At 39.5% G+C, this 72,089-nt stretch overlaps 2 protein-coding genes across 2 annotated transcripts; one reads left to right on the top strand and one right to left on the bottom strand.

Annotated features, from left to right (window-relative positions):
- Positions 1-32,752: 32,752 nt before the first annotated feature.
- LOC147613797 (pathogenesis-related protein 1-like) lies at positions 32,753-33,629 on the top strand. Its single transcript, XM_086781217.1, has 2 exons — positions 32,753-32,963; positions 33,056-33,629. The coding sequence occupies exons 1-2, from the start codon at positions 32,780-32,782 to the stop codon at positions 33,388-33,390; spliced, it is 519 nt and encodes a 172-aa protein (XP_086637343.1). The 5' UTR covers positions 32,753-32,779; the 3' UTR covers positions 33,391-33,629.
- Positions 33,630-49,046: 15,417 nt separating this feature from the next.
- LOC147613796 (uncharacterized) lies at positions 49,047-65,502 on the bottom strand. Its single transcript, XM_086781309.1, has 5 exons — positions 65,424-65,502; positions 65,147-65,272; positions 56,968-57,215; positions 56,661-56,883; positions 49,047-49,123 (listed from the first exon to the last, which is right to left on the bottom strand). The coding sequence occupies exons 1-5, from the start codon at positions 65,500-65,502 to the stop codon at positions 49,047-49,049; spliced, it is 753 nt and encodes a 250-aa protein (XP_086637435.1).
- Positions 65,503-72,089: the final 6,587 nt, after the last annotated feature.

Here is a 72,089-nt window from a genome sequence, read left to right as displayed (position 1 = left end):
TACATCCACATTATACATACATCCAATTTCACATTCATACATACGCATCTACATGCATACATCTATTGTCACATCCTCATTCATACATCCACATTCACATACATACATCTACATCCGAATCTACATCCATACATCCACATCCACATCTTCATTCACATTCACATCCATACATCCACATCTACATTCATACATCCATTTTCACATCCTCATTCATACATCCACATCCACATACATACATATATCCGTATCTACATCCATACATCCATATACATACATACATCCATACTACACATCTACATCCATACATCCATACTACATCCATTCTCACCCTAACACATCCCATATACATCTTATCACATCTCATACACCTCTTATCACATCCTATCACTTCCCATACACATCTTATCACATCTTATCACATCTCATACACCTCTTCTCACATCCTATCACTTCCCATACGCATCTTATCACATCTTAACTCATCTTATCACATCATAACTCTTCTCATATACGTCTTATCACATCTCATACATCTCTTATCGCATCCTATCCCTTCCCATATCTATTTATAGAATATAAGAAAATTCTTATATTTGATATAAAATTTCTTTACGCATCTAATTATGCATAAATTCCATTTAAGGATACTAACACTTTTGAAATAAAAATCAATATTTTATGCATCTTTCTATGCATAAATTCATTTTAAATGAGAATGACACTTTGAATTAAAATTCAATCTTTTATGCATCTTCCTATGCATAAATTCATTTTAGATGAGAATGACACTTTTGAATTAAAATCAATCTTTTATGCATCTTCTTATGCATAAATTCAATTTAGATGAGAAAGACACTTTTGAATTAAAATCAATCTTTTATGCATCTTCTTATGCATAAATTCAATTTAGTAGGAATTACACTTTTAGAATAAAAGAATTTCTCTTATGCATCTAATTTATGCATAAAATCTATTTATGATGAAAATCACACTTTTAGTATAAAAATATCTTTTATGCATAACTCTATGCATGAAATCCAATTATGACAAAAGTAACATTTTTACAACTCATCCATGCAAGGCACAGCCGTTGGCCTAGTCTTCTAGAATAGAGTTGCCCGAGAACCTATTTATCTAGCGTAGGGCTTTCACTTAATCTGTTGTTGTAGATATATGAGAATAGAGAGTTTTCTAATACCTTCTCTTACGATTGAAATCATCCGATCATCCGCAAGCTTTATCTCCTTTTACTTGTACTACTCAGGCTTTTTTCTCTTTCGAGGGTCTATGGCAAAGTAGCCTTCTCTTGCAGGACTACGGCATACTATTTTTTCCTTCAAAGAAAAGCTATGGAGTAGTACTCTCTTCCTCATAAAGGTCATAGCAAGCTAGATTTATTTTCCAAGAGATTAGATAATTAAGAAGGGATATATGCATCTCAAGGTCTTGAATCACCTTGTGGCTACTAGCTCTATTCTTACAATTTTCCTATGTAGAGACCTTGACAGAACCAGCAAATTGTTTCAGCCATAACTCTCTGAAAAAAACTCAGAATATGATCATGTAGCCACTCAAAAGAACCAGAATGTATCTGGTCTACAAGTTAGCATTGACGGAATAGGCAAAAACGTCTGTATATAGCCGCAAACACGCCATCTTTAGAAACGCGTTGCTTTTCCATATTTTTAGTGTGCATGGACTCTAAATATGTAAAAGTACTCTAGATATGACCTCCTATCACCTAAATTCAAATTTCTATTTTTGGAGATACTTATCTCTTAATAGAACTATTCTTGTCTTCTTATTTCTTTTAGGATTTTTGGAGCTAATATTTTTATTCTATCACTTTACTAATGTTTCTAGCCTTATTGTTGTCTCACTCTTCTTCTAAGTGCACTCTCTTTCCTTCTTGAAATCGATATTAAAAGAGACACATACATGACTTGGGAGGGACCTTACACTATGCTAAAGGAAAGTTGAGTACCCAAGGCCTGAGCAAGGACTGCCATAACTTTGAAGTGAAGTCGAAATACTGGTCATCACTGACTATCCTCTTCGGTGGACCATGAAGTTTAAAAACCTCCTTGATGAATAATTGGGCAACGTCTGAAGCTTTAAAGTTTTCTTTGCTCTGGTATAAGATGAGCTACTTTGGTAAGCAAGTCCTAAAGAGAATGTGGGGGAGAGGGAGAGCTTCAAACCCTAGCAAGAAAACACACACACACAAGAGAGAGTTGGATAGCTGAATTTTCTTATATCAAGCAACATAGCATAAAGATAAGAGTACACACTATATGGGTTAGTACTCAACTACTATGACATACAAGGGTCGGTCCATAATGTGAACCTAACTAAATGAGCTGGCGCTATAACTATGCCAGTCTCTAGTAATCCAAAATGGCAATCATACAGCCTGTCATCTCACTCGCCGCATATCACCCATAATCTCACTAACTATGCCAGTGGTGTAGATGCGAAAACTATCACCCAGGCGGGTCATCAATGTTCGTCGTAGCACTAGTTGAGCTCAATATCTCAATCTTGCCCCTCAAGCTCAACTCCACACATTGCACTCCAAGTAAGCTCCTAAACCTGTGAAGCTTCTCTCTGCCCAATGCCTTCGTGAATATGTCAGCCACCTAATCCTCTGTGCTGACATATACCAGACCTACATCTCCAGCTAGAATCTTTACCCTCACAAATGGATAATGCACCTCACCATGCTTCGTTCTTCGCATGATATACTGGGTTACTGGACAACTATATGCTACTCATGTTGTCATAATATATGACAATTGCCCTATCCATGGGGTCTCCCATGTCACCAAGTAGCTTCTGAAACCAAGCTAGTTCACAAGCTGCCATAGCAGCACCCATGTACTCTACCTCTGTACTTGATAAGGCAACTATTGGTTGCTTCTTACTTCTCCAACTCACAACAGCACTCCCAAATGAGAACATAAAATCACCGGTAGATCTCCTGTCTACAATACTACCAGTCCAATCAGCATATGTGTACCCATGCAACTATATCTTTGTACCAGCCTCATAGAAAAGTCCATAATCAACTGTGGACTTTATGTACCTGAGAATCCATCTAGCTGCATCCAAGTGTGGCTTCCTAGGGGGGCCTACATAAACTCATTCACAAGTCCAACAGCATAGCTCAAGTCTAGCCTTGTAATGGTCATGTAGATCAAACTACCCACTATGCGCATGTATGTAGTGGTGGGGTCCTCCAAAAGCTCACCTGTATCAGCGGAAAGCTTTGTGTTCTGCTCCAATGGCACTGCAATAGGCTTAGAGCCTGTCATACCATACTTGGACAACATGTCCAAGCCATACTGCCTTTGCAATAGCAAAATGCCATGAGGTGATCTCACCACCTCTATGCCCAAGAAATACTGCAGCTCACCCAAATCCTTTATCTCAAACTTTTGCTTCAAAAGCATCCTGACATCATGTATGTCTGCATCACTATCACCAGTGATAATCAAGTCATCCACATAGATGACTAATAGCACCAGTGATAATCAAGTCATCCACATAGATGACTAATAGCATGATCCCTCTATCTGTCTTTCTCACATATAGTGAAAAATCTGCATTGGATATCTGAAATCCAATGGCAACAAGATACTCCCCGATCTTGTTTGACCATGCTCTGGGTGCCTTCTTCAAGCCATACAAGGCTTTGCGTAACCTGCACACAAAATCTAGATGTGCATTACTCGCATAACCTGGTGGTTGCATCATGTACACTTCTTCTTGAAAATCACCATGCAAGAAAGCATTCTTTACATCCATTTGATGTAAAGACCAACCCTTTGCTGCAGCCATCACAATGACAGCTCTCACGGTTGCCATTCTTGTAACTGGGCTGAATGTCTCCTCATAGTCTATGCGATAAGTTTGTGCATAGCCCTTTTGGCAACCAATCTTGCCTTGTACCTGCTCACTGAAGCATCAGCATTGTGCTTGACTTTATACCCCACTTACATCTAATTGCCTTCTTTTCCTTAGGCAAAGGAACTAACTCCCATGTTGCATTTGCATCCAATGCTGCCATCTCCTCATCCATGGCATCTTCCCATTTCTTATTTTTAATTGTCTACTCAAAGCAAGTGGGCTCAGTCTCCTGTATTACTTTTACCATGTAAGCATAATGATGGGCTATATATCCATCATATCTCAACTTGTTAACAGGGTATCTAACCCTCGTAGACCTGCGTACACCTGGATCACTGCCAGGTGTCCTCAAAACAATCTTCTAGCCTTTAACAGATTGCTTGTATTATACACCAAGCATAGTTTTAGCCATGTGTGTGTGTTTATAATGGGAAATAGTATCTTGATTATTCAGTCTTGAGAAGTATCCAAATAAGCCTTCTCTACCATCTCCAATGAATTGAACAAGATCATGCAAATTGCTAAATTATGGAGGCATACTAGTTGATGGGTCAAGAGGGTATAGACCTCCTTGAACCCACAAATCTATATGCTTCTTCCCTTCTACACATAGTCTTTGAGCTTTAGCCACACTATGTAGACCTTTATGATGAATTCTTCTCATTGTGCGATAGTCTTTATCAAGTACCAAGTTGATATGGTGTTGTTTCTTTGAGTGTGGATCAACCTTTGGAGTCACCATAGCAATAAAAATGATTCAAAGAGAGCAAGAGATGGCAAGGAGAGAAAAAAAGACTATAAAAAGAAAAGAGAGGAAAAAACTCGCGTCATGCCCTATGGAAGAGAGAAGTATGTTATGGATTCAAATATTTGAAATAAGCTTATTTTAGAGAATGTGTACTAAAGTAGGTAAGACGGCTACAAAGAATAGGAGAATTAAAAACACTATCAATATGTGATGGATGACGTATTAAAGGCACTCTCCTCTAAATATAGGTAAAAGAGACGTATTTAATATAGCTATGTGTCTCTACACGGTCCTTTTTTTTCATTTTTGGCCCTAATGGAGAGTAAATGAAATGGAAAATCTTAGACCTCGGAAAAAGCGCGCAATAAAAAAAATTACAAAAACGAGAGAGAACACCAAATTGGGTCCCAACTGCCCCCCTAAGCATGTGCCAAAAGCATCCCCGCTTGAGTATTTATAGATTTTATTACTTCAAAAATAGGTTACATGTCTGTTTTAGCCCTTGCTTACTCCACAAGATTTTATTTTACAAAAATTGAATAGTAAAATATCTGAAAAATCCTTGCTTTCTCCACAAGCTTTCTTTTACAAAATACAATATTTGAAAAATATCACTCCCATGATAGTTCTCTCGGGTTAAGAATACAACCGTCCTTGGTTGTAAATATCAACACACATTAATCGTTCCCACATTGGATTCACTCACAATGTTTTTACATGCGTTGCACATGTCTTAGAGTTGATCAGATTCACTCACAACAATCAAACTCACACAACTTTTACATGCATCACACGTGTCTTAGATTTTATCAGATTCACTCATTATCGAACTGCCACATTGGATTCACTCACAATGTCTTCATACACGTCACACGCAACTTTTACATTCATCACACGTGTCTTAGATTTTATCAGATTCACTCATAATCAAACTGCCACATTGGATTCACTCACAATGTCTTCATACACGTCACACATATTCACGAAGTTAATCAAACTCACACCACATATCTCACACATGTCACAACTGGTTGAATTCACTCACAACCAACTTGGGTCACCCCCTAAATAATTAATCATATTCTCTCTTAATTCTTATACCACGCTTGGGTCACCCTCTTAGGAATTAACCAAAAGAGTTGATCAGATTCACTCATAATCAAACTCACACATTCCTTACAGACCTCATGTGTGTCATAGCTAGTTGGATTCACTCACAACCAACTTGGATCACCCTTTTAACACTTAATTGTGATAAGTTAAATCCGGAAGAACAACCACAATAACAAAACCCCCGAGAAAGGTTCAAGGGAGCCATGGCATCATTAGCCAAAAATTTTCCAGTGTTCTCAAGAGAGAAAGGGGAAGATGTAGATCTACATGTAAGGAGGTTTGAGCAATACTGAAAAGTAGGCAGACCTCCGGATGTGGAAGAGCCAAAGCTGAGTGAAATCCGTAGAGATGCTTTCATGAACACCTTCAAAGACAGAGCCACGGAGTGGATATCAAGGTTCCAAGACAACCATTTCTAGACTTATGAAGAAATCATGATTTTGATTGCTTTTCTAGGGAGACTCCGCAAGATAAAGTCTACAACTCAACTCTATGTGATCAAATGAGAGAACTCCGACAAGAAGACATGGATGTAGAAGCCTATGCAACAAAATTATTGAGCTTAAGGCATAGAGTGGCGGAACAAACCCGACCCTCGATGCAAATAGTTGTAGATTGGTTTGTCCAAGGGCTTAAGCCGGACATCCATGCCACAGTTAGCACAAAGCAGGCAGAAAGAGTTCGAGGAACTGGTCGAGCTAGCCAAAACAGCATAAAAAAGAAGCCAAGAAAGAAGACAAAAGAGCAAGCCCAGGAAAAGTGCCATTGCTAAGGATGATTCCAGAGACACCTCATAGGACACTCTAATGGTAGTGAAGAAAAGGAAGGAAAAAAAGAAGAAAACCGCGAAGGCAAAAATTAGCCCCAGAGAACTTGTGTTGTAGATGAAGCAGCTGATGAAAGAGATCAAAAAGAGAAAAGCCTCAGAATCATGCAAAAATGTGTTCTTCTCTTAATGCAAACATGAAGGCCACCTCAAGGAGGAATGCACAGTGTCACCAACGTGTACCGTTTATAACATGTACAATCATAGTACATGGAACTGCAGGTACAACATGAAGGCCACCTCAAGGAGGAATGCACAGTATCACCAACGTGTACCATTTATAACATGTACAATCATAGTACATGGAACTGCAGGTACAACATAAAAAATAGAGCTCCCATGGTGAGCAGCATGGAAGGAGAGGAAAGAAGGACCCCAAGAATGGGAGGTATGGGAGGTGGAAATTACTCAAGAAGAAGAAGCCAAGGACATGCCGGTGGTTCCACCACCTTCACATGCTACTAGTGTCCATAGCCTAGGCACACTAAGGCGAAATATGCCATGAAGGAAAAGCATGATGAAGAAATACAGGCGTAATCGATACAACTCAAAGAAAATCTGCCAAGTGCCAACATGATGCACCCGGATGACATACAGATGGAGTTTCAAGACATCTTGGTAGTCACAAGGGCTAAAGAAAATGAATCTGGTGTGTAGTAATACCTGTGCTAGATAATCACGACTCAACCAAAACCCGCAACAAGAAGGCAGTTGTGGATTGGGAATAGTAGCAGAAGGTGAGGATTCAAAACACTAAGGAAATAGAAAGAAGGAAAGCAAGCGGAAGGAGGATGGATCATTCAAAGTCATCACAAATCTCCCAAAAGCAAGCAAAAATCTACACAAGATGTACACAGAGCACAACAATGAAATATGCTTGGAAGAAATCAAGAAGGACGCTAATTCGTTTGCAAATCAATGTAGTACCAATGCTACTAGGTATATAGGTCCTGCAGAGACGAGTACTAGACTTATGTCCAAGATTCAAGGCTAAAATCTTGATGGCAGGCATTAAAGGAGTAATAAAGGAATTGAAACACTCAGAAGAGGAAGAAATGCTAGAATGTAGCAAAATGCAAGTTGAGGAACCCTCAGCATCCAGAGATAATGAAGTGGCCAAAGTCACAATCCAACTGAACAGCTTGCTCATCAATGATGCAGTATTGGATGGTGGATCTGGAGTAAATGTCATTATTGAGGAAACTATAGTAGGAATAGGTCTCAAATGGGAACCCACTCCATTCAACACATAAGAATGGAAGATAATAAAATGGTGGCTCCTAAAGGAATTGTAAAAAATGTCCAAATGAAAATCAAACAAGTAGACTTCAAGGTCAACTTGGTGGTCATAACCATTGAAAACCACACCGGATCTCTTAGTGGGTGTTATTGGGAAGGCCCTAGTTGAGACATGGCAAAGTAAAGCAAGATTGGGGCCAAAACAGAATCTCTATCAGAAAGGGGAAGCGGAAAGTCCATGTTGACCTTTCCAATGTAAGGGGTGGCCAACGGTCATGAGGGATGCCAACAGCGATGCAAAGCAATTTGATGTCTGTCAGAGCGGATGGGTCAACCCAGTGATTCTGATAGATTGCCCATCTCACCCATACTGTCGATGTTTCCATTCATGAAGTGGGGATTAGATTTTGTGGGACCAATCAAGCCACCCATAAAAGGCCGCAGGTGTGAAAACATCATTGTGGCAACTAATTATTTCACCAAATGGCCAGAAGCTAAAGTTGTGAAGAGAAATTCCGCAAAAGAGGTGGTGAACTTCCTATTGAAGAATATTATTGCTATAGACATGGATTGCCGGTGCAAAAAGTTAGTGCCCAGGGCACCCATTTCATGAACAAGGTGTGATGAAAGAGTTCATGGAAACATACATAATCAATCACAAGAAGTTCTCAACCTATTACCCACAGTGCAATGGCCAGGTAGAATCAACCAATAAGGTTTTGACCAAAATACTAAAAAAAGGTTATAAATTCCAACAAAAATGATTGGGACCAAAAGCTAGATGCAACCCTATGGGCATTGCATATATCATACAAAGTCTCAACAGGGCAAACACCATTCAAGCTAGATGGGCTAGAGGTAGTAATGCCCATAGAATTTGTGGTACCTAGCTTAAGAGTGGCAATCCAAGAAAATCTTCCAATGGAGGAATCCCGAAAGCACAAAATATAGAAGCTCCTAGCCTTAGAGAAAGAAAGATAACTTAGCTCTCTATAGGCAGAGATAGTGCAGTGGAGAAGGAAAACCTGGATTGATGGGCATCTCAAGCACAAAATTTTCAAGCAAGGAGACCTCGTATTGGTCTACAACTCCAAGTTGGGATCTCACCCCGAAAAATTCAAAATCTGGTGGATAGGATCATTCATGGTGAAAAACCCGGTAAGTCAGAATGCCTTTACATTAGAAAGCTTGGATGGCATAACTTTTCCCAAAATAGTGAACGGCTTCAGGATGAGAAAATACATGGGCCAACCGGTGTTAGTCACACCAGAAGAAGAGCAAGCAGAGAACAAGGAGCCAGTTTGAAGCAATTGTTGTGGTATGATCTCACTAGTAAAGATTGACATGAAAAATCCAAGAAGCAACAGAGCTACCAAGGAATTTCACAAGGGTGGCCAATTTGCAAAAGCTCAGAATCCTACAACCAATCAAGGCCAGGTTAGCAAAGAAGAAAGGGACCAAGTGTACACTAGCTAGATCCACATCAACAATGCAAATGGCCATGATTTCAGCATAAGTACAATTGCAAATGGCCATGATTTCGGCATAAGTACAATTGCATGGAGAATAGTTGTCATAACATCCATTAAAACTCCACATGCAACGATAAGATAGAGAGGCGACAAACCAACTTTAATGTCTTTATGCCAAGACGGTGGGGATGATATGAATCAGGGATTAAAACACATCGAGAAGTGGGAAGTCAAAAATGACAATGCCCCAAGGAAGGAAGGAAAAAGGAAAAATCATCTCAAAAAAGAGCACAAGGAGCCAAAACGCGCACACTCTCAACCCGCCTTCTTGCTTATAGCTTTCTCACCAATTCACAGCACTCTCTTAGAAGACAGAGCCATGCCAAAGATCAACAAGACTCTAAGGATAGAGAAAATCCTCTACATGCTGATGATGTTCCCTGACATAAGGAAGAAAGAACCCCAGGATTAATCAATTTCTCGAAACAAATACAGGAGCCCATTAACATCTCGGAGCTCGCAATTTTGATGGATGGGGCGCTGGACATAAACATGAAGCCCAGGGTGGAGGAAGAGATCTTGAAAACATGCAACATGCACCAGGTAAAGGACGTGGCAGATGAGACCTGGGGAGAACAATTTTTCTCTTCTTTACAGAATGCCGGAGGACATGTCGAATAAAAACTACAGGCTGCTCAGAGCAACAGAAGCAGGAGAAAAGCTCAAGTGGGTTGACATCTACAAAGAGAATTTGGCAAAGAGAGAAGCCACATGGGCCAAAGCAAAACAGCCAACGTTGGTGTATGCACACCAAAGGGAAATCGCTATGGCCACTAAGTCTGTAGATCTCAACTCCGGAGACTCTTATGTAGAACGATAACATCGCAAAGCTGGATGATCCTCAAAGCCCACCAGAGTGACCTTTGGTTCTTCTGAAGATGATGTAGATGATGAGGAGAAGTGGCAGAAAATTGCTCAGAAGGCCAGCAAGAAGAGAAAGCTTAGAGTGGATGAAGAGTTGTTGCCTGACCCAAAAGAGGTAAGAAAGAGGAAGAAGAAAGTAAAAGGCAACTATAGAAGTAAGAAGTCGTTTTGCAGAACCACAAAAGAAGAAAAGGATGGAATAAGAGAAGGAAAAAGGAGGAAGAAGAAAAGAGAAGGAAGGAGGAGGAAGGGAGAAAGAGGAAAGAAGGGGAACATTAAAAAAAGGGAGGAGAGGAAGTCCAAAAGGGAAAGATGTATGCAGGGACTGAGATTTTTGTACCACCGGAACTTCGGCCTTGGTGTAGCATTATATGGTAGTGATGTGTGTAGCATTATATGGTAGTGATGTGTGTGAACACACTTAGGACCACCAAGGCACTTTTTTCCTCACTAGGAGGTTTTTTCCCTCATGATATGTGTAGCATTATATGGTAGTGATGTGTGTGAACACACTTAGGACCACTAAGGCACTTTTTCCCTCACTAGGAGGTTTTTTCCCCTGTGTGTATGTACACCCTCTTATCTACTCATTTTGGGATGTGTACTTATCTTTTGTATCTGGCACACATTTATCCATTCTAATCTAGTGAGTTTGTGTGCTCTCAAGCTTCTCTATCTTGTGTGTGTGCTCTCAAGCTTCTCTATCTTGTGTGTGTGCATTGTTGTCTTCAACAACATCGATTATCATACTTTCGCCATCAATAACACTCTATTCTCTACTCTGTGTTAATTTTCATACACTTTATAGGTGATTCAGGCAACCATCCAAGGTTACATTCAATGAATACTGAGTACTTGCAGTGTGTTGAAAGATTTTGCATTTGGTAGGAAGTTATGGTGGCTAGCAGTAGTGATGTATTCAACATGTTGTATGCTGAGGACAAACTTAATGGGACTAACTACCCATTGTGGTCCTATATGATGAGGCATGTATTGGTTGCTAAAGGCCTTTGGAATGTGGTTAGTGGTAGTGAAACTCATCCTATTTTACAACTACCAGTGCAACCAGGTGCTGCAAGTACATCTGAAGTAGAATCTGATACAGATGTGGCTCCTCCACATGTACCACCAGTACCTCCCACTGTTGCTCAAACGAGATGGGATGGAAGAGCTGCAACCAGGTGCAACCAGGTGGTTGGTGAAACTCATCCTATTTTACAACTACCAGTGCAACCAGGTACTGTAAGTACATCTGAAGTAGAATCTGATAAGATATGGCTCCTCCACATGTACCACCAGTACCTCCCACTGTTGCTCAAACGAGATGGAATGGAAGAGATGCACAGGCACATGCATTGCTTGCACTTTCTCTGAAACGAAGCATTATTCCTCATATTCGATCGTGTAAGACTTCAAAATAGGCATGGGATGAACTTGCTGCATTATACGAGATGCGTAATGAAGCACGTGTTGCATATCTGCACAAACAATTGGAGTCTGAGCACATGAATGAGGGACACTCAGTGGACAACTTCTTGACCAAGATCAAAGATTTTAAGGAGCAGCTTGCTAGTGTGGATGAGATATATCCTGATAGTACATTGGTGCCCATAGTTCTCATGCATTACCGGATTCTTATCAGAGTTTTGCCTCTACCCTTAAACTCATGATGAAGGAAAATCCAAATGCCCTTACATTTGATGAGCTGGTTTCAGTACTCTTGCAAAAAGAGCAGTCTAGGCAAAACAGATCTAATATGTGAGTTGGTGACCAAGCTTTTGTTGCCAATTAGAAAGGTAAAGGTAAAGCTTCTTCGCATAGTGGCTATAAGCCAAAATAAGAATCCTCAGGTAAGGATGCAAAGAAAGAAGGTGATAAGCCTAAAAAGAAGGGCAAGTGTCACTATTGTAGGAAACCAGGGCACTACATACATGAGTGCAAGAAAAGGCTAGAGAAGGAGAAAAAGAAAGAATCGGGCATGGTTGTCGCTGATGCATCTGCACCAAGTGCAGAGAAGAAGGAATCTATAGGTTTTGCTCAAGATGATTGGGCATGGACTATACATTGCAGTTATGACCCTTCTGTTCATGATGTATGCAAGTCAGCAGTGGGCATAATGAGATGCTTGGTACTTTGAGAGTGGTGCTAGTAAGCACATTACTGTAGACACAAAAAATTTTGTTCTCATCTCTAGAATCTGTCCCAAGTGCAGGAACCGTCACATGTGCAAATGGTTCCTCATATCCTGTCAAAGGAGTTGGTAGAGTTGGTAAAGTTGGCACCCTTCGTTCAGATCGAGAGGGAGAGTATATGTCCAAGGAATTTCATGCGTATATGGTTGAAAAAGGCATAAGGCATCAATGTACAATGCCATACACACCTCAGCAAAATGGTGTGGCTAAGAGGAAGCACATGTCTCTTATGGAGATGGCACAATGTATGGTGAAAGCCAAAGATTTACCTCATAGTTTTTGGTTAGAGGCAACTATGTGCGCAAACTATGTGTTGAACAAATGCCCTGCCAAGGCCTTGCAATATCTAAAACCCCTTATGAAGCTTGGCATGGCAGCTCTTGTGCCTGAGCAACAATGTAGTAAGCTTGATGATAAGGCAGTTAAATGCTTATTTGTGGGATACAGTTTAGAAAGCAAGGGATATAGACTCTACCATCCGGCCTCAAAGTGGATTTTGGTAAGTAGAGATGTTGTTTTTGTCAAAAACTCAATTCAGCCCATGCTTTCATGCAAAAAATAGCAAAATGTATGCACACAAGACATGTTTAATTTGCTCCTACCTTAGTTTAATGGAAAACCATATGTAGAGAAATTGAATGCTCAACCAAGTGCTGAAATTCAGCCTGTGCAGGTGCAAAATCAGCCTGCAAATCAGTCTTTTGATGAGGCAATTATTGAGGATGTAGTGGATGAGGAAAGAGGAGCCATAGAAGAATATGGCTTGTACAAACATTGAGGGATAGCAAGTTGGCAGCTCCTTTACCTAGTATAACTCATGCAAAAGCAAAGCAAATCGTAGCATCGATTGCTACAAGGCCAAACTTGTTGCAAAAGGGTATGCACAGCAAAAGGGCATTGATTATGATGAGACCTTTGCACCCACATCTCGTATGACTACCATTAGGTGTCTCATTGCTTTGGGAACACATCATGGGTGGAATGTACATCAATTGGACATTAAGATTGCATTCTTGAATGGTGATTTACATGAGGAGGTGTATGTATTGTGACCTCCTGGTTTTGATGTGAAAGAGAAGAGTCTAAAGTATACAGGTTGAAAAAGGCTCTTTATGGCCTTAAGCAGGCTCGTAGAGCACGGTATGAGAAGATTCATGCATACTTGGTTGCAAATGATTTTTGCAATAGTCCAATAGAGAGTACCCTCTATGTGAAGAGGAGTAAGGACACATTTTTGGTCATCGTTCTATACGTTGATGACATGCTGCTCACAGAACCCGATATAGATCAGATTTCAGCCTTTAAGGCTGATTTGTAGTCATCGTTTGAGATGTCAAATTTGGGACCCTTGCATTATTATTTGGGGATTCAGTTTATGCAGCGTAATGATGGCATTGTTATGCTGCAGTCTAAATATATACAGAAGCTATTGAAGAGGTTTAATCTTGAAGACTGTAAACTTGTGGCTACACCTATGGAGATAGGTACTCAACTTAGTCTTCAAGATGCAGGAGACTCTTTTGATACTAGTTTGTAGCAGGCTGTTGGATCCCTTCTTTATGTATGCAACATGAGGCCAGATTTATGCATAGCCCAAGTACGAAGCATTGGCAGGCTGTCAAGTGGGTTTTTCGCTATTTACAGGACACTCAGTATTTGAGACTATTTTATCCAAAGGGGGGTGAGTCACAACTGCATACTTTTAGTGATTCAGATTAGGCTGGATGTTATGACACACGAGTGTCCCACTAATGGGTTTTTCTTTTGCCTTGGTGATTCATGTATATCATGGCTCAGCAAAAAGTAGCCTACAGTGGCCACTTCTAGCTGTGAGGCTGAGTACAGGGTAGCTTTTACAGCTACAGTTGAGTGTGTGTGCCTCAGACGACTTATTGGCTGATTTGGGTGTTGGACAGTCGCCTAGCACTACGATTTTCACTGACAACCAGAGTGCATTAGCAGTCGAGGAACCTAGTGTTTCATGCTCGCACTAAGCAGATTGAGGTGCATTACCACTTTGTCAAGGAAAGATTCTCTGTAGCAGCAGCAGCAGAGATCAGCTTCATCTATGTGCTTGCACATGATAACATAGCAAATTTACTCACAAAGGCTCTTCCTTGTGAAAAGTTCGAAGCTTTTCGTAAAGCTTTGGGCTTACTGCCTTTTCAGGATTGATCGGCAATACCCTGTACATGTTCACATTATCACTCCTCCAGGGGAGATTTGTAGCATTGTATGGTAGTGATGTGTGTGAACACACTTAGGACCGTCGGGGTACTTTTTCCCTCACTAGGAGGTTTTTTCTCCCGTGCATATGTATGCCCTCTTATCTACTCATTTTGGGGTGTGTACTTATCTTTTGTATTTGGCACACATTTGTTTATTCTAATCTAGTGAGTGAGTGTGCCCTCAAGCTTCTCTATCTTGTGTGTGGGCATTTTTGCAACCCTAACCCTAATTCCAACACTTGGGTGGTAAATTTGGCATGCACAGAAAATGCAAGAAGACCCAAGCCACAGCCCTAAGCTACCTGGAGAGCTAGAGACGCAACTACCCACCCAATGGATGAAAATGAGATGTGATGATATGTGAATGGGTGTGATGAGATGTGAATGAATGGATGGATGTAAATGAATGTGATGAGATGTGAATGGATGAGATGTGATGTGATAGATGTGGATGTGATGTAAATGAATGTGATGAGATGTGAATGGATGAGATGTGATGTGATAGATGTGAATGTGAATGTGAATGAATGGATGGATGTGGATGAATGTGATGAGATGTGAATGGATGTGATGTGATATGGATAGATGTGGATGTGGATGTGATGTAATGTGGATGGAATGAATGTGATTTGATGTGGATAGATGTGGATGTGATGTAATGTGGATGGAATGAATGTGATGTGATGTGGCTAGAATGAATGTGATGTGATGTGGATGGATGTGAACGAGATGTGATAAGATGAGGATGGATGTGACACGATGTGAATGAATGTGATGTAAATGGATGTGAATGGAAGTGATGAGATGTGAATGGATGTGATAAAATGTGAGTGGATATGATTAGATGTGAGTGGATGTGATGAGATGTGAATGGATGAGATGTGAATGGGTGTGATGAGATATGAATGGATGTGAATGGATGAGATGTGAATGGGTGTGATGAGATGTGAATGGGTGTGATGAGATATGAATGGATATGAATGGATGTGAATGGATGTGATGAGATGTGAGTAGATGCAATGAGATGGGAATAGATGTGAATGTGATGTGATAATATTTGAATGGATGTGGTGAGATGTGATAAGCTATGAATGTGATATGATGAGATGTGATGTGGATCTGGTTAGATATGAATGGATGAGATGATTTGAATAGATGCGATATGCTGGGTAGATGTGAATGGATGTGAAGTGATGTAGATAGGTGTGAACGTGATGTGATGATATGTGGATGTGATGTGGATCTGAATGAATGTAGATGGATGTGATGTGATAAATGGATGAGATGTGATGTGGATATGTTGTGACGTGGATAGATGTGATGTAATGTGATGTGAACTTGGATAGATGTGAATGGATGAGATGTGATGTGGATGGATGTGACGTGATGTGATGAGGATAGATGCGGATAGATGTGATGAGATGTAATATGATGTGATTAGATAAGAATGGATGAAGGACGATGGAAATACATATGACTGGATGTGGAATAAGCAATGTGAATTGATGTAGAATAATGTGGAATAACGAGAAATAATGTGGAACAATGTGAAAAGATGAGAGTTTGTTAGAAACTTTATTTATGAAACCTGTTTTTAAATGACTGTTTTATGTCAAGAATGCTGGGGAAGCATTTTGACAATCTTGTGAATGAGGTCGTGGTGGAGACCTAAGTGATAAAGTTGCAAAAGTTGACCAAGAGTCAATGGAGGACGTCTCACGGTAGCAAGGTCGACCGAGGTCTTGAGAAACAAGCAATTTCATATTAGGTGTGTAAGTGGTGTGAAGTTTTCTTGTAGCGCTGGCTAGGGGGCCTCGGAACTCTTTTCCCTGGTACCCAGGGCAAAACATAACCAAATTTCTAAATGGATTCTATCACTATAGTGGTTGGGTGGTTGGCTAACCCATAGGATTGGATGGGGTTAGGCTAGACTGATGGATCCCTAAAATGAGACTCAATTATGTTATGTTACGATAGTTGAAGTAAAATCCCGGATAACCCTTGTTCTATAGAAAAGAATCAACGGCTATGCCTCTTGATGAGAAAAAAAGTGTTGGTCCCTATGATCCAAGTGCAAGTCTCTTCCTTGATCTGACCATGTGACTTACAGGTTCGATCGGATCAGTTTGGTTAGTTAAGACCTTGACTTGTTAGATTAATTCTCGCATTAGATAAATTTTCCTCGAGGAATCGCCCGTGCTTTCTAGACGAGGGAAGTTTTTTCTGGGTTCGGTTTTGGAAGAACCGAGGGATTAGTCTCTTGTCTGGATATCCGTGGGCGAGGCCCCGAGTGAGAGGCTCTGCCCTATGCAAGAAGTGCTACTTCCGTTGCTAGCACCCCCGAATTAGATGCACGGTGGTGGCAAGGATCTTTCAATGATCATACTCATTGCCATTCAAAAATAGTGACGTTCGTTGCTTTGTCGTGTCACTATGGTGGTGGCGAAATCTCCACACAATATTCTAAGGCTCAGTCTTATAAGGCTTACCTAAGCCTTAATAAAGGCCTTCAACACATTATCTCTCTTCACACACTGCCCAAAACTTCCTATGTTGCCACTAAAGACACCAAGAGGCCGTTGCGTTCCCCAAAGACCCTCTAAACACCAACATACCTCTTCCCCACACATCCACCTGAGGGTCTTCACTCCACACAATCGCTTTTCACCACAACAACTCAACTTACCATCAAAACAAAACAAAACAAAAATAAATTAATTAATGGTAAAATTGCGCGATCAGAAATTTGGGGGTTTTTTATTTTTTGGCCAAAATTATGTAATTGAAGCTCCTACAACATCAAAGGTTTGGGGCTCTTCTAAAGTTTAGTGAAAAATTTTCAAATCACAACCGCTACATCCTTGCAAAAATCGAGCTCCTACATTAAAATTGAAGGCCTAGCATGCTCATTTTTGGGGCTTTCTCAAAAATTGGCATCCCCATGGCAAAATTGAAGCAGCCTACATCAACAACCGACGTCATCTCCAAGTGTACCAAGAGCAGCGGAACTAGTCGGCTTCCCAAGTGTTGGTTGCCTATTTGAGGGGGGGATCTAATCTCCCGTAATCATTTAATGTTTCTATGTGTGTTGAGTTAGGGTTCTATGCCCCGGGTAGTCTCCCAAAATATAATTAAATAATGTTTGTGTGTGGGGTACTCTGCCTGGACTAAATCCAAACGAGATGTAATAATCATGGTATGTGTGCTTTGAGTTAGTCATCTCCCATAATACTCTGCTATCCCTAATCAAAGAAAGGGATGTTATTGTGTATGAAACCAGTGTGCGTCATGGTTCACTAACTCCCATAGTTACCTTGGTCCTAAGTCTAAGTTGGGGACAAGCTACATGAACCTCTGAGCCATGCTAGGATAAGCCTCTGAGCCATGCTAGTGTAGAGCCTCTGAGCCTGTTGAGGACATGCTCACAAGCCTCTGAGCCAAGTTAAATGAGTCTCTTGAGCCAACAAACATGAACATGCTAAGTTTGGACCAAAGATGGAGCATGTATATTCCTGACTATTAGAGGTTCCTCATCACACTCCCACCTTTGCTCCGAGGGGGGATTTGTTGGGAAATCGGAGCTTCGTGTGTGTGTGTGTGTGTGTGTGTGTACACTCTCTTATAGAGAATTAAGTGTATGTCTGTGTGTCTGCATGTGAATAGCCTCTTAGGGAGGATAAGCATGCATTAAATAAGGTCAAATGGTTTGGTATTGGGAACGCCCTTTATATACATGGGCTTGTAACTCATTTTATATCAATCAAATCAATCAACCTTTGAGTTGTGCAATTTAGCTCCCACATGTACTTCCATCCCACTTTCTCTCTCTCTCTCTACATCATGGCTACAATTGTGTACTTTCACCCGCCATCACTATTGCTGGAAAACCCTAATCCTAGATGAACCATCAGTATCTACCCTTTCTTTCTTCTCTTCTCACCTTGGTGCAAGGCTCAGGGTGCTCCATTGGTACACTTGTATACATGTCACATGGAGTAGGTACTTATGGCATCCAAATGCCACAGAGTGATTAGAGAGAGAGAGAGGGAGAGAGAGAGAGTGATTAGAGTGCAGGTTTAGGGTGATTAGGAGGTAATTTTTTTATGCTTTTTTTCTTTCTTTTGTTTTTCTTTTTATGCTTTAACAAAAAAGCTAGTTGTGTTCACTCTAGCGCCCATATGGGGTAGTTGTGACCATTCTAGTTAAACAATAATAGTTATTTAAGCTTACTGTGTTTACTCTGGTCTTGACCAGTTGTGTCCACTTTTAAGTTCGATTTACAGAAAGCCACTTACTTTGTCCACTCTGGTCTTTAGAGCGACTAGTTGTGTCCACTTTAAGTTATCATCAGAGAAAGCCACTTACTGTGTCCACTCTGGTCTTTACCGACCAGTTGTGTCCCCTTTAAGTTATCATCAGAGAAAGCCACTTACTGTGTCCACTCTGGTCTTACCGACCAACTGTGTCCACTTTAGGTTATTTTCACACAGAGCCAATTACTCTATCCACTCTTGTCTTCATTGACCAGTTGTGTCCACTTTAATTTTTCCTCACGCAAAGCGACTTATTGTGTCCACTCTGGTCTTTACCGACCAGTTGTGTTCACTTTAAGTTCACTGTATAGGATCCCTTATGGTGTCCACTGTAAGGTTAGGTATGCCCACTATAAGATTAGGCATGTTGACCTATAGTTTAGGTTCATGGGTCATACGTTGTGTCATGTGATCAATTGTACATCATCTATAATTTTTATATTGTGCGATAAAATTATATACAATGTTGCTTGAAAAAAAAATCATGTGATGAAATTAATGTTTAAAATTTATCATGTGATTAATTGAAGTCTTTTACATTTTGTAGATCATGGTTGAGTCAATTAACAGACCTCAATGAAAACACCTTTCAGAGACTGTTTGCATGTATTTAATAAACATGCCTGAAGATGAGCTTAGATCATGTTTTGATCCAAAGAGGAAGGAGATTTTGAGAGCATGGTAGGTGAAGTTAGCAATAGGGCGTTTAAAGCTCTTTGAGAGACTTACGTAATTTTTGAGAACCAAGTTGACTTGCTAACATTAGGCAAGATCCACATAGAGTTTATGCATGCTTTAGGCTAGCTTCAGGTGGTCACTCACAAAGAATATGCTCGTGTGGTTAAAACAAGTGCTGAGGTTTTTGCTACCCAATTAGAATTAATCACAAATTTATACAATAGCTACAAAGGCAAAGGCAAAGCTAAATCCATAGTCAAAGAAGAGCAAGAGGTTGGTCATCTTGCAAAAATTTCCAAAACAGAGGTCATTGCTATAGCCAATGCACCAGCTCTACAGTTGCTAGACAGTTAGTGCTGCCTGGAGTTCTTGCCAGCTGCCAGATTGGGTGAAGGTGCATTTTGTTTTGTGTGCAAGGTCAAAGTGCATGACCCGGCCTTCCCAGATAATTCCTATGCTGCGAAATGCATCACTCGTGTGTGGAATCATTCATGTCACCAGAGATGATAGTAATGCATGAGGCTACTCGAGTGTATATCACTCATCATGGTATCATTTCGACAAAGGGATTAGTGCATTCAGAGGGCAGACGAGCAATCATCTATCCATTTTGGAATGGTGAACATCTAGAAAGATGGATGAGCCAACTTCAAATTGATGGATCAAGACCTATCCCAAGGGATTTCAAGGATGTGCCAAAGAATGTAGGCACAACAAGGACACTTAGAAGTAACATCCCACAAATCATTGATGGCCTCTTGGAAACCCTTGAGTACATGCATGATAAGGATCTCCTGCACAATGATCTGCATAGTAGGAATATTCTTTTTCATTTTGATAAGAGCACAGGTAATGTTTATGTGGGGTTGGCAGACTGGGGACAGGCAACACGCACACGAAATACCAAAGAAGACAGAGACCGAGTGGCAACAAAAATACAAACATGTTGCGCCTGAATGCTTTTCTACAAGTCCTCCCCCTTTTTACAATAAGGCCCAAGATGTATATTCTATGAGTTTCCAAATCAAGCGCTTGCTTGATTGTATTCAAAAGCCATTTTCAAATGAAGAAGTTATTGTATTAATCACTCAGATAAGAAAAACCATGCAGTTAAGGATGTCAATATATCCCCTATCAAGGACATCAGCAATAGATTTAGCTTTGTGTATGCATTTCGACCAAAGAACTAGGCTAGACATTAATAGGTTTTAGGCTTGCATCCATATGATGGATGTATTCACAAGGAACATGGATTTATTGTAAATCTCGGATTTGTATTTCAAAGAGTCTATTTAAATTGTCTCGAATATTAATGGTGGCAATGTTACTATAAATTGTCTCAAAAATTCAAGTGTGACTATTGTGACTATGTATCTTTAAATTGTCTCAAATATTCAAGTGTGACTAGTGTGACTATACTAAATTGTCTCTAAATTGTCTACATATGATTCTCTAAATTTTTTGCATATTAATTGCTTATTTGTATATGATTTTTTTTGTTAAATATAATACATTATCTTTTATTTTTTGTGAGGTATAGATTAAGCAAATGGCAGCTGACGTAGCTGGCAAAGAATGTAGACCTCTGCAAGTTGAGGGCTTAGATCATGTAGAATCCCAACGCATACTAGAAGAGGAGACTCATCGATTTGGTTGAGCAAGATCTGTCAAATTTCTTTGAGGAGATTTCAAATGAAGAAGGCTTGGCTGGAGATCCCCTAGCACTTAAGGAAGTGAAGAAGCTATGTCCTTCCCACTTTGTACGTGACACTTTGTTTCGAATAAGTGGTCGAGAAAAGGAGGGGTCCCCGCTGAAACTCTTTGATCTTCAGCATGTGGGATTGGCCAAGGTCATGCCACTAAGGTGTATACTAAAAGAGAGAGCAATGCCAAACAACAATCAAATGGCATTATATTTTATTCAACAAACCAAGATATCCTAAAGAGACGAGTAGAATGGACCTCTCGTCCAAAGAATGCAGGTTTTGGTCTAGGTAGACCTAAAGAACGAGCATCTATAAGAAGAGAAAATATTCCCTTGCCAGCACGAAAGTGTCCAATCATCTTGTTACACAATGAGCATGAGAAGATCGTCAAGATGGCCAACCAAGGAATTTCCCTTGCAAGCAAAGAATAAACTGCAGAGAGTGTGACTGAGAGGATTACTCGACTTGAAGCAGAGGTTGCATCACTATGTGCAAAGAACCAAAAGCTCCATGCAGTGATTGCACATTATCAAAGTCCAAGCAATGTGTCAGTTGAGCTGCTCAACATTGATGATCTACTTGGAAGCCCAACAAGTGTTGGTGCTAATGCTAGTGGTGGCCACTTACAAGGTGCTCCTGGTGGTGATTTAGATCGAGACATCACCCAAGAGGATGTAGAAGACTTATCTTAGTGACACAAACTCTTTCTTAGATATTTTTTGAAGACTCAAAAACATTTAGTTGTAAAAAATGATTTAAAACTATAATGGCAATCTCTGTTTTTGAAAATATATACTCACAAAAAATTGATGTTGTATTTCAAGTTGCATTGCATGTTAGTGATTAATTATTTCAAGTTGATGAGTACAAGTACATTATTCTTCTACTAGCAATGGCACTATATCATCATCATCCATATTGGAGGCATCTAATCGTACTTCCCATTCATCGTCATCTTCATTACATCTCTCTTCTGCAACTGTGTCAGTAGTCAAAGGCAATGACATACAAGATTATGCAGCACGAGTAGCTATATTTTGAGGCATATGTAACATTCTTATATTGTAAAATACGTATACCTAGTTGTGTTGAAATGTGCAATGTAAAATGAATGGGTTATTTGGTTGAGTATGGGAACGCATCCTACGGGTGCAAGATATTATGGTAAAGATAAGAATGCCACATGTGATATTGTATGGTGTGTGAGTGTTGACTAAAAGAGTGGAAAAGGAGTTGCCACATGGATGATGATGTGTAAAGTGGGATAAGGCTAGAAAGCCTATATCATTGTATGGTTCATTTGTAATATGCAATAGAATCGAGTGTTGAGTGTGCAATCTCTCTCTTTCTTATGGAGTTCTTAGTGTGGTTTGATCCACCTTAATTATGTTGCTTAATCTATGTCTAACACCATGATCAATCCCATTTTAGAATTGTTAACATGGTATTAGAGCATGGGTGGGCTCTTGGTCATGGTGAATATCTATATATATATATTTTGCTTACGTGGTTATTTGATTAAGCACTATTTTTAGTTTATTATGAAAAAATTAAGCACACTCATATTATCATTTGGATTTGCATTTGTGAGGATTTGAGAGAGATTTGGAGCTGCCATTCTCAAGTTTGAGAGAAGATTTGCCAACAAGGAGGTTGCATAGAAGCTACCCAAGAGAGTTGCAAATGGGAATTTTGTAACATGGAAAGCCTGCTCATCATCATGGAAGCTAAAAATGGAGATTTCAGCAAGTATGAAGGCTATGAAGTCTTCGGTATCATCAAGGAGAAGCTGCCGAGAAAATATTTATGAAGGTATTTTGGATTTTACCTCATTAATTTTCTGGTTTGAGCATGGAAGAGTTCTCAATGTAAAGAAGGGTTGCTAATTTATGGGATGAGTGAATCCCATGGCTCTTGCAAGTGGGCAAAGAGCATGTGTGGAGGTGAAAGGCTTCTCCAAGAAAGGAGCAAGCATTGTGGGCAAGAAAAGGATCCCATGAATGTGCACATCAAATGGAGGGATGTGCTGATTTTTGCTCATGAAAGATGAGCAATGTTTGGTGGAAGCAAGAGAAAGCTTTCACAAGGTATATCACCTAAGATTGCTTGTGAGAAATCTTGCATAGAAGAACCCTTGGAAATGGATGCATGTAAAGAAGAGCATGCATATTGGAGATCAATGGTGAGCTCATGCTATGGAGAAACCCCCTACTTGGAGGTTCAAAGAGGCAAAGATTAGAATCATGCAGTTTTGGAGCTCACCAGGGAGCTCATGGATGGTAGCCATAGCAATGGCCATGTTAACATCATTAAGAGGTTTCTCAAGGCAAACAATGAAACTACAAGTGAAAATGCATTCATAAGGTCCAAAAGCTAGGCAGACTATTTGGATGGGCAGTTGGAGTGTCAGCTCAACAGTAATAAATAGCAAGACAACAAGAGATGGCATGCTACAGCATAAGTGTTGTGAGCAGAAGAAGATAGAACCTACAATGAGAAAGGTTGAATGGGGAGTTTTTCGTCAGTCCAAGGAAGTACAGCCGGTGAACATTGCCCCCAACACCAAGTGGAAGATGATGCAGCACACAAATGGCCGCCCAATAGAATGAATAGAGGGAGGAGAGACCCAACTCATGAATCTCTATCAAAAACACTGAAGCTTGGTGAAGTCAAAAGTAGGAAATTGTGTGCGTAAGCAAAGGCAACAAGGTTTCCATTACTGCTCCAAGGAAAAACGAGGCAACAAGGTTTCCATTACTGCTCCAAGGAAAAACGAGAAGATCTGGCAACCAAAAAAAAAATGGAAGTAACGACTCAAGGAGGTTTCAATGAAAGCTGCAAAGAAGCAAGAACTTTGGCAACATTAAAGATATGCATTTTTTCAACATGAGAAGTGATGTGAGCAGCAAACCTCCACTCTAGTGAACAAAAGCAGCAGCATACGCCGTAGTTTTGCTAGCTGGACATGGCCGATTGGAAGTTCCCACCAAAAGAGTCATGCATGGTGGTATGATTATCTTAAAGAAGCTTGAGATCTTGAAACAGCAACAACGAGAAAGAAGAAGAAGAAGAAGAGTATATGGGTCCCAATTACAACAAGATGAGCTGGTAGCGCTCAATGAATCATAACGGGGGGGAGTAATGGTGGAATGCAGAGGCAGTTGAAGATGCATTTTTTTAATAACCTTTATCATAATAATAGGTTATTCGCATGCTTTTTTTATGAAGCTGCTTAAGTTTGTTCACATGGTAGAAGGGAACTTAAAAACCATTGTAAATTGGTCTCACTGTCAAAAGAAAATATCGCACACATAAATATTGAATCTACCCAGTGACCTAAAATAGTGGACAAATATCGGCTTGTAAAAATAAAGCCGTGGAAATTATTTTGACCACTTGGATTTTATGGGTACCCTGCCCTTGCTTGCACGCATAAAAAGGATTATATTTTCTCTCACCCAGATTTTATGAGGGTCCCCTTCCTGAGTCCATGGGTACTCAAAAAGGAATGTAATTGTGGTGTGCACTGAGTTGTGCATGCATAGGCATCGCACTTCATGGGTTGGTTTCCACACCCAAACATTTATGTTCAAATTGGACTCAGTGGTTTTCCTATGAGCAAGTGGGATCAAAATGGACTTCGTGTCTAGGTTGGCTAAGCACATGCACACACACTTGTTGGAACACTCCAATTTGCATTGAGAGGGGGTGTTGAGATTGGAAATACCAAATTGACGAGGTGAGAGGTCAGTTGATCAAACTGATTGGAGAGATTGTATGCACACACCCAAGTTTACATTGAGCAGGGATGTTCAAATGTGCAATGTAAAATGAATGGGTTATTTGGTTGAGCGTAGGAACGCACCCTAGGGGTGCAAGATATTGTGGTAAGATAAGAATGCCACATGTGATATTGTATGGTGTTTAAGGGTTGACTAAAAGAGTGGAAAAGGAGTTGCCATGTGGATGATGATGTGTAAAGTAGGATAAGGCTAGAAAGCCTATATCATTGTATGGTTCATTTGTAATGTGCAATAGAATTGAGTGTTGAGTGTGCAATCTCTTTCTCTCTCTCTTATGGAGTTCTTAGTGTGGTTTGATCCACCTTAATTATGTTACTTAATCTATAACTAACACCATGATTAATCCCATTTTAGAGTTTTTAACAAGTCGATTGCACACGATGCCTTTAATTGATTTCGTTGTTTGGTGTGAATGAAATCGAATGATGCTGACCAATTTCTTTCACAACTTCCTCACAAAGCTGCAACTCAAAGCACACGTGTGGCTACATGCTTACCACTCACTTCATTGTTCGATGGACTGAGAATAAGTTTGAAAGCAAGGATGCAAGGCAAAATAATCTCCATGCAAAGGTGTATGCAATTGAAGCCATGTTTCATTAGCCTAGGTTGCCATTTGTGCCTTCTCCCTAACAGTGAATTGGTTGATTTCTTTTATATGTCATATAGTTTTAGACATTAACCAATACACTTTAACAATGAAAAACTTCTCAATGATCACAATCCTGAGAAGTTCTACAAGAGTCTTAGTAATGCTGATAATTTTATCAAAATTTTGCCAAAATGTTAGAGAGTATTAAATTTTGCACCTAGTTGTAGCATTAGCATGTTTTGAATTCTTGGCTATCCAAAGATCCCACCTCCTATCTATCATTGTCTCATTCAATACTAGGCAAACTACTAAATAACAACCTTTGCAATACACAATATGTTGTAGAAACTCTAGTGCCACAAAAGATTTGCAGCCCCTTATTAGGTGACTTTGCTTGAAACAAAGCATGTGAGAATCAGTGCTCTCTAATAAACTTCACCACACGGTTTGCATCTAATAAAGTGGGTTGAATTTTTCCAATATCCATTAACAACAAGTTTATAGTATGAACAGCACATGGCACCCGTGTTATTGAGGGTACTTTACTGATATGGCCTCACATGCACTCCTGTAATTTGATGCATTGTCTATGACTATTTCTATCACATTTTTCGGCCCACCCACTCTTGCAATTACCCGGTCATGGATTTTTTGTATGTATGAAGAGGTCTTCTTCTTTATCAACAAGGTATCTATAGCCTCTAGAAACACAAAACCTCTAGGACATATGCAAACAATATTAATAAAGGGCTTCTTTTGACATCTAGTCTACCCATCAATTGTAACTGTACAACCAAATATGTAGGCACAAAATCAAACATTGTACGTTTTAATGCAAGTTTAGTGATATGTTTGATCTTGTCAAGATATTGTGCTCGCATCTTATTGTAATCAGGAAATTGAAACCTAGACTTTGTTGTACTCATCAATGCATCTTGAAAAATAGAATTTCAGATTACATTGAATGGAATCCCACGTGCAACAAATGCCTGTGTCCATTTCAAATGTAATTCAAGCATCCCTTGAGCTTATCAAATGCTGCCTGTAAAAGGTGTCTGCTCTTTACGACTCTTCTTGCTAGAACCCTATGTCATGCGTATAGATGGAGTACTGGCATATGGACATGATGCAGACGGAGTACTTATGGATGGACAAGTATTGGATTAACTAGCATGAGCTATTGATTCATGCATCGGACTACAAGATGGCATACATTCACTCGTAGACACGTGTATTATCTTCTTCGACTATTTTCATTAGTCATACTACAAAGCCTAATTTTCTTTTTATATTTACATCCTCTTTGACCTTAAGCTTTTCTACATACTTATGTAGTTTAGCATGTAAGTCAGCAGAGGGTACTATGCAATGTTCAACATTATTACCAATGCCAAAAAATTATTTTTTGATTCTAGTAGCGCTACCATGAAATGCATGACCACAACTTTTACACTGCATATGAGATCATATTTTTCCTTGTCTTACCTCATCAACATAATCCCATTCTGGACCACGCACCATATAAGCTTATTGATCTAGAAAATATGTGTGAAATAATATTATATATGAGAAATACGCTAATTGAACAAATTAAAAGAGATCGCAGCACATATGCATGTCCATGAATGTAAGAGTGCTCGGAGTAAGGGTTAAGAGTGCACTTGAGACAACCTACTGGTCTACCCATGGTCCCAAAGCCTTTCCGCATTCTCACCATCACTAAAACCAAAGGAACCTCCAAAGAGGGTGATGATAAGACATGGGCTACACTCTAGGTTACCATGGGCCCCTCATGATAATAACTTCCATGCTCCTAATTAATGACTTTTTGCATTCATGAACATGTAATATTGAAGTATCTCACTTCATGCAAAGAATAGAATAAAACGTACTCATCAATATTTATCTTTAGCATGTGAAGAAAGCTTCGAACACAAAAGGTAAATCTTAAACTCTAAAATTCTCTTTAAAGTGTAAAGCAAGCTTCAAACATAGTAAAGAATAAAACCTGCTACCTATATTTCGCATTATCTTTTAAGTGTGAAGCAAGCTTCCAACACAATAAAAGATAAAACCTAAACCTAAACTTTTATCTTCTAAGTGTGAAGCAAGCTTTGAACAAAATGAAAGACAAAACTAATTTTTGTTTTCTAGAATATATGTACAAGTGTAAAGTAAACTTCGAACACAGGTACACATATATCTAAACCTATATCTAAGGTTCTTTTACTTAATATATTAGAAATATTTTTAATTTTCCAAATTCAGAAGCACTACCTTGGAAGGAAATGTCTCTTTTTTTAGCTTACGGCCTTTAGATATTGAAAGTCATATACATAGTACATTGGGAATGATGTACTATTTTTATAGTGAGTTATTTTGACCGATACTTTTATTAATTGATATATTATTGATCGATAAAGTTATCAATCGAAATATAAGGGTCTAAACGTATAATCCAAAATACGTGATGTGTCACCATATAATACACCCGTATAAAGAGAAAAAATGTATAAAATGGATATTATTTGCATATAAAACGAATCTCGTTTAACGTATGATGCAACTTAGGACATATCTTTTGTACAATATGTAAAAAATGAAAAAATGTAGAAGTAAGTTTGGTACTTGTGGATCGGTTAATATTTAACTATGTGCAATTAGAGTACATGCAACTTCAAATTAACACATGTTGGTAGCATATTCTGTAAATTATGAAACAAAAGCATTTAAAAGTGGTATTCGACAATAACAGGGAGATGTAGATCAATGGGTTTTAAGTATTTTCCAAGGATCTTATTATATAGCAAAAGAAGACCTTGTCTTCAGTAAATTTCCATCTTTGCTAGATTTGTTATCTTTGTGTGGTGACTGTGCAATCTCTTAGAAAAGATCTATATCAAAATTACAAGGCTACTGTTTTGTTTGTTGCCTACATAAGTGAATCTCTTTGCAACAATGTGATTCTGAATGTGAAACAATCTACTTTCTTTGGTATATTGGTAGTATACAAGATGATTGCAAACTTCAAATTCATTATATGATGCATTTCTCGGCTGATATTCTTGAACATCTTGCCACTCTATCACCTTTTTTTTTCAAAAAAATCTTTTTGGATGTGACAAGCATTCCTAGTTTGATAGATTCCTCGATTGCAGTGTTAGATGTTGAGTTTTGTGCATCACCTTTAGATATTAACATGAATATGCAAGGACATGATTGTTATGGCTTTCCATCTATTCCTGAATATGAAGGGCCGCATGGTTGGTTATGGAAGTTGCACAAGGTAATGAAAGGGGACATGTATTATGATGTTAGAACAGAGCGATGTGTTATTGGCAATGATTTGGCTGAAGTTCTTAACTTCCAAACATAGCTTTGTTCGAAAATAAAAGACCATTTGAAAACCAAGTTTGGTGACTCTCATTATGCAAAATTTTAGCATTCTTGCTCCTCTTGGGTTTCCTCCTACGAAAGAGTTGAAAAGCTTTGGGAGCATTGAATGAGATGCCTTGGCGAAGCACTATGGAAATACAGTCACATTAGAAGATGGTACGCAAGTTAATGCAATTTATTAAGGAGAAAGTTCCATGTCTTCAAGGTTCAAGGTGCTTCAGATTGGAAAGGAAAGTCTCTCAAGGACACATGGACTTTGATTGGAAGAAGTGAAGTGTGGCATTTCAAGTATCCTACCTTATTATCTTTGGGTCAAATTACAATGCTACAATTTTCTAGTATTGTTGTTTGTGAGAGGGGCTTTAGCATTCAAAACATTATAAAAAATAAGCTTAGAAATCGTTTGGAGAGAGGATATTCTCATGCGGATTTTCATTGAAGGACCATCTCTCATGTCTTTTGATTTCATAGATGCGATCAGTTTGTGGAGAGATGGAGCAAAGACTTCAAGACATGTGTACACTCGTATAAGTTTTTTCATATTGCCAAAAGAAGTCTTTGCTTTCCATAGTAGCCGTACACCAACATTGTAGAAAGTCTTTCAACTAACAAATTAACAACAAAGCTGCATATAGAAGCTATCCATTAAAAAAAAGTGACCTTACACCATGCCACCCTTTTCTTCTAACCCATATAGGTTCCTCCTCTAAAATAATAAAATCCCATTTTTTTAAAACCCCTTTTTTACATACAAAAGGGTACCATTTAAAGGGAATATTTACATATTTAATAGAAAAAGGGTGTGTTTTATTCATGAAAAAATTACAAATAAGGGATTTTTTAATTAGGCCTTGAACACACATGATATAGAGAGTTTACATATAGTGAAGCTCCCGAATGGCACTAGCATGACATAGTGCCTATCGGTTCTTGTTGCTTTTCTCCATATATTTTGGTGCTTTATGATATAGTCTTGTTGAACATCCATCCATCCAAAATAAATTGCATGGATGTTTCTTACAGATGTATTAACCCTAAGAGAATCAAATAAAGAAAATTATTATTTTTGCTCTTATGCAATGTAAAGATGATTGACCCAATACCTACGCATGTCTTGTAAATTTCTTAATGCAAGTTTTTAAGTTTAATACTTTTGAAAGTTCCTACTAAAATTTAAAATTGTCCACCTTTAGCATAACCTCACACTTATTGTAAGGAAAAATGTGGACTATTGTCTCCAAAGGCGGTTAAAGTATATTTAAATGTTACCTTCTACTATAGTTACAAGATTGATAGCATTAAAGAAGAAATGTGTCCTTGAGTCTCCTTGATTCCATTATCTAGCTAGATGGGTGGCCAAGAGAATTAGCCAGCTAACAGAATACGAGCTCGTCGAGTTATTTATTGATTATAAAAAATTGGCTAGTCTACTCATCAAGAAAACAAGCTAGCTATCAATTTCTCAGTAGATTCTCATTATAGTAGCTACCAAAAATTTAGCTAGCTTGAAATATTCCTAGACCAACTAGGTGATTCTTCTACATCCTGGTTTCTGGCAAAGAAACTCTATGTGGATCTTGCCTAATGTTAGCAAGTCAACTTGGTTCTCAAAAATTGCGTAAGTCTCTCAAAGAGCTTTAAACGCCCTATTGCTAACTTCACCTACCATGCTCTCAAAATCTCTTTCCTCTTTGGATCAAAACATGATCTAAGCTCATCTTCAAGCATGTTTATTAAATACATGCAAATAGTCTTTGAAAGGTGTTTTCATTGAGGCCTGTTAATTGACTCAGCCATGATCTACAAAATGTAAAAGACTTCAATTAATCACATGATAAATTTTAAACATTAATTTCATCACATGATTTTTTTTTTCAAGCAACATTGTATATAATTTTATCGCACAATATAAAAATTATAGATGATGTACAATTGATCACATGACACAACGTATGACCCATGAACCTAAACTATAGGTCAACATGCCTAATCTTTTAGTTTGGCATACCTAACCTTACAGTGGACACCATAAGGGATCCTATACAGTGAACTTAAAGTGAACACAACTGGTCGGTAAAGACCAGAGTGGACACAATAAGTCGCTTTGCGTGAGGAAAAATTAAAGTGGACACAACTGGTCAATGAAGAAGACCAGAGTGGATAGAGTAATTGGCTCTGTGTGAAAATAACCTAAAGTGGACACAGTTGGTCGGTAAGACCAGAGTGGACACAGTAAGTGGCTTTCTCTGATGATAACTTAAAGTGGACACAACTGGTCGGTAAAGACCAGAGTGGACACAGTAAGTGGCTTTCTCTGATGATAACTTAAAGTGGACACAACTACTCGCTAAAGACCAGAGTGGACAAAGTAAGTGGCTTTCTGTAAATCGAACTTAAAAGTGGACACAACTGGTCAAGACTAGAGTAAACACAGTAAGCTTAAATAACTATTATTGTTTAACTAGAATGGTCACAACTACCCCATACGGGCGCTAGAGTGAACACAACTAGCTTTTTTTTTAAAGCATAAAAAGAAAAACAAAAGAAAGAAAAAAAGAATCAAACAAATTACCTCCTAATCACCCTAAACCTGCACTCTAATCACTTTCTCTCCCTCTCTCTCTCTCTAATCACTCTCTCTCTCACAAAGCTTTTGAAAAGATAATCGATCGAATAAGCTTTCGGTTGCTTATAAAGCCAATTTTTTGATAGATAATTTATCGATCGATATATTATCGTTTGATATTGCTTTCGATTGATATATTATCGCGATCGATAAATTATCCATCGATAAATTATAGATCGATATTTTTTGATCAAAATAAAAAATGTTATTCATCTATTTAAACGAGAAAACGATGAATAACCCGTGTTATTCGTACTAAATCCATTATATGACCCATATAATGCTACGTAGGATATGTCCACTATTAGCATCAAAGTGATTAAGGTCACATTCCATACATCATTCCATAAGGTACATGCATTTTTAATTCTTTGCACTTCTTCCTCTTCAGTATTTCTAGAGGCATCCTGTAAGAAAATTTTGATGGCACTGCTACCAAAAGGACAAGATTCTTCCTTGCCTCTTTTTGACCTTTTCTTAGGTGGCTGAAGGAGACTAGACTACTTGTATGCCATATTCTATCCTACATGTTTGCAAAATGAAAATGAAAGTTCTTTTACATTTCTATTTAGGATACAAGACAAAATAAAAGATATTTAGATAAAAGACATCCTATTTACATTTCTTATTATGATACAAGATAAAGTAAAAGTTATTTTATGAGGCCGTCTCTCTCTCTCTCTCTCTCTCTCTCTCTCTCTCTCTCATGTTGGGCTACTCATAGGCAATGGACAACATGTGCTCCAAGGCCTCATGACTTGCTCATGCTAAAAGGGGAAGATGCAAGGGTAGATTAACTACATATTTGGAAATTTTAAAAACTTTAGAACTTAGAAGTGCAACATAGCATTCCTAGGAGTGACGGGAACAACATTGAAATAATAACTCTAGACATGAAGAAATTGTTATTGAGATGGCACAACCATGTGGCAAGCCTTAAGAACCCACTTGCATGAGAAGAAATAAGCAGCAAGGTGTATTTAGCAGTAGCAATTAGCAGCAGCAGCAGCAGCTATGGCCATCGAGGTGTGCAGCGACAAGGTGGAGTGCAAAGTGTCGGCCAAGAGGATGTGGCGGGCGGCCTTTGAGGACGCCCACAACTGCCTGCCCAAGGCTGTGCCGCACGTGATCGCGGGCGTGGAGTACGAGGGGAGCGGCTTCAAGGCGGGCTCCGTGAGAACCATCCACTTCCAGAAGAGTAAGCATTATTTATAAACTCTTGTGCATTAGGCAGCTCCCCAACCCAATTTGATGTGAAATTTGGGTCATAATTTATTTATTTATTATTAGGCTACGCCGAGAAGATCTCCAAGGAGAAGCACCCGGAGCACGTGGTGCTGTACATCAAGGAGAAGCTGGAGGAGGTGGATCACGAGTCCCTCAAGCTAACGGCGGTGGTGGTGGAAGGCGGCTTCCTGGGCGTCCTCGTCAAGCACTACAAGTTCACCATGCATGTCAAGGAAGGGGCCCAGCCCGGCACCTGCGTGGTGCACTGGTCCTTTGAATACGAGGCTCTCTCCGAGAAGCATCAGCCCCACGTCCCTCTGGCTCTCAAGGAGGTGGCTCCCGTCGGCTTCAAGGATTTGGAGGCCTACCTGCTCGCCCACCCCGACTGCGCGCAGTGATTGCTCGATCTTCACTGTGGCAGAGATTCCGTCCGGATATTGTTGTCTCATGTTATGTATCCGTCATTTCAATAAGTACCTATTCCTACTTATGTTTTACCAGGGAACACTACCTTATGTGGCATTTGGATGCCATTAGTACCTACTCCTACTTATGCTATAACTATTACTCCATATGTGACATGTAAAACAAGTGTTTTACCAAAATAAAATCTCACTTTGAGAATCAACTTTTTTAATATAGTTTTGGTCATATCTTGAGCAAATTAACTCTAAATTTGTCAGAGATTATAGATTTAGATTCTACTCTTACATATCTTTCCAATGATATGTCATATGAAGGGCTTTTGACAAAATCTTGGATAGGTTCACCTTGATCCCATTTTTCAAATGGGAATGAGATTTTTTCCAAATTGTCTACTCATGCTATAAGTATCTACTCCATGTGACATGTATACAAGTGTTTTACCAATGGAACACTACTTTATTATGTGGCATTTGGATGCCATAAGTACCTACTCCATGTGACATGTATACAAGTGTTTACATTCTATGCCTATATTAAACAATTGATCGGGTGCTCCTTCACCCGATTAATTATTTAACCCCTCTTTGCCCCTAGCTCTCCCACGTTACCCCTCTCTCTGTCTCTGTCTCTCCTAAACCCCTCCCTTACACACATATCCGTCTCAGCACCAACTCATAGAGAGAGAGAGAGAGAGAGAGAGAGAGAGAGAGAGAGAGAGAAGACAACCGGAACCTTGGAGAATTCTCTCAAAAAGATCAACTCCACAGACCCATACTTGTTAAAAATCATGGATCCAGGGCGGCTCATAGAAGGTAATCAAATCCATTATGAAGATTAAGAAAAATACTAATATAAGATTATGCTAGATATTAAGCTATTACACAATAATGACATAAACTCAATAATCTCATTACAATAATCAAGGTCCATAGTACACCCATATTTATAGTCTTGGGAAGGACTCCAATCCATGCTTTTTGTGTACCCTAGTGCCAACCATGTGTTCATTAATGCTCATACTACAAGTGTAACCTTGTGCTTTCCATGTGTCACCTTTTTGACCATTGACTTCACCTTTTACAAGTGACCATACAAATCAACCTTTGATATTAGACCCTTAATCTATTCCTTGTGCATGCTTCTTCTCTTATTCATGTGACTCACTTCCTACCTTTCTTCCTTGTGCTCTTTGGCACCACATTTCTCAACACCCCCCTTGGTGCCAAATCTTTGGGCTACTCAAGGTGGTCAGATGTAAGGATTACAAAATGTTCCAACTTTTTATTTTCTACATTCCCATGTGTGCTATGGGCAAATTTGGCCATTACATATATATCTTGATGATGACTCTTTGCTTTCCATAATAGCAACAAGTTTTTTCATATTTCCAAAAGAAGTCTTTCGTTTCCATAGTAGCTATACACCAAAATAGTAGCAAGGGTATAAAGGCTTTCAACTAACAGCAACAAAGCTACATATAAAAGCTATCCATAATAGCAACAAAACTGCATAGCTATCCACAACTACATTAGAGAAACAACTATCCAAAACAAGAGCATAAACCTGTTCACAATTGCACCTTTGCACTAGGTAATACCCATTCAAAAAACGGCATGGAACCTTTCCATAACAGTAACTGTCTAAAAACAATAGTAGCCATAGACTTACCTGTAGTAATCGCAAATACATATGCTCTATCCACAACGTCAGCATAAAATATAAGCCTTCTTAAGCTATAGGAGTGTACACATGTCTTGAAGTCTTTTCTCCATCTCTCCATGACCACATCTGTGAAATCAAAAGACAGGAGAGGTGGTCCTTCAATGGAAATCCGCATGAGAATATCCTGTCTCCAAATGATTTCTAAGCTTATTTTTTAGAATGTTTTGAAAGCTAAATTCCCTCACAAACAACAGTACTAGAAGATCATAGCATTGTAATTTGAGCCAAAGATAAGATACTTGCAATGCCACACTTCACTTCTTCCAATCAAACTCCATGTGTCCTTGAGAGACTTTCCTTTCCAATCTGAAGCACCTTGAACCTTGAAGACATGGAACTCTCTCCTTAATAATCTCTCATCCATCATAGCATCAACTTGCGTACCATCTTCTAATGTGACTGTATTTCCATAGTACTTCACCAAGGCATCTAATTCAATACTCCCAAAGATTTTCAACTCTTTCGTAGGAGGAAACCCAAGAGCAAGAATGCTAAATGTTCGCACAATGAGAGTCACCAACCTGGTTTTCAAATGGTCTTTTATTTCTAAACAAAGCTCTATTTAGAAGTCAAGAGCTTCGGCCAAATCACTGCCAATAGCACATTGCTCTGTTTGGAAGTCAAGAGCTTCAACCAAATCACTACCAATAGCACATCGCTCTGCTCTAACATCATAATATATGTCCCCCTTCATTACCTTGCACAACATCCATAACCAACCATGTTGTCCCCCATATTCAAGAATGGACGGAAAGCCATAACCATCATGTCCTTGCATATTCAAGTTAATATCTAAAGGTGCTGCACAAAACTCGACATCTAACACTGCAATTTTGGAATCTATCAAACTAGAAATTCTTGTCACATCCACAAAGCATTTTTGAAAAACAAGTGATAGAGTGGCAAGATGTTCAAGCATATCAGCCAAGAAATGTAACATATAATGAATTTGAAGTTTGCAATCATCTTGTATAACTTTCCATTCTTCTCTTTTATGCATAAGACAAGAGGTTCCAAAACTTTAGACGTATTCACCAGAACTTTGTGTCTACTTAACCACCTTAATATATAGATATTTTCCATTTGAAGCTGTGGAACAATCAAGCTCCTCTTGCAAATGTGCAAGTCTCACAAACCTTTTAGAGCTTTTTCTAAAAAAACTAGCAATCTCATTCAAAGTTGAATCCATATATACATCTAGCATTTGGACTCTCTTTAAAATCATAAGACACACATAGGTGTGTTCTATGGACAACACAATGAATGGCAATCATAAGTGGACTCTTGTTTTTCTCATCAAAGTAGCTAGGCCATTAATCGAACATGTCATTACTAATCTACCATCTAATCCAAAGCTAACTAACTTAGAACAATCAAGCCCATGTTCATCCAAGAATTCATCAAGAGTACATTGCAATCCTTTTGCTGAGTGATCCACAACTTCAAGTAACCCCAAGAAAGAGGTATGTGGCTCATAATCAAGCATATAATTTGCATAGACTATCAAATGTTCGACAACGAAAATGTAAGTAGATTCATCTACCAATATACCAAAGAAAGGAGGCTGCTTCACATTTAGAATCACATTGTTGCAAAGAGATTCACTTATGTAGGAAGCAAACAAACCAATAGCCTTGTCATTTTGATATAGATCTTTCCTAAGAGACTAAACAGTCACCACACAAAGATAACAAATCTAGCAAAGATGAAAATTTACTGAAGAAGGCAAGGTCTTCTTTTTCTATATAATAAGATCCTTGGAAAATATTTAAAACCCATTGATCTACATCCCCCTATTGTTGTTGAATATCACTTTTCAATGCTTATATTCCATAATTTATAGAATATGCTGCCAACCTGTGCTGATTTGAAGTTGCATGTACTCTAATTGCACTTAGTTAAATATTAACCGACCCACAAGTACCAAACTCACTTCTACATTTTTTTCATTTTTTTATGTATTGTACAAAAGACATGCCCACTATTAACATCAAAGTGAGCCCATTAAAAGGTCACATTCCATGCATCATTCCACAAGGTACATGCATTTTTAATTCTTTGCACTTCTTCCTCCTGAGTATTGCTAGAGGCATCCTCTGAGAAAATATTGATGGCACTGCTACCACCAGGACAAGATTCTTTCTTGCCTCTTTTCAGCCTTTTCTTAGGTGGCTCAATGACATGATTAAAACCATGCAAGCATAGAAGAGTAGACTACTTGTATGCCATTCTATCCTACATGTTTGCAAAATGAAAATGAAAGTTCTTTTACATTTCTATTTATGATACAAGACAATAAAAGATATTTAGATAAAAGACATCTTATTTAACATTTAAATAACTACAAGAAACTTAGAAAACTAATTAAGCATAACATTTATTACCCCAAAGAAATAAATAACAATACTAGTGAGACTGATTGCATGTGCCATGTATACTCAAATGGCAAGCAAGAAAAACTGATTAAGCATTACATTTATTACCAAATAAATATCAAAGATTCAACACTGGTGACCGATTGCATGTGCCATGTATGCTCAAATGGCAATCAAGAAGAGAAAAAATCAAAGCTTAAAAGCATAATAATCATGACCGAACCAATTGCATGTGCATGTATTCTCAAATGGCAAGCAAGAAAATTAAATAATCACCACCGGAGATCGGACCGATTGTTGCAAGTATGCTCAAATGGCAAGCAAAATATCAGAGAATACAAGTAACGCCCTTAATAAGAGAAACCCTAATGCGATACACACTCAACCTACAGGGCTCTCTTTATTTGTAAAAATGACCCTACATATATATTCTAAATAACATTAACATGCAAGAAAATTAAAAAAAACACGGAATACAACCAGATTCGCATCATGCAGGGTCATGTATGCTTAAATAACATGTAAGAAAAGGTTTAAAAAAAGAGAATACAAGTAAACACCTACCAGATTGGGCATCCTGTAGGATGTAGGCAAGCAAAATATCAGAGAATACTACAAGTAATCACCACACTAGAGACCATACTAATTACAATTTCTGCAAGATTGTTTTTTTTATATATATATAAACAAAGAATACAACCACATTCGCCATCGTGCAGGGTCATGTATGCTCAAATAACATGCAAGAAATTTTTTTTAAAAAAACAGAGAATACAAGTAAACACCAACCAACCAAAAAGCAGAGATGGGACACGGCTTGCCTTAGGCCAGCAGGAAGGCATCGTTCATCGAAGAAGCCACAAAACGTGCGGCGTGGTGGGCACCATGAGAACAAAAGAGGGAGAAAACAAAATAAAAGGACTCACCCCTCACTCACAACGTACACGTACCAATTAAAATTACAGCTTCCAATTTCCAAAGCTGCAAGAGGAATTTAATATTATGGTATCCAAGGTGTATATTATTTGATAGTGGTAATGTGGACCTAACCTTACACTTGTCCTTCTCCTATTTGCCCTCAGGTGCAACTCTTAAAGAGGTGGAGTTAACCTTAATGACCATATTGGAGAATTTGGAAAAATCTCAGGACTTTGGAAATTTTCTTTCTAATCTACTTTTTGGTGTGTCTTAAGCAACAAACTTGAAAGTTGTCGAAGAATGTACATGAGGGGTTTCTACAAAAGGTTCAAAAGGTTCACAATGCTCCCCTTTTTACTTTTCTAAGTGAGCTTCAAATATTTGCGAGATCGTTGTCACTGATTGCGAATTTTCTATGAACAATGAGTCCCCAATCCAATTGATGTGAAATATTTTAACGATCATAATTATTTTTACAATCATAATTATAATTGATTTAATGGGCCTCTAACAGTCATGAACGTCGGTTCTTTCACATGCCTTCCATTCTGCACATCACAGGCCTTCCATTCTGCACATCACAGGCTCAGACGTCGGTGGCATCACCTTTCACATGCTATACCCATATACCTGCTATTTCCTTTTTGGATGCTTCTTCTTGGCAATTTGAAGCTCCCCTCTAGCGACCAGCTCCTTAACCTTTGCTCGTTCGTCGCTCGCCTTCAACATGATGCTAATATTTAAGGTATTAAATATCTTAATAAAAAAAACCTTCAACTACCTTTGTATAATATCTAAAGTACATGGTCAACAACTATTATATATTACCCTTATTAATAAACCAAATGTTATGCCTTAATGCCACCCACACTTTGGTTATCTTGGCCAACCCTTAACTCAAGAAAAACCCCTAACCAAATACATCATCATCACACTATTATATATTACCCTTATTAATAAACCAAATGTTATGCCTTAATGCCACCCACACTTTGGTTATCTTGGCCAACCCTTAACTCAAGAAAAACCCCTAACCAAATACATCATCATCACATGAGTTGTGATGTTCCCCCACACTATGCATAATGCTGTATATACAAAATGTAGTGATGCATCTCAAAGCACAATCCCCTCTACTGTGATGAACAACCATGCTGTCACACCTACCCTAAGTGCAAACCAATCATCATTGCTTGACACACAAACTCCAAAGTTATGTACATATATACATGCTTTTTTGATTTATTGTTTTAGCATTACATATTTTTCCTTCCCCCCAAACTACTAGAGCATTCATGCTCAGCAACAGAGAATAGAGTACACATGCCAAAATCTCCTACTTCTTCTTCTTGAAAAAAATCTCCATCTACAACCTGGCCCCAAAACAACTCATCTTTTATTATGGTCATAAGAGGAGCTATGTACTCATTTAACCTATACCCATCTACTTTCTTCTTATGCCACTTCCCATCTAGATATGCAAGTTGATAAGTTCCATTTTTGAATTTTTCTATCACACAAAATGGTCCTTCCCACTTGATTTGGAATTTGGTTTGAAAAGTACTATCCAGCTTGTTGTTATATCTAAGAACAAGATTCCACCTCTTAATACGTTTATCTTTGACTTCCTGTGAGATTAAACCTCTCTTTATTTCTAAGCAACACTTAAGAATAATGTTCAAAATCTTGAACTTTGTCAAGTTGTAGTTCTTGCAAATACAAAAATCTTTGTTGTAAGGCATTACTACCTACTTCTTGTTTCATCAGTACCTTTATTGTTGGTATCTCCACTCCTACAGGTAGCAAAGCCTCCTTTCCAAACACCAAATGAAAAGGAGAAAACCTGGTTCCTTTGATTGCAACCCTGTAAGCCCACAAAGCACTAGGCAACTCCAAATCCCAAGTTTTGCCACCATAACCTTCCATGATCTTGGTCAACATCTTCATAAGTTCACTATTAAATCTTTCATTCATCCCATTACACCGAGGATAATAAGGAATAGTGTACTTATGTTCAATTCTCAACTTAGCACACAACTGAGTCATGAGATCCCCTCTAAATCTTGGTCCATTGTATGAAAGAAGCTCCAAAGGCACACTAAACTTATAGTAGATGTCTTCATATACATGTTGGTGGGGGAATATGATTGATTATTCTTGTAGCAACCAACTGAGATTCACTGTTTATGCACACAGCATACACAAGACAAATACGGATCTAGCACAAAACAAACACTGCACACAGATCATTGAACACTACCGAGCCGATTGCTTAGTAAACAATGTGTGTAAAAAAATGATACCTTAACATATAACTTTAACGATCATAACATATGAAACAGATTTGAAATACACAGAGGCATAACAGGAAGATGAATACACAAGAGAGAGATAACAAAAAAGAACGGTATTACTTATATCAATCCAAAATAGAAAGTGATACAATCGACAGCTATCCTTTGCAAGGATCAGGAATCATCCATTTATAGTGCTTGCTTGCAGTATTTGTCAGTACTACAATGATAAGATGCACCGACTGAATGAACGGGCATGGCAATTCCTGGGTAGGTTGGAACAGCCGAGGCAGTTCTAAACGGCCATGGCACTTCAGAACCTGCAAAGGAATGGCCGTGGCCAAATGTGGAATGCCTGTGGCATTTAACTTACAATTTTTATTTTTTTTTGGTGGGCACCCTGAAATAGGTTTTGTACACAAAGGCTATGCTCCCAACACCCCATTGCGGGTTTTGTACACAAAGGCTATGCTCCCAACACCCCATTGTGGGTTTTGTATTGACTACGTGCCCAATTCACCAAAATAAGGAGTCAATTCCAATTAGGCGATGGCAAGGTAGTGGGTATCACTTCCTTGAGGGATTCTAAGGTGGTTGGTAAGGAAGTACCAGAGACTGAAAGAACCTAAGCTGATGATGGCATTGTGGTACTCTGTTGTTGCAGCCTCACAATGATAGGTGGGGGTGTTGCTGAGGTTGAAGGTATATCAGTAATTAACTTTGTCAGTGGTAGCATGGATGTTGTAGTGTCACTATGAAGCTTTTGCTTCCCTTTTTCCTGGGTAGTCTTTACAACGGATGTCGCCTTCAGTTTCCATTGAAGGGTAGGGGACTGCTGAGTGACACGAGGTGGAAGTTGAGGTTGGGGATATTTGGTGATCCAAATATGATGATTGCCCTTGTAGAAGTGTTGGGCTCATTAGGAGAGGTTTGGGGATCCACCGAAGAGTTGGTTTTGGGTATAGTCAAGGGTTCGATTGAGGGTTGGAACTCCATGGGGAGTGCTTGAGCCTGTGTTTATCATGTATTTTGTATGCTTGTGGGTTGGAGAATGTGTTGCTGATGTGGGGGACAAGGAGCTTTGGTTGTCTGTGGATGAAGGGGATGGTTGGATATTTTGGGGATCCACAATTTAGATTCACCCTCATAATAACCCTATGCTGCGAGAAGCTTTTTAGGTACCCAAAGTCAAAATGGTGAACCATGTGACGTTTGTTAGTAGTGTTAGTTTGGTTAGTTTGGTTTAGTGGGGCAGCAATTGGTGAGGTAACAATGTATGAGTGGGTTGCTCTGCTGATCGCCGTGGTGGCGAGGGTGTGGGAAACATTGATGTGGTTGGAATGAGAAGTGGCCTCTTTTTTGGGGGGATGGATTGATAGGGGTGAGGTGCTAGAATGATGGTGGATGGTGAAATGGGAAGTGCTTGGCATGGGAAAGCTAAGGATATGATGGGCTCTTTGTCCATCATGACGATAGTAACTTGGCCAGAAGTGAGTTGTAGGGTCGCCTTCCGCACATGCGGGTTGATGTTGTACCGGTTATGTCATCCCGTCCAACCCCTTCCAAGGAGTATCTCTTCACATAATTCCTACAAGCATCACGTAGAACTTCCCTTCCAAGGGATTATTTCCAATGTGGAACAAAAGTGTGATTGTGCCTACGCAATGAACATGTTGTGATGCCACAGTTGTAACGATGGCAGGGGTCTCTTTGAGTGAGGGTTCCTCAAGGGAACACCAAGTTTCATAGGACATCAAATTATAACTAGCCCCTGTATCAACAAGAGCTAGTTTTTGCACAAAGCTTGTCGGGGTGGTCATTTCCTAACCACGGCCAAGCAGGCTTCAACTCCCAATCTTCCTCTTCAAGGTAGACCACTTGGGCCATATTAACCATGATATGTCTCTGCCTAAGCTTAGCTTGCCTTTATTTGGCCTCTTGTTGTGCAGCTCGTTTCATATCCTCATGGTCTTTCTTTCACTGTTTTTTATGGGGGGGATAGCTTTTAAGGTGGCCTCCATGAGAGGGCCGTAGTAGCGTTTAAGTTTGCTTCCATTGAAGTAACTAGCCATTTCCACACCATCTAGCATTTTAATGTACACTACGCCTTGTGGTGTTATCTCGGTGTGACTAGGAATGGTCCTTGGCCTCTGAGCTTAAGCTTCTTTTTATGTGCCTTGGTACTGAATAAGAGGACCATGTCACCCTCATTCATTTGTTTATTCTTAAGCTGGTCTCATCAAACCATTGTTTACGCCTTAACTTCTCAACAATCATGCTGTATACTACCAAAAGGTGTGTTTCATCAAGCTCTCAAGCTTGAATAGGCGATAGCCTACTAAGACGTTTCCAATGAGCTTTTCTTGCACTGCAACATGTAAGCTAGGGACTAAGAACTCCATAGGCATGATTGCTTCAATATCATAGGTTAAACTGAAGGGGGTAGCATTGGTTGCTGCCTTGTAAGAAGGTCTATATGCCCAAAGTGCAACTGGCAACTTTTGTTCTTCCCAATCGTGCAACTGGCCTCCACGGTTTTAGTTAGAATGGCACACATGATTTTGTTCGTGCTTTGTGCTTGGCTATTTGCTTATGGGTAATAGGGGGAGGACTTCTTGTGAGTGACAAGTAACTCTTGCAGGATGAATTGGATTACCTCATTAATCAAGTGTGTCGTCCCATTGTCGCTGATGAGATCGAGGGGGAAGTCGAAGCGTTGATGAGACTAATTCATAAAGGAATTTAGCAATCAATCTAGAATCGGCCTTACAGGTTGCACGAGCTTCTACCCACTTGGTGCAATAATCCGTGGTAGCTATTATGTATCACGCTTGAGTATATTTGGCTGCCGAATTAATAGATCCAATGAAATCTATGCCCCATTTCTCAAAGGGTTGTAAAGACACAATTGGGCTCAGGGGTGTGTGGTCCCCTTAAAGCAGGGAATTGTTGTATGCTGGCACTCGTCACATCGTTTGATGTATTTTGCAGCATTAGCCATTAGAGTGGGCCACCATAACTCAGTTGTACCTTACGAGAGTAGTGATATTTGCTGCAAAGTTTCCCCCAACACAGGCAGAGTCAACCTATTCAAGGAGCAAGACATACTCATCTTCCTAGACACAGTGTCTTAGGATTCTATCTTTCCCCTGCTTATAAAGTTGGCCTTACAATAGTTGTTTGATTAAGAAATGGATAGTCTTTGTTGAGGAGGGGATCTATAGGTAAGCCATTGGCTAAGAAATGTGCCACCTCCTCGCCCCATTCAGGAATCAAGCATAGTTGGAATAGGGCAGCATCTGGTAAATCATCATCTACTCCCACCGGCTGTTCACCATTGGGGATCCTCGACATGTGGTCTATGAGGACATATGCTGAGAGTCTTTCCTCATCGTAACGGTGAAGTAAAACTCAAGTAGTATAAGCAGCCACCACTGGGTGATTCTTCCTGTCATACAAGGCTTATTTACCAAGTACAAGAGGGCTCGGTGGTCTACAAAGAAAACAAACTTAGTCGCCAAAAGATAGTGGTGGAAATTCTTAACAGTATAGACCATGGCTAATCCCTCTCTCTCAGTTGTAGTGTAGTTCCTCTCAGCTTCATTGAGTTAGCGGCTTGCAAAACTGATGGGGAAATCCATCTTGTGTTCTCCTAGTTGGTTGGGGGCCAGAACACATCCTATAGCAAAAACTGATGCGTCCATGTGGACATGAAAGATGATGTCCCAATTTTGGGATCTGAGAATTGAAGCACTTGCCAAGGATTTTTTGAGCATAGTGTAAGCCCGTTGGCATTCATCAGTCCACTCGAAGATAATGAGGAGTCCGTAAAGAGGTCGAGCAATATCAGCGTACATAAAAATGAATCACCGATAGTAGCCAACATTTCCCATAAAGTGTTGGACTCCTTTGAAGTTTGGGGGTGGCGGCAGCTCTAGGATGAGCCACACTTTGCTGTCATCACAGTAGAGATTCCTTGCCTGGACACAATGTGTCCCAGGATCATTCCATGCAGAACCCAAAATTGGCATTTGAGGGGGTTCAACGAGATACGGTATAGCCTGCACTTTACGCAAACATGCAAGGTGGTCCTTCCAGGAGGAATTGACACAAAGGTCATCCATGAAGACCTAAAGGAATTTCCTAAGATATTCCTTGTTGTAAGCCATACACATAAGACGTTGGAGGGTTTTGAGGCCCAAAGGGCATGACTCGATAAGCGTATGTGCCCAATTTGGTGGCAAAGGCTGTTTTGTGTTGGTTTTTGGGATCCATCAGCACCTGATTGTATCCAGAGAATCCGTCAAGGAAGCTTTAAGCTTCCTTTCCTGGTACTCGTTCTAGCACATGTTCAGTGAAAGGTAAGAGACAATGGTCCCTAATGGTAGCGGCATTGACATTTTTAAGGTCTACGCACCCTTTGACTTTTCCATTCTTCTTGGGCACTATCACAATAGGTGATACCCACTCTGTAAGCTCGATTTCATAGATGAATCCAACATCAATAAGTCTCTCGATCTATTTGCAGACCATCTTGGAGTATTTAGGGTTCATCGGATACGCCCCCGCGGCCTGGCTCCATCAACCATTGGAATGGTATGTTGGACCACTTATGGAGGTACACCTTTCATGTCCACTTATGGAGGTACACCTTTCATGTCCATGTACTTCCAAGCAAAGAAATCCTAGAATTCAGTATAGCGATAAGCTTGGTCTCTTCCTCTATAGAGAGGTCTTCACCAATATACATTGGCCTGTCAAATTTATCTCCTTGACCTTAGCTAGACCATCATAAGCGGTCCCTGGTTGCCCACTATTAGACCTTTGAGCTGAATCATATTGGACAAATCAGTCGGCCATCTAGAAGGTCTTGAAATATTTAGGCACTTTTTTGGTCTCTTCAGCTTTAGCACTTTCTTTATTGACACTAGCCTTTTAGCTTCCTTTTCAGTTTGTGCTAGCTTCTTGTTGCGTGCTTTGTGCGCTAAGCAGAAAAGCTTCTGAGTCTGGTTTGGGTTTAGTGGGTTCTGCTATCTGTGTGGAAAGGTAGAGTGGATCAAAAGAGATCTATTGACAAACTCCTTTTTTTCACATTTCATTGAAGTGGTCATGTGCTTCCACAGCTTCCACATACTTCAACCAGTTGGGTGTCTGAATCATCTAGGAAGACCTATCGTTTTGGCCCAGGGAATCCCTCACGCTTGTGCGTTCTATAGGAGTGTGTATCCCCTGATGGCTTTTCTCTAATAGCATGTTCAAGTTCCTGGGTGGTGGCATTGGGCAGGTATAATGAATTGAGTATGTATAGCGATGTAATCTATTGCCCGTCGACCGTAGAGAAAACCTTGTACTGGTCAGTGCATCTAAACAAAATGTCATATGCATCCAATTCTCAGAGTCTTCGGGCTCTGGAAGTGATGCACATCCCTCACTCTCCCTTTCATCTTCAAGTGTCTTATGGCATGTTTGGCACAGGTGGACTGCAGTGGATCACATCGTTGTGTCAAAGTCCTCTGCAAATGGTCTGCCGTTCATGGGGTGGACCTTCCATGTGCATAGATTGATCTTGACTGTTAGATCTTTTTGCCAAATGTATATATTGTCGATATCCCAATCATGAATCATTTTTTACTCTCTCATGAATGGTCTACCAAGGATGCAATCGTAAAGAGACTAGCTGATGTTCGAAATTCATCACCATGAAGGTGTGGCGATGGTAAGTAGTTCCCAGGATCTTAATGTTAAGATCCCTTAGTAGACTAATGGGTCTAGTTGTGGCTCCATTAGCAAGTCTAACCAGTAAAGTGGTGTCATCGAAGGCGAGTGCTCCCCATTTTTCCCAGCATTGTTTTGTAACAATGCTCACACCTGCTCCTCCATCCAAGATTGCTATAACTTAGCGGACATTGAAGGTTATTGGCAAGGCTACATTGAGTTTATGTGCTCCTTTCCCTAAAATGGTCATCTCCCAGGTTTCTAATATATTCGGCCACCCTGTTTCCTGTTGGGGGGTAGCTGCTGAAGTGGAAGCTGCTGCTTCTGTTAGCCTTTGTGGGGGTGGTTTGTATGGAAGCTCTCTAGGATATACCTGAGCTTCTTCGTTGGGTCTCAGGTTTGAGACCAATGGACATGGCTCAAGGTAGGTAGTAGGAGGCTCATCTTCTATTTATGCTTGGCATTCCCTGACCAACTCTTGGGCTGCCAAAAGTTTCTCCTTTCCCTCACAATGGGGTTAAGATATTTAGTGAGATTTTTTGATAGTTGGTGCGTGTTAATAGGTTCACTGGTTCAGGAAGCAACATGTAGAAAATCATTATCTTATGATGAAGAAGTCGATGCATGAGTTGTAGTGCCGTCTTTAGAATCGCTTTTGATAACCACCCATCTTTCACCCTTGCTGATCTTTGTGGATTTCTTTCTTGAGCACCTAATCGCTCATGCTTGTTCAAGGGCTCTTTCTTGGCCCTAGTCTTGCAAGGTTGATGCCTCTACAGCAGCATGTGTTAGCTCTCTATCAGTTTTTGTAGTCTTGTTATAACGTTGAGAGGGACTGCTTGGATGAAACTATCTCTAACACTCAGCAGGTTAAGGATGGTACTCAGATTACCTTCATGAGCCTTTCCCATCATTCCCGGTCTTAGGCGGATAATACTTATACATGTGATCAATACCACACCCTACACACAATGGGGTCATGGCAAGAGCACCTGCAGAGGTACTTGTCATTCCCTTCCTGTTAGGACAATCAGCCACTTGATGAGGTCTCGCAAAATCATAGCACTGTATGGGTGGTCTCTTTGTCATCCAATTCACGTCTATGGCCCGCGGTGTTGGGGCTGCTAAGTATACGTGGTACATTTGATCTCCCTTCATAACGTAATGAGACTGAAGGTTTATGAGGGTGGGTTTGTAGGCTCTTGGGTTTCATAGATAAGGACTTCCAAAGTTTCCCCTTCATTCCCATATTCAAAGATTTTCATCAGGGGGATGAGGTGGAAGAACTGGGAGTGGTTAGCTGACAAATTGGTGCAACTCTTGGCAGCGAGGGATAAGGTGGAAGAATCGAGAGTGGTAAGGGCATTTCAGGTACCTTGATGATTCCTTTATGGGCTACTTCTTGGCCATGTTAAGGAGTGTTATGAAGTGTAGGTGTTGGCAAGGCCAGTGGTTGCCTAGGGTTGGCGGGTAACACCTGAGGGGTGGTTGCAGGATCAGGGTGCCCAATTTTGTCCACTCAGCACCCTCTAAACAGTAAAAAAAATAGGCATTTGTTTACCTTTAGTGTCCAATCTCTCCTAGCTAACGAAGCAATTTACTTTCAAGTTCTTCTATTGGAACATCACATGCAAAGTTGGTAATATAGAGGCATAATCTTATTAAGAATTCCATAAGATGCTAATATCTTTTACATATAAACTCATATGAGATTCCCACTTTGAACCTTAGATCTTCACATAATATAGAGCTTAACTTAATTTTTAGAGAAAATTTTAAGCTATTTGTCTATTTTCTTAAAATATTTCAAGGTCTTTAAAGTGTTAAAATATATGCCACTTTTTGCACCCACAATAACTACCACTTAAAATGCTTAATCTTATAGATTAAAAGAGTGGTAGATAGTGAGACATTAGTAAAATGTGGTGATTAGTCAAAATTGCAAATTCAATGGTTGGATTTTTAATGATGTCTTTTCCAAAATTATTCCAGGCTATTAGAAGGCCTGCAAATATTAATAATATAATTAGTAAAATTATATTTTTGATGTAAATCATCTAAAACCTAAAGGGACTAGTGTACTTGTAATGGAGCATCTATGAAAAAAAAATGGATCACTCTAAGTATGGAAAGATCATTTTTTATCATTTTATCATATTTTTTATTAAATTTAATTGATTGTATTATATTGGATTAATTTGAGTGCATGTGTATTTTCTATTAGTAGTTGCTTAATCTCATTTGAAATACTTTGCCCCCCAAATTTGCTCTCTAAGCATTGTCCCAGGCGAGCATAAACAGGACAAAACTGGACACCCTGATCTTGCAACAACCCTGAGGTAGAGCTTTAGCTAAGACATCTTTTTGATGATAGCAGTTGGAGACCTCATGATTGCCCCATTTCATGCAATATGTATAGTAGAGGCTAGGGTGGGGTCTCAAATGTGGACACTCCGTTCCGATATGGTTAGCTCGATAGATCGGGCCCCATACAAGATCCCTCTTTGGATAATGATGGGGTTGGCCTCCCCGATCCTGACCTTGGCCGGTTCTCCATTGTTGGGTCATTCTCTACATTAAAGCAGCGGCCAATTGCTCTACATTCTATCCTGATGTGGACTCCTTGCTTTTTCCATCAGGCTTTGTGCTAGTAGTCTTGAAGGACGCTTCTGCTGATGTGCCTTCACACAAAAACATGTAAAGGACAAAACCAATTTAGCCCTACTGACCTAGATGCCTTTGAAAACTTGAGTGATGTCTTGATATGAGTTACCATCTTAAACTTTAAGCATAAGATGGTCCAAGCATCAGGTTTGGGCCATTCGGGATTGTTAAGAGGGGGTTGGGGATCTCTTCTAGCTTGCCAAATAAACCTAGTTCTTTATCTACAAAATATGAGTGAGAAAAGAAAAAGATATTGTTCTGTACAAGATCACTTGGGCTTTAAGATATAAACATTGCCTCTCCAATGGATGCATGCATAGCATAGAAAACTCTAGTGAGGCTTTGGAGTGGTTGTTCCTCAACATAATTAGAGGGAAAAATATCTGCAGAGAGAGACATAAGAAAATGGAGAATCATAAGAAAATTTGAAACAAAAAATCCAATATTAGCATGTTGTTAAAGCTGTGTTTATGTTACACTGATAATTTGAAGGAAACCTTGGTCGTTGGCCTTGAATATCCAGGTCTCCAAGGGTATACACATGTTACACTATGGCAATCAGTCCTTCCTTCTTAGTATGCTTGAAGCCTTATAGCCGCCCCTTCCAATGATGTAGCATATTCCCCAGTTGACACACTCGATGTGGTCCCTTAGAGCTTGGTTGCATGTAGACCCAAGCCCCAATATTGAATCTTGTTGGAGCCCAAACGCCATTCTCATCTCTTGTGTGTTATGCAGCATAAGCTCTAGAGAGGAGAGAAAGTTCAGGGTTTTTAGTGCAGCAATGGAAAGCTTAAAAGAGGGTTAGAGTTTGAGAATAGGCTTCCTGAACCTAGAGTAGACTAAAGAGGGATAGAGTTTCTGCAGAGCAGCAGCAGCAATGGAGAGGGAGGGAGCTTGAGAGAGAGAGAGAGAGGGAGATTGAGAGGGAGGGAGCTTGAGAAGGAGAGAGAGAGAGGGAGATTGAGAGGGAGGGAGCTTGAGAAGGAGGGAGAGCTTGAGAGGGATGGAGTTTCTGCAGAGCAATGGAGAGCTTAGAAAAGGAAGAAATAGGGAGAGGGAGCTTGAGACTGAGGGAGCTTGACAAGGAGGGAGAGCTTGAGAGGTATGGAGTTTTTGCAGAGCAATGGAGAGCTTAGAAGAGGAAGAAAGAGATTCAAAATGAGCTTTCCAAACCTAGAGTATGTTGGAGGGAAGTTTGAGAGGGAAAACACACTTCATTAGGAACTCAATGGAGTCTTCTTGGGCCCTTTAATTTGGACATTTAGTGAAATGCTTAAAATGCTAATCCATCTTTGACCAAGCCTAGAAGCCTAGTCCTAAAAGCATATATTTGATTTTTCACAAAAATAAAAAAAAATAAAAAAAAGGAGATATTCCTAGATCTGGCCACCTAGGTGACTTTAAAGCTTTATAATGGGCTGTCAGTCAGTAATCATAGCCTGCAGCAACCTTTTCGAACTCCAAACATTCCAAAAATTCGTCACTTTCTTCCCCCCTTTTTTGTGTGTACACCAGATCTCTTTCTCTCTCTAAATCTTCTCTCTAAAACGCCCTGCACTCCTTCTCCATGGAAAAAAGCGTCTTTCTCTACTCCAAAAGCCATAGCTAACAGATCTGTACTCCTAAATGAGCCTTCTCTCTCCAAACCCACAGTAGTAGCCATGGCTTGCAGGGAAGAAGCTTACCATGAGCATTCTCTCTACAGTACTTGGTCCTCTCTCCATAGCTAGCAGGTCTGTACTCCTAAATGAGCCTTCTCTCTCCAAACCCACAGTAGTAGCCATGGCTTGCAAGGAAGAAGCTTACCAGGAGCATTCTTTCTACAATACTTGGTTCTCTCTCCAAACCCACAGTAGTAGCACAGAAGAACCTTTTCATGAAGTATTCTCTCTCTATATTGCTTAGCAGCCATAGCTTGCACTAAAGAAGCTTCCCATGATGCATTGTCTCCTTTGCATTTTCGTCTCACCATTGCCAACCCTCTCTATGTTTCTTTGGCTCCCTTTCTGGCTTCTTTCTCTATCCACAATGCAGCTCTAGAGAAGCAACCCTCATCTCCATTCTTCCCATTATTTTTTGATACCATATCCTGCTCCTTCCACTCCTATTCAACCCAAGCTTACAAGCCTACTTTCTTGTAGATGGCACTACAAGACATCACCAATAAGCCTTCTAAGATCCGCCTTCAGGTTGATTTGGAGACAGAATACGCAACCCTACGCAGTAGGCATGTTGCACCCAATATTTCATACGATCAGCTTCGAATGCAAGGAGCAAAGGCCATTGATCTTTGGATTGATGGAAATCTTTATCCACCAGATCCAATATCTGGTGCCCCTCCACCATTCAAAAGCATTACAAGTTTTCTTATGTTTGTTGGTGATGGTTTCAATGGGCTTCTTGGCTATTGTAGGAGATTACACATGTTGTGGCTAGATGAGGCAGCTGAAAAGAGGCAAACACAATTTGTCTTCGACCAGCTTCAAGCGGCATCGACTAAGCAGATCAATGGTTTGATGCAGAGGATTAAAGAGCTCTCAGAGGAGCTTGAGGTGCAGAAGAATAATCTAGCGGATCGTGTGCGCACAATAAATCAATTTACCGATAATTATGTTCGTCTTCAACACTCCACTCGTAATCTTCGGCGTCGTGTTCACCATTTCACTCATCTTCCCATGGGATATCACGCAAGGCAAAGAAAACGTAAAGCTGTTGGGTTGCTTTCAAAGACAGCAGGCGCATGCAAGAGGCGTAAACAAACAACCAGGTAAAATTTTTTGTAGGAATTATAGCAGCTTTGAGAAGCAATTAATGAATAAAGCATCTCTCATGGTTGACCATTGTGATTGTAGGGCTTGTGCAACAGCTATACTAGGATGTAACAACGCTGAGGACAATGTTAATGCCTCCCTTCTTCAGCATGTCCTTCAGGAGAAGGATATTATGGAAATGATAATTAACAGGTTCTGGTAATGATAAGCTGCGGGAGACCCTTCGTCAACATTTCTTGAAGGAAATCAAAGAAATTGTCACCCCCAAAGAGATGCTTGATATATGTGACTCAGCAGGTATTAGCCAGAAAGGTTACAGAGCAATGTACAGGTCAATCACTTTAGGGTTACGAGCAAAGGGAGTTACGCAATCCTTGCTTCCAACACTTTATAGCTTACAGATGGCAAAGAAGTGTGCTAATGGTGATATTGCATCCATGTTCGAGGGTGGGTACAAGTGGGTGGAGGATATTATGCCAATGCCAACAATCAAACCCTTTGAATACAATGCATATAACAATGTCTACATTGACATGGAAGTGCTACAAAAAGCAATGATTCAGTACTATGGCCTCACACTTGAAGAGACAGGTGGAAATGCCGTGTTTGTCTTGAAGCTGGATGAATGTCAAGTGGTTAAAGGTCAAAGACTGGAGCGTGTTAGTTTAACCTTGATGAGCCGAGCACTTAGAGAAAGGCCTTTAGAGACCCAAGAGTTGGATGCAACTGAAGACAGCAACAATAGGGGTCAAGGGCATAAGCAAGACTACTACGGCATTCAATCAGAGAAGAACATCTGGTGGCAAGCAGCATGGGTCCTCCCAAAAGAGAACCATGATACCTTGAGGTGGTATTTTGAACGGTCTGGCATTCAACATGTCTCTTGTCAGGTCAATGGTCAGAAGCTTGATGTTCCCGGAATAGGCTGCTTTAACGTTGAATGGCACTTGGGTGGCGATCTAAAAACCTTAAAGTGTATGTTGGGTTGTAAAACAGGTGCGAATACTATATTCTCATGTGTTTACTGTTGTCATTCCAAGACAGCAGTAGACTCAAGAGTAAAAGGGAAACAACCTAGCAAAGGCAAAAGTCAAAAACATGTGGGTGCAAAAAAAGCAATCGTTTTTGATGCTGAACAGAGGAAAGGATCAAAGGTATGGCATAATGGCATATTAAGTTGTGACCAGAGCAAGCCACCTAGTCGTGACCAGGAGGACAATGCTTGGAACCCAATCTTGGAAATTCCACTATGTCAAGTGCATGTGTGCACATTACATGCAAGACTGAGGATTTTGGATAAGCTATTGATGCTCCACATAAACTATGTCTGGAACATGGAGCCCGAAGATCGACGAGAAGAGTCAATACGTGCACTAGAGGGTGTACTTTCCTCTATGGGATTACATGCTGGAGCAGTGGTCTTGACAAAGGACAGAAAATCAAACCCTACACAAGACAACCCTAATAAAATTTGCATGGGTGGATCAAAGGCAAGACACTTGCTATCAAACCACTTGGGTTCTCATAGCCACACTGACTTTGAAATTTGGAAGAAGATATGTGATGTCACAACATATCGAGGAAATGATGCCAGGCTTGGCCTAAAACGTGCACATGTATGGGAGGTGTGTAATAAAATGGTCGATCTTCTAGAGCGACCTCACCTGGATGACCATGGTATTGAGGCACTTAAACAAGCCACTTGTAGATTCACAGAAGAAATGGTCGAGGCATGGGGAGAAACACACATTACTCACTACATGGTAATGTTGTATTTATTGTGTCCTTGTAGTATGTTCTTCATACTGTTTGTTGACTTTTTGTAATTTTCTATGCAGCATATATTGTATGCACATGGGCCATACTTTCTCGATAGATATGGCTCTTTAGCACTTTGGAGCAATCAAGGCATGGAGAAATCACATTACCAAGCAAAGGCCGTGTATTTTAAGGGCACTCGCCATGGTGGTGGCAAAGTCAAGAGTAATGCACTCCATGAAATGTTCAACTGGTTCTATCGCGTTCTGGTTGGCAAAAAAAAGGTAGAAAAGTCGCGGTAATTTGTCTCTTAGGCGTCAAATAATGAAAACTGTTAATGCAAGAAGAACTGAAGGATACAACAGATCAAATGCTAGGGAGAGACTACGGCAGTGGGTAGCAAGCAAGCGTCGGTGTGGTTCCTCATGGGCTTAAACTCTCTGATTATAATCTTTTTGTGTTTTTAAATTTTCTAAAAGTTTTAAAAAATTATATTTATAGACATATTTAAGTCATTTTTCATTTATAGAAACCACATTTCAATTTCTTCTTTGTGCTCTACTCTCTCTTGCCCTCCCACTATCTCTTGCACTCGTAAATACCTAGGCCATGCCAGAAGAACAGGAGCAAGACTTGCGGTTTTTCGATCAACTCGGCCCACTACCTGCTACAGCAAAAAGGACAAGTCTACCTATCGTAACAGAGCAAGAGGCAAAGGAGATGAGAGAAGAAGAGCGCAGGAAGGAGGCCGAAGAAGCACAACGCAGGAAGGAAGCTGAAGAAGCAGGGCCTAGTAGAGAAGCAGAAGAAGAGCGGCGTCGAAAAGAAGCCGAGGAAGGTCAAGGGCAGCCACCGGAGATTGTTATTGAGGCCGACACCCTAGAACAGCTAGAGGTTATCTTATAGAACAGGGAGGTCGAGCTCTTGTCCTACGGCATCACGAAAGATACCATTGACAAAGAGTTTGCTCTTGTGAGGGCAGCTTGGGAGACAGAAATGCAAAAGAGACAGCAGCCCAAAGAGGACGCAAGGAGGGCAAGCCAAGCACAGCCACAGGCAGCCACAACATCCAGGCGGCCAGTCAAGAAGTGTGGTAAAAGAATGGAGGGCAAGTTTCGGGACCAACAAGAAGAGGAAGAGCGTGCACAAAAGAAAAAGAAGTTCAGGTCTGAACGACCACCGTGGGAGAATCAAAGACCACCACCGCCTCCACCAGTTACAAAGAAGAAGAGAAAATGGAGGCCAGGGACAGTCGCGCTACGAGAGATTAGGAAATATCAGAAAAGCACAGATCTTCTCATCCCCAAGGCACCATTCTCTCGACTGGTGAGAGAAACAATGGAAAAATATTCTGACAGGGTTGACCGCATACAGAGCACAGCTCTTGAAGCTCTTCAAGAAGCTGCTGAAGATATTGTAGTTTCTGTTTTTGAAGACTCAGTGCTGGCTATGGTACATGCAAAGAGAGTTACTTTGAAGCCTGTAGATATGTCCCTAGCCCTACGTCTACATTTAGAGCGTAGCCTTCTACCTCAATAGGCTAACCCATTTTGTAATTCTCCCTACAAAATTTTGTAATGTTCCCAGATTCCTTTGTAGCTTTTTCACACATTAATGAAAACTTTGTGAGTTGTGTTACATTCTTTGTTGAGTCCATTTTTTTTGTATGCTCAGTGCCAATGAACATTTCATTTAAAAATTATAAAAGCACTATACACACAGGAAAAAACACACACAAACACACACACACACACACACACATATATATATATACACACACAAACATATATACACACATATATATACATATACAAATATATATACATATGCACATATATATATATATATGTACACACACACACACACATATATATGAATATTTATATATACAAAAAATGTAGATCCTATAAAGTCAACTAGAGAAACTTATAGAGTGCCTTATGAGCCTCAAGGCAAAAAAAATAAAAAAAATAAAAAAAATGCCATGTGCGCTACGGCGCGTTAATCTCTAGTTTGACCAGGTCAAAATGGAGATTTACGCGCTGTAGCGCACATGGCATTTTTTTTATTTATTTTTTGATATCTATGGTCTGGTGAGGCTCATATGACCATTATAAATGCACCTAGAGACCCTTATAGAGTGCCTTATGAGCCTCAAGGCCAAAAAAATAAAAAAAAATAAAAAAAAATTACCATGTGCGCTACGACGCGTTAATCGGCACTTTGACCAGGTCAAAATGTCGATTTACGCGCCGTAGCGCACATGGTATTTTTTTTATTTTTTTTTGATATCACATGGTCTGGTGAGGCTCATAAGACCCTTTAGGTGCCCTAACAGCCCTAAAATCTTATATATTTATATAAAATATTATATATATGTATATATATCTGATAATAGCCTTAAAATCTTATAATATCTTATGTCTTATATATATATATATCCTATACATCTTTTATATATATATATGTATATATATGTATATATATATCATTCAATAGCCCCAAAATCTTATATATATATAGGTACACACACACACACATATATATATGTATATATATACATATATGTACATATATATATACATATATGTGAGTGTGTTTACATCTATAAATACAATATTTTTTCATACCGCTCTAACCCAATCTCGATTACTTTTTTTAATCACGATCACAATTAAAATAAATCCTAAACAATTTTTTCTATGAACACATGAACAAAATCTTAAAATTGCGAGGCTTGAAATGGTATATCACAAGTACGCTAGGAAAAATCACAACTTACAATGCACAACAAAAAAATTTTATTAAACTTGGAAGAGAAGTTTGCATTACATCTTTTTAATAAGCTCTTGGAAGAGCTCAGGAGAGAGAGTTCTAGAGGCTGGTTTCTGGCCTAAGCTTTGGAATACATCACTCAGCTCATTGATTCCTTGAGCCTGAGAAAGGGCACAATGGCCTAAAACTGAGCCGGGATGGTTGCCCGTGAAGCAATACAAGGCAGCTTCCCTAGCTACCAAAATACATTTATTTATGTTCGAGGCTAAGGGGTTCTCCGACAAGACTGCACTAAGTGCTTTACATTTTAGGAGCTCGGCATAGGCGATCTCTGCATATTCTAAATGAAAAACCCGCACTATGTCGGCCCTGAGGGCAGGTATGTAGTGCCAAAGGGATGCATCTCGACCCTCTGACTTTGGCCGCGTTCCTCCTACGCGCATAGCAAACTTGTCCACTTCAAAAGCAGTCTGTCAACATGTCAATATAGAAGTTAGGAAGCGTGAAATGATACAAAAAATAATTTGCTTTACAACTAAGAAGTAAGGACATACCTCAGTTGCATCGTCACTTGCAACTAGTTGCTCATTCGTCAGGTTTATGCTTCCTTGGTCTTGAGCATCGCCAGCAACCAAGGGCATGTGTGGTTCAAAGGCAGCTACGCTCTCATAGAATTGCACTTCTTGCTTTATTTCAACGAGCGCTTTGGCCACTACAACTTCCAAGGTACTGCTACCAATATCATATGCAAGCGCTTTTGTGAGGTTGTCATCTTCAAAAGAAATTTTCACTTTTCCTTTGTCTTGACCCCCAGCATTCACGGCAATAATAGAAAGTGCCTCATCCTCACGAAACCCGAGTGTCTTGGCAATGTCATCCAAAAACAAAAACTCTTTCCCATCAATAATGATTGGATGCAAAGACATGATAACAAGGTCTGGGACCTCCTCGAGTACTTCATCGCCCTCTAGAACTAGGTCCGGAACCTCCTCCGGGACATTATCTTGTAGAGCCACCAATGCCATTGAGGCCTCCCATTGTTCTGTAACATTCTCTTCCTCAGCATGGGCCTCTTGGACCTGCTCCATTAGCTTTACTTTGTCCTTTTCTTTTTCCTTGCCACTTTCTTTCGCCACACCCTCTTGTAACAGAAGGACCAAAACCATGTCCCAGCTTAGGAAAGAAGTGCCGATGTTGCCCATTTGTAGTTCCAGGAGTAAGTCTTCCTCCTCATTTCTGTAGTCCTTTTCTGTGAGGGATTTTAAAAACCTGGATAGGCGAAATCTAAAATTCTTCTCTTCCCTGAATATGTACTTGATGAGGTCAACTGGAACCCATAAGCCCTCATCACCCTCAAACATGATGGAGTACGTGCTGATGTGTTCATCCATATACTGAATGACATCTGTAAAAGCATCCGCGTGTAGATGCATTGTTGCACGTACATCAATTTCTCCCTCAAACATAGGGACGATCTCATCAACCCTATGAAGTAACTCAAGCTTTCCTAGCTGTGCAATAAGTGCATCAAGTAGAGGTGCCATGCTATGAGTGATTGGAGGAAATAGAGAGTGTGTGATACAGAAAGGTGTGCGAAATTGAGAGCAAGTGTTAGGAGAGAACGATAATTGTCAATTGATGTAAATGAGTAAAGTATCGTTTATAAATGGGCGACCTTGTTATACAATTTTTAAAAACTTTTAAAATTTGTAAGTACCAAAATTTTTTTAAAAAATGGTATGCGAAAGCAAGAACGTATCCTTCCATCGCAAGGTCATTTCCAATTTACTAGTGGCTCACGCCACAGATGCTTCTGTGACCAACCTTACACTATCACAAAAAAATAAAACTGCACAAGACAATTGAAAAACCTTAATAAGACAGTGAGGCAAAAAAATTGAAATTGTATTTACTTCAATTCAAGATTACATATCCAGTGGTTATCTGATAGCTACACAGCCAGGGAAAGTAATTTCTCTACAAAGAAAAGATCGTTCCTGCCTTTTGCGCACTACTCTACCATTGATTATCAAAGCAAAATCACCACTGAGTGAGAATCGAAGAACTAAGTAGTCACGTAAGTTGGCAAGGGACCAGTCATCATTCACAGTAACATCTTCTACATCCCCACCTTGCATGGATATATGTAGCACACCCTGTTCTGTAGAGGTTGTGTCGGAGTCTAACGCCTCCCATTCTCCATTTGTAAGCTTCCATCGCCTGTAAGGAAACGCAATGGACAACTGTTGCTTGGCAATATGATAGCGCATCGCAACCTTCTCAACAATTACTCCGCATCTGATGGTGTCTCCATTGTGTTGAACAACTTTTTTATCCCATGCAGGTGATAAGAAACAAGTCAGAGCTCTCTCCCCCTTTGCAATCCATAAAGTTGGGGTACGACGTGTGTCACTTGTACGGAACAGGTACACAAAGAGGTGTAGAGGTATGAAGCAGGTTATGGTTGCTTTGTGAGATCCATATGTGCACTTCATAGCATTTTGCACCTTGCTTTCGATCTGCAAACAAGCCATGGCCACTGAAGCATTGTCTGGAATTGGCCATTCAATAGATGTGAGAGTTGGCGTAGGTTTTGGAACTAATTTTCCAGTACCCTTTGCTGTCGTGGGAACCACATATGTATCCTCATAGAAGAAGATGTTTCGTGCAAGAAGTTGTGCAGCTGGACACCCTCCAAAGATTAAACTACCAAGCTCCACATGGTATGCTTCAAAGGTTCCTGAAATTGCCTCCATAGGCTCCCATTCACTATAGTTTGAGGGAAAAATATCTACGCACAGGAACCCAAGAACAATCAAAGCAGTGCTCAGTATACCATTATTAGCACACAATTGATTTAAAAACAAGAATATAAAGTGGTGAAATAACTTACAATTTGCAGGAAATCGTTGATGTTGGTCATGGTCTGCTAGTTTCAGCTCTGTTGCCTTGTAAACATGTTGGACCTAGGCTAGCTTTTTTCCATCACGATTTTGTTTGAGCTCCAATATCCGCCCTTTCCAATGGTGACTTTGTATATCAACGTATCGCTTTGACACCTTGTGGCTTCCTCTTGTACTAGGCTGCATCGTAATCCAGTTCCACTTCTCGTACTGTTTGATGTTCCAGTGCCCATCCTCATCTTGACCGCTGCTACAAGAGAGAGATTGAATACTGATCGGAGGCCTTCGAGCTCTAGAAGAAGACATCAGATGTATATATTAGAGAGATTATAAACCTTGATGGCAAAGAAAAATAGAATGGTGAGAAAAAAACTTAGACTAGGGAGATGTAAAAAAGAGAAGGAGTTGTAGAGCAAGTTCCAAGGGCTTGGTTGTGCTATTACTGCACTTTGAAAGAGGATATTGGAGGGGATGAGAGGAGACAATGAGTAAGATTATGAGAGCCAAAGCATTTGCAACTCAAGCTTCCATAGCTTGGCTCCACTGTTACACTCTGTAAAAGGAGGTTGGACAAGGTAGAAGGATGTAAGTGAGGATCAAACTTCCCTAGCTTCTGAGAGGAGGTTGCAGATCAAGCTTCCATAGCTAAGCTCTGCTGTTACACTCTGTAAAAGGAGGTTGGACAAGGAAGATGGATGAAGTAAGGAAATGTAAGTGAGGATCAAACTTCTATAGCCTCTGAGAGGAGGTTGCAGATCAAGCTTCCATAGCTAAGCTCTGCTGTTACACTCTGTAAAAGGAGGTTGGACAAGGAAGAAGGATGAAGGAAGGAAATGTAAGTGAGGATCAAGCTTCCATAGCTTCTAAGAGGAGGTTGCAGATCAGAGGATCAAGCTTCCATAGCTTCTAAGAGGAGGTTGCAGATCAAGCTTCCATAGCTATAGATCTGGGTTTCTGAGTGAAGAGAGAGGTAGATCAAGAGGTAGATAGCTAAAAGAAGTAGTCTAGAGAGTGAAAAACGCCTTGCTATGAGAAAGGGGGAAGAGAGAGCGTTTTGGAGGGAACGTGGGAGAGAGGGATAGTGGAAAGTGAAGGGGAATGTGCATTGAATGCATGGGAACTCGTTTTTGGGCCTCTATCACTTTGGAGGCCTTAGTTAATGATGGCTGCAGGCTGCTGGCAGGCTGCAGCTATCCTTTTCTATATAAAATAGGGGAAAAATGCATATACGTTTTGAATTTTTGAGTTTTAGTTGATTTTGAAAATTTAAAAAGATCCTATTTAGCCTATTATTCTAAGTTTGACCACTACCTTCTAGGCTCTTACAAACCATTGGTTTCAGTCCACATGTAATCTCCCTATTTGTCTATTTCTTAATCACCTCCATTAGGCAATGAAGGGCCCAAAAAGACTCCATTGAGTTCCTAATGTTGGGAAAAAATTAAAAATTTTCAATTTTTAGGGTTTTTAATCTGCGCGATTCTAGGTGGGGGGACCTCTAAGTTTGGGCCCAAGAGGTAGGGGGACAAGAGTAGTAATTAGGCCCCATTAGCAAACCAAAGCCTAGGCCCCCTATAGGGTCAAAGAAGTCAAAAATGTGTACCCACGAGCCCTCTTCCTATTGGTCCATTCCTAATCAAAAGTTAATCCAAGGGGCCCTCTTTGGGTCCAAAAAATTCCTAATGTAATGCATCAGCTACATTTAGGTAGGGAATCTTGCTAGATTTGGTCGGCTGAGAAAAGGAACAAACGTGGCAAATGTGTCGTGGCCATGTCTTGATAAGAGAACCGGTTTTTGCTCCTTGTTGGAAACTGTATTTGTATGAGAAACCTATTTTTTAAATGATTGTTTTACGTTAAGAATGTTGGGGGAAGCATTTTGACTATCTTATGGAATGAAGTCGTGGGGGGGCCTAAGTGCAAATGTTGCAACAGCTGATGGAGAGTCAAAGAAGGACGTCTCGTGGCAAGGTCAGCCGAGGTCTTGACCAGCCTCGGTTCAATTAAAATGGTGAGCTTCCGGTAGGGTGGATGAGGGACCAAGGAAGCGGCCTATGAGTGAAGCGCTAGGTCACCCTGCAAAGGAACCTAGAGGGTGCTGACCATACGGTGCTCGGGCTGTGGATCACCCAGGATACCTACCCATGCGTGCGACGAGGAAGAAAATGAGTTGGAGTTGTTTTCTAAACACGGGCATGGATCTGGTTGATTGGCCTTCTTGGTCTTCAACAGATGAGTTCATGGCTTTTTTATAGGGATCTTGTTGGGTGATCTAGCTGATCTTCAATGGAGAGTCCATATGGATTTTATGTGATTATACTCCTAGGTACTATGGGGGCTAGGAACTTTTGAAAAGGCCCCTAGGTGAGCATGTGGTGAGTATTCTAGTTGCCGATGATGCCATAGGTACGCTGAGAAAGGAATGACTGAAAATTGGATTTACGGCGATTGGAAAGTAGAAAAGTTAGAAATTGGACCTAGAAATGGAATACTGAGGATTATGATGGAAACATTGTGGTTTTATTGCAATGCTGTTTTTGGAGTCTAAGAAAAGGCAATTTCATATTGGGTGTGTAAGTGGTGTGTCTAATTAATTTGTGCATGAGAGCCGGCTAGGGGGCCTGGGAACTCTTTTTCCTAGTACCCGGGACAATACATAACCAAAATGTTATAATGGATCCTATCAATACAGTGGTTGGGTGGTTGGCTAACCCATGGGATTGGATGGGGTTAGGCTGGATTGATGGATTCCTATAATAAAATTCAATTCTGTTCACGTTACGACAGTTGAAGTAAGTCACAGGATGATTCTTGTTCTATGGAAAAGAATTAATGGCTGTGCCTCTTTTAATGGGGAAAAAAGTGTTGGTCTCTATGAACCAAGTGCAAGTTCCTCCTTTGATTCGGCCATGTGACCCGTGGGTTCGGTCAGAATACAAAGGATAGTTAAAGCCCTGGACTACATTAGAAGATTTTCCTGGAGGAATCGCCTATGCTTTCTGGGCGAGGGAAGTTTTTTCCTCCTCTATCAGCATAGAACCATGCCCTATCCTGAGCACTCCTGATAGAATCCCGAGCTTCGGTCAGCATTTCCTGCATATCACGCGAGAAATCCCTCGATGCATCAAGCTCGATGTCCTTACGACTGACATCAAGAGGTGCCCTGGGTTGATACCCATACATAAGCATGAACAGACTAAAACCAATAGCCGTATGTTTAAAACTGTAGGCAAATTCCATCATTGGAAGATAATTTTTCCAATTTGATGTTTTTCCAGAGACATATGCATGAAGCATATCCTCTATAATATGTCAAGTCCCACATCTCAAAGCATGGAGAGGAGATGTGAACTTGAGTCCATATTTGATGTGTTTGAATGATGATATTGATTTCATGGTCAGTAACGTGTACTTTCGGATACTAGGTTTGCGTCAGGGTGACCACAATGCAAAAAAAAATGTCATTTATCTGTCTATGTAAACAATAAAATACGTAAACATGCATGATCAAAGGTCATAAAACTAAATCCGATAAGGCAGAAGAGGATGGAGCATGCTAAATGGAATCGGATATGTTCTTGTCTTTTAGACATTGTTGACAGACTAGAGGTAAAGCCATCTAGACCAGTTGCCATCATATTGATGGATCACCCATATTTACTTTGTCTCCCTCCACCCCCAGCAAAGATGGTGCCGAGACCTCTAGAGGATGATAGAAGAGAAATTGTGTTGGATTTGAATGGACTCTTGGTGAAGCTTGTTGAGTACAATCATGGACAAGAACCCCCACTGTATGCACCACAAATGGATAGAGTTCAGGAGAGCAAGACACGCATTGTGTTTGTACAAAGAGATGCTCCTGCTTTCTTAGATTTTTGTCTTTAGTGGTTTGAAGTATTCATTTGGAGCACTTCTCGACTAAAGAAAGTTGAAAGAATTCTAAACGCATGTTTTTCATGCCAGAAGAGGAAGATTACAAGAGTTCTAGCACAGGGTGAGTGTGATGAGGCATGCTTTCTTGTGGATAAAAAACCTATCTTTTTTAAGACTTTACATCGCACCTAGAACCGGTTTAGCTGGTTATCTAAAGAAAACACTATCATTTTGGATGACTCATTATACAAGGTGTGCCAAAACCCATCCGGGACTTGGTTAGTACTTCCAAAGTTTGAGCTACAAGATGATGATGAAGTCTAGTCGTTCTTGATTGAGCATGTGCATCCCTGGTTGTTTCTATGTCTTCAATTGAAGGATTGTCGAGAGTACACAGCATGCATGGCGCATTCATTGTACTGTGACAAAGAGTCGATAGCGGTCATGGAGATCATTGAGTACAATGAGATGGGAAACCAAAGACGAGGGGAAAGGAATGCATGATTATGAACATGGATTTTTTTTTTGTATGCTTGTAGCATGAGCATGAGGCTGGCCACCTCTTGTCTTAGTTGTATGGCTAGTTGGAAATATGTACAATGGACTTTGTATTAGACCACTACTCAGCTTGTACACTGTGTTTGCTCTAGTGAATGATAACATATACCCTAGAGTTGTATTATTGGTCAAGTTGTAAATTGGATTTCTTTTGGTCAGCTTGTGAACTAGAAAGTGTACTAGTAATAGGGTACTAATAGGCTCGTACAAGTGTATTTCACTCATAGGATACTAACAAACTACTAATTAGACTACTCATAGGGTACTAATAGACTACTAATAGGGTAATAATATGCTATTACTAGTGTCACTCACTCATTGGTACTAACATAGTATACTAACAAAGTACTAAAAGGATACTAACAGGCTAGTACAAGCGTATTTCCCTCATAGGATACTAATTAGACTACTCATAAGGTACTAATATGCTATTGCTAGTGTGTTTCACTCATTGGGTACTAAGAGAGTACTAACAGAGTACTAATAGGGTACTAACAAGCTAGTATAAGTGTATTTCACTCACAGGATACTAAGAGACTACTAAATTAGACTACTCATAGATAGGGTACTAACAGGCTACTAATAGGGTACTAATATGCTATTACTAGTGTTCTTCACTCATTGGGTACTAACAAAGTACTAATAGGGTACTAACGGGCTAGTACAAGTGTATTTCACTCATAGGATACTAACAGACTACTCATTAGACTACTCATAGGGTACTAAAAGACTACTAATAGGGTACTAATATGCTATTACTAGTGTGCTTCACTCATTGGGTATTAACATAGTACTAATAGGGTACTAACAGGCTAGTACAAGTATATTTCACAGGGTAATACTGTTGCTAGACTACTAATAGGGTACTAACAAATTACTATTAAGGGACCCACTACTAATAGGGTACTAGTAGGATACTACTAATCTAGGGTAGAATAGACATATACTACTAATAAACTACTATAAGGGTCTAATAGAATACTATAAGTAAACAAATCAGACAATTAGACTAGTAAAGTGATTTTTATTAGACGGCATAATGTACGTAATGCACCACAATAATAGTCAAGTACACTCATGAACTATTCATGAGTGTACGTGTGTGTGGTGGAGAGACCCGCAGTTGCATACGAGACAGTACAGAAGAGAAGATAGACATGAAGAGAGCATAATAATCAGAATTAGAATCTTGAATGTTTCTTAAACTCAATCAAAATGTAGGTTTGTTACATGTCAAGTGGCATGTTATTGTATATTGATTCAGACACTGCATTTGAAATTAAAAAAACCTTCCTTTCATTGTTGACTGATTCCAACTGAACCATTGGGAACTTGATGGCCTTGAGGTTAGTATCAAGAAGGAAATAAGTATGAACATCAAGTCGGTTGTAGTATATACCCTTGATCGCATAACAGTCTTTCTCAATGATGTTTTTCCATCCATCACGTAATGTTCGTTCTGCCTTAAACTTTGCAGTAGTACAATTTATGATGTAAAACTCCACACCTTCAGAATTCCCAACCTCTGCATTAACAGAAAAATTATCCCCAATGCTCACAGCATACTGAGAATCTCATGGTGTCCTTCATAGGTGGCATCATTAAATATGTCATCATTCGTGTGCACACCTGGTGCTACGGGCTCGATGATATGATATTCCCATTGTTGCACATACGCTTTGTTGCAACATCTTTTCCATGCACCATGTATGCAGGCACTACAAAAACATGATAAATTTCATGCTCGTGACCCATTAATGCAATGTATAGAACGTGTTTTATCAACTGACTGGTAGTCCCACAAAACTAATATGTCAACCTCTGTAGCCTTCACCTCCCAAAACAATCTAGCCACAAATTTTCCTTTGATGGGTAGGAAGCTTGAGCTACATTTGACAAATTCGACCGAAGAAAGTTGATCATGTCAGCAACACACTCTAGTCGCACAACATCCATTTTCAATTGTTCATTTGTGAGGGATCTCTTCACAACAACCCCTGCTCCATCATGCAAGCATAAAACAATGTTGCACAAAGAGCGTATCATGCTTCATATCATCATAGATGAAGAAATGGACAATTTTTTGAATCTCAACCTCAATTCGAATGTACGCTATGTGCACAAGAATATTTACCTGCTTTGAATACCAATGCATAGACTGAATCTCATTTTGCTCTTGAAATGAGTAGTTCTCAGCAAAGTCAACAACATACACAACAACATCAAATGGAAAATACAACACACACTCTTTCAACTACTCAACTTGCCACTTGTATATAAAGTTGTATCGAATAAAGTTTGCAAGGTGAGTCTGAAACAAGTGTATTGATTCTTTGCAGCTCATTTGTTTGATTATCAACACTTTCCTTTTCTTTGTTATTCCACCCCTATCCTTGTAAGCCACATCCTCAAAAACCTTCATTGGAACAACTATTTCACTATCAAAAATCTCACGCCGACAAAAAACCAAAATTTTTGGCCCATGCTTTTTGTGTCGTCCCATTGTGCAGTCTACATGATGAGAACTAGAAGCTATAAGCTTTTCACATAGCATATCTTTCCAAATAGACATAACACTTTTGAAGGTGTGATCAATAGATCTACATGTTGACCTACCACCATTACTTTGGCATATCTTATAGTTGCACAAACAACCTGCTCCATGAAATCCATTCCTGGCTGTCACATAAAGTTCATTAAATCTTTGAGGAAGATCATTTGTACATGCTGAATACAACAACATGTGTATCTATCTTTTAATTTCTTTACAAAATAAGGCTTCAAGTATTCAAATGAGCATTGTTGAACTGCAATATCCAGGTGCTGTCTTTGAATTCCAAGAAAAGTTATACCTGCAGAAATAGAAAATTTTTCATTTATTACATTGCATAATAATGTTGAAATAGAGGTAATTAGCATAATATATTACTAGCAATCCAAAGAGACATGACTACTAAAATTAGTAGACTAGACTACTATTTATAGTAGACAAGACTACTAATTAGTAGATTGAACTACTGTATAGAACACTGAACTACTAATTAGTATACTAGACTACTAATTAGTAGATTGAACTACTCTCTGGAGACTGAACTACTAATTAGTATCATGTCTACTAATTAGTAGATTGAACTACTGTCTGGAGACTGAACTACTAATTAGTATCATGTCTACTATTATCAGTAGCGTAGTCTACTAATTAGTAGTTGCCTCCTAAACAGTAGTCCGGACTACTAAATAGTAGTCCACTCTACTAACTAGTAACTAGTAATTCAAAGAGACATGACTACTAATTAGTAGACCGGACTAATGTTTATAGTAGACAAGACTACTAATTAGTAGATTGAACTACTGTATAGAACACTGAACTACTAATTCATAGACTAGACTACTAATCAGTGGACTGGACTATTGTTTAGGAGGTAACTTCTAATTAGTAGACTGAACTACTAATTAATAGATTGAGCTACTATTTGGATATTTAACTACTAATTAGTATCATGTCTACTATTATCAGTAGTGCAGTTTACTAATTAGTAGTTGCCTCTTGAATAGTAGTCAAGACTACTAATTAGTAGTCCACTCTACTATAACTAGTAACTAGTAAGTAGTTCAATCATCAAAACAGTAGTCCAGTCTACTAATTAAAAGTTTAGTCTCCTAAACAGTACTCCAATCTACTAATTAGTAGCCTTCTCTACTACAATTAGTAGTCCAGTAGTCTACTAATTAGTAGTCCTATCTACTATAATGAATGAGTAGTCCTATCTACTATAGTGAATGAGTAGTCCTATCTACTATAGTGAGTAGCCTTCTCTACTACAATTAGTAGTCCAGTAGTCTACTAATTAGTAGTCCTATCTACTATAATGAGTAGTCTAGTCTACTAAATTGTTGTCCAGTGTTTTAATTAGTAGTACAGTCTCCTAAATAGTAGTTCATAACATTCTAGTAGTAAGTAGTCCAATATCTAGTAGTCATATCAACAATCAACCCATAGCTAGTAGTTGTGTGAATAAGAGGCATACTTGAGAGACTTCAAGTAAATGAATTGGGTGTTGCACAAATGACTTCCTCCCTATCTGTTTGTGTCACACATCCTTCTCGTTTGGTGACACACATGTGTGTGATGACCAAAAGGCAAACACCAACTCTTTCACCTCTTGGCTAATCGAACTACCCTGTTGTTATCGCTTGCATGATGACACGGGAAGATCTTCATTAGCCATGTCACACACCCTAGATGTATCATTACTAACATCATTAAACTGGACCGTTTGAAAAACAATTGATCTGCTGATTTTGGCTGCTTCACCATAGTAAGGCTATTGCGTACACCCCGTAGGAGAGCTGTTTTAACACTTTTCTCTTCATTCCCATATATGCCGCTCAAGGAAGGATGGCGAAGAAATCTCCTGAAAATGCCCCTTTTGATTTCTTCATTCATTCCAAGAGTCTGTCTCTGAAAATATGTAGCCATATTGCGAGAAATTATCTATCTCTTTTTGTCATCAACATCATCTTGTATGCAGCCTTCATATCTTGATATTGCTTTTGCATTTTGCTCTCTTTTCCTCTTTGCTTCATACTCCCTTATGAGTCCACATTGTTCCATATCACATTGTGTACAATCCATCGATGCAGCGATCTTACGTTTGTAAGATTTTTGTTGATGTAATTGTATTGGAATATAGGCAATATTCTCCATCACGCCTCAACCCAAACAAATAAAACCTGAACAACATTCAGTAAAAAATGAAAACTGGAAGAAACAATACCTTTCAATAGAATGTGGAGTTTGAGCGACAATAAACATTGGCTTGATAGTGTATTTAACTGTGTATGTGGAGAGGGAGGGAGAGAGAGGTGCAAGTCAATTTTCCTATAGTAGTAGCAAAAACGAGGAGAGAACAATGAAGATAATCATACTTGAATCAAAGAATGTGTTCAGTTGTGCATTGAGAGAGAGAGAGAGAGAGAGAGAGAGAGAGAGAGAGAGAGAGAGAGAGAGAGAGAGGGAGGGAGACCTGATAGAGTATTAAGTTGTGTATTAAGAGAGAGAGAGAGAGAGAGAGAGAGAGTCGATGTAACTGTGGGGGAGAGAGAGAGAGTCGCTGTTGTAACTAAGAGAGAGAGGCAATGGCTGAACGAAGATTAAACGTGAAGCTTTGAAAAACAAAAATCAAATTCTTCTTCTCTCATTTCCTTAGATTTCAAAACTGTGGTCCCTACACGATTATCGTAAAGGATCAACTTTGGCTCTATTGTGCATGAGATGGGCTACATATCCAAATCCTTAAGCCCTACCCCATATGATGGTGGAAGTCACATGTAACCTACCTACCATTGATTTACCCATACTAGTTTTCAAAAATATGTGTGTCAACTCAACATATTTTTTGACATTGATTTATGTTTTGTGCAACTTGCAAGCAATCAAGAACTAATATCACATCATGCCGCCTTTTTCTCTTTTGTAAGCAAAAACTTGTCTCGCCATTTTATCTTGTCTTATTTGAAACATTTCTTGAAATTCCTATATCAAAGCCTCGGGGGGTATACTTTTAGGAAGACCTACACACAATGTGCGTTTAAAGGGTCTTTAAAAATACCATTTTCTCTGAATTTTGACTTAATAAAATGACCCCTTCTTTATAAACTTACGAGTTTTTTTTTCAAAATGCCATTTTAAACCCCCTTTTATAAGTATATTCCTAAATCTTAGTTGAGAAAACCCCTCTTAATGATCACATAGTAGACTTAACACATTTTTAAGTGACCGCCCAAGATTAAAGCTAGATTTCCTAGATTGAGAAGGATGAACCAGATAGAGTTCAATGTGATCTACGTGACTCGACCGAGTTATTTACAAAACCCATGTCTAATATGGAACTCGATTGATGTAGAAGCTACCTACATAGATGTCCAATATATGTAACTCGACCAATATATGTAAGTAACTCGACCGAGTTACTTACATAACCCATGGCATTCATATACATAAAGCATGCACCTCGATGTTGTTGCATAGAATATAAATTCAAAGAAATTCATTTTTTATGTGACTCGACCGAATTACATGGATATCCAACCCATGATGGACACGTGTTCGTTTTAATTCTAATAAGGCATTTAAAAAATATAATTTTCATGTAAATCAAATGACTTATGTAAATATTGATTGAATGGTTACCATGTGCAATGTTGCTCAATTTATGTTTTTGTTTTTTTAATAGAGCTTGATCAAGTTATGCAGATAACCATTAGATGATTGACACGTGTCTAATAAGGCTTCATTATTTGTTTTCCCGTAAATTTCATGGAACTCGATCAAGTTATTCAGCATTGTGGGGTGGCTGTAAGATGAGAGTATCTAGTTTTGTTTAGTGCAGGCAGCCTTAGGTTTAGCTTGAAAATAGATAGTTTTTCATAAAGAACTAGATCGAGTTATTCAACAACCAATTGTGGGGTGGTTGCAAGATGAGGTTATCTAGTTTTGTTTAGCGGGTGGCCTTAGGTTTAGCCTGAAAATAGGTAGTTTTTCATAAAGAATGGCCAATCTCTCGTAGTTACACATCAAATGAAGCGTCATATATAAAGTTGGGCACCTAAAAGTATAATCCGATCCAATATCCAATGATTGCAAATCCCCCTTTGTTTGGGTACAAAATGTATGTGCATGCATGTCCTATCCCAGGTTTGGACAAGTCGACTAAACGCGAGTAAATTGCCTAGAACTTTTACATCATTGCTTATATGATGTTCCCACTGTGCATGTCACAAATTCACATAACGAAGAGATTAACTTGATTTATCGAGTATTTTTTATGCTTTTTCTATTTTCTATATTATTTAAAAGGCATTAAAATTACTTTAAAAGCGTACTATTTTACCTTTCTCTCATATATACCATTTAAAATGCTCAATTTGTATGGATCTAGACTTGATGATTGGATTGGGAAAGAGAAGTGGAATGTGGATCAAGGTAAAATTAGGAATCTAATGGTTGGATTTTTGTAGATGTAATTTGTAAAATGTTTTCAGACCGTGAGAGGCTCCTTAGAAACAATTATGACCGTCACATCAATTGGGGACTCGGGAGCTGCTAATTAATTATTGGAGGGATACGTATTACAAGAGTTTATAAATAGCTAACTACACACGTGCGGCACACCGTGGGCAGGCAGTTGTTCAAAGGTCGCGCGCCACATCAATTTTCCGTCAATTGTTACCTCTATCCACGTTACTAGACGACAAAGTCGGTACGCCATTTCCAAATTTTCAAGCCCCCCAAAAAAAAAGATTAAAAAACAAAAGACAGTCACAGCACGTCTTCAACGATAGAGCCTTTCAAAATGGACATGTTCTAGAACCTTCACCAAACGTACATACGACTCCACGAGCTTATCCACCTTCCACTTGCCTCCCTCGTCAACGTCAACTGATGAGTCATGACTTTCCGAGTTATACCACGTGCGCTCTAAGAAACTCTTGTATCTTTTTAGAAAACCCTTTTTCTATATTTCCTTTCAAAACCATTGTAAATACAATTTCCTTAAGTTTATTATCCCCAACTAAAAACCACGTGAACAAGTGAACCCCCTAAGGCATTTTTGCAAACCTCACCTGCTCGCCATTGATTTAGGCTCCATGATGCAAGCATTTTTTTAAAAGAAAAAGGTGATCTTACACCATGCCACCCTTTTCTTCTAGCCCATATAAGGTCCCCAATTAGTCAAATGATCAACTCATCTTTCTCTATTTTTTTTTAAAAAAATGATATTGTGGTGCTTTAAAAAAAACTCAGATGTCCAAGTATTACGAAATCCGGGCAAAATTTTTTATGTCTTCTTCACAATGAGTCAAGGCATGGCATGACCATGATGATAGACAGAATGAATCTATAGAAGCTACATGAAGTTTAGTCATTCAAGCTTATCCACCTTTCAAAACTTTGAAAAACAAAAACAAAAGTCTTCTTCTCTCATTTCCTTCAATTTCAAAATTGTGGTCCTCCCTACATGATTATATCATACGAATCAACTTTGGCTATTGTGCATGCAATGGGCTAGCTATTTAAATCCTCGGGACCAACCCCATATGATGGTGGAAGTTACATGTAACCTACCTAGCTAATTAAGTATCCATCACAAAGAACTGTAAACTCTTTAGCATATAGAAATTTACACTCTTAACTTTTGATTTTTTATTATTATTTCCCACTTTAAATAAGAAAATTTTGGTTTGATTAATCAGTTGATTCATTTTCCTACATACCCGAAGACTTTTACATAGCAAACTTCAATGCTCCAATACTAAAAGAAAGATTTTTCCTTTGTGGT

Source organism: Cibotium barometz, chromosome 43 (assembly GCF_041138505.1).
Source record: "Cibotium barometz isolate CiBa-2024 chromosome 43, ASM4113850v1, whole genome shotgun sequence".
NCBI lineage: Eukaryota > Viridiplantae > Streptophyta > Polypodiopsida > Cyatheales > Cibotiaceae > Cibotium > Cibotium barometz.
This window is presented reverse-complemented; position numbering and strand designations above follow the sequence as displayed.

What these genes read in the sequence shown, in the direction of transcription:
- LOC147613796 (XM_086781309.1), bottom strand. Translation starts at nt 65,502, where the DNA reads ATGGGTCACGAGCATGAAATTTATCATGTTTTTGTAGTGCCTGCATAC. An exon ending in AAAAGATGTTGCAACAAAGC is followed by an intron (nt 65,273 to 65,423) that starts GTATGTGCAACA and finishes CTGTTAATGCAG; the next exon opens with AGGTTGGGAATTCTGAAGGT. An exon ending in CAAGTGACGATGCAACTGAG is followed by an intron (nt 56,884 to 56,967) that starts GTATGTCCTTAC and finishes ACATGTTGACAG; the next exon opens with ACTGCTTTTGAAGTGGACAA.
- LOC147613797 (XM_086781217.1), top strand. Translation starts at nt 32,780, where the DNA reads ATGGCCATCGAGGTGTGCAGCGACAAGGTGGAGTGCAAAGTGTCGGCC. An exon ending in AACCATCCACTTCCAGAAGA is followed by an intron (nt 32,964 to 33,055) that starts GTAAGCATTATT and finishes ATTTATTATTAG; the next exon opens with GCTACGCCGAGAAGATCTCC.